Source organism: Corvus kubaryi, unplaced genomic scaffold (assembly GCF_017639235.1).
Source record: "Corvus kubaryi isolate FWS band 111438036 unplaced genomic scaffold, C.kubaryi_AGA036_p1.0 37152, whole genome shotgun sequence".
NCBI classification, from domain to species: Eukaryota; Metazoa; Chordata; class Aves; order Passeriformes; family Corvidae; genus Corvus; species Corvus kubaryi.
The window spans coordinates 429,760-495,761 of NW_024581040.1; the positions used below are offsets into that span (position 1 = coordinate 429,760).

The window sequence follows — 66,002 nt, forward strand, 5'->3', positions numbered from 1 at the left end:
GGAGCCTAACTTGGTCCCCTGGGGGTGGTGGCAGCCCCTGCACCCCCCTCCCCGCACAGTCCAGCCCAGCCCAGCCCGTGGGAGGTGGGGGAGCAGCAGGAAGGGGCGCAGGGACAAGCTCTGCACCCACCTCTCTCAGAGCCCAGGCCTGTGAGGTCGGTGCTGCTGCTCCCCTCAGCTCTTCTGCCTTCGCCCTGCTGGCCCTGCCCAGCACTGTGGGGCACCAGGGGCTCAGCCCCAGCCTGGATCTCGTTTGGGGTGAGCCCCCGCACCTGCCCGGCCTATGAGATGGGAGAGAAGGGCCCTGAGACCCCTGCCCCCCTCGCCAGGGCACGGAGGGGGATGCCAGGGCAGCAGTGTCCTTGTGGTGGCATTTTTGGGGGTGGAGGGTGCGTGGGACTGAGGGAAGCTCAGCCAGCACCTGGCTTGGGAGGTGACAGAGCTCCAGCACCCCTGAGGAGGGGAGTGAGGTGCCCAGACATGAGATGGCAAAAGAGGCGGGGCTTCCTCCCTCCTTCCACCAGATCCACCAAGCCTCACCCTGGCACCTCGAGTGCCAAACGTGGCCCGTGGCAGCAGGGAGCAGGGAGAAGTGGCAGCAGAGCAATCCAGGTGGTGGCACCCCTGTGGAGCTGCTGGTCTGGCCGACAGCCCCCAGTGCCCCACCAGAGCCGCACCACAGCACTGCGGGGCTGGGGAGGCTCCTCGGCGTCCCCTCTGTGACAGGGACCAGGCTCCAGCGGTGACACAAAGCACAGAGAGGTGCAGAGGGTGTCCCTCCCTGCAGGTTTTGTGAGGCTGCCAGGCTGGCAGTGCCATGCAGAGATGTCTGTGCAGCGCAGGCAGGGCAGGGATGGCAAAGCCTCCAGCACTTCCTCCGTTACCTTCTCAGACTCCATCTGCTCCAGGGTGTCACAGAACGTGTCCCCCTCAGAGTCGCTCGTCACCTGGCTCCCCTCGAGCGCCTCAGGGGCAGGAGCCAGCCCAGCTCCTGGAAGGGAAGCACAGGGCTGAGCCCCGGGCAGGGCAGGGCTGTCCGGAGGGCAGCAGGGGGAACGAGGGCCCTGCATGCCCAGGGCGAGGCAGGAGGAGAGGGAAACTGAGGCACTGTGGGGGAGGGCAGCGGCTCTGTAAACAGCGCTCAGACCATGGCCATGAGTCCAAGGACTGAATTCCCCCTTCTCCAGCCCACAGTGACCCATTGGCACAACACCCATGGCCCCTGGGGCAGCAGTGGCACCAGCAGGGACCCTGCCCAGCTCCCCGGGCACTGCCAGCCCCGGCGCTCGAGGGTGGCATGGCCGGGACATCGGCACTCGCTCCGTGACCATATTTGCTCCTGGGGGAAGGCTGGAGCTCAGCGGGAGGAGGAACCTTCCTGCAGCACCCTGCCCACCCCAGGGCACAGCCAGGGGCCCTCGAGGGGGTCACAGGGAGCCAGGGGGTGACTGCACGAGGGGCTGTGAGAGAAAAGCCAGGGCTGAGGTGTCACCAGGGAGGGCCAGGGCTTGGCACTCTGAATCCCGGTGCCAAGCAATCAGCAAACGTGGTTTCAGCCGAGGGAGAACATCCTCACATTAATACCACACTTCCAGGGTGGTATTTTCCCAGTCCATGGGGCAACAGCCCCCCCTTCTCCCTACAGCTTAGCAGAGTCAGGCCCCTTGGCACAGGCAGGAGTGAGGCAGAGCCAAACCCACATGTCCAGGGTCACCCCAGTGAGAGCTGGACCCACGAACAGCCCCGTGACGTGGGCAGTGCCTGGAACACCAGCAGGGCTGGAACAGAAGTGCCTGAAGCCAACAGTTCCGTGGGTGGATGGAGCCCCAGCCCCAGTGCCTGCTCCGTGGGGTCCCTGCCAGGTGCTGGCCACACCAGGGACACCAACCTGGCACGTGCTGCCCGTCCTGCTGCTCACCAGGCACGGGGTGTCCGGGGCTCTCAGGAGCCGGGCTGCTCACTGGGACATCCTGGCTGGGGCCATCCGGCTGCTCCCGACTCTCTGCACGGAGGGAAGAGGCAGAGCGGGGTCATTCTGTGGGGTCAGAGTTGTGTTGTCCTTGCAGCGCTGGCTCCCCGTGGGTTGGGCTGCCCTGCCAGCACAACTGGGGACACACGGGTGTCAGGGACCAGCCAGGGACCAGCAGCCTCTGCAGGTGCCAGCAGCTGGCAGGGAAGGAGAGGAGCCAGCTTTGTTTGCTGACAGCCCAGGAATCAGTGTGAACTCGTGTGGGTTTACCTGATGCAGACCACCTCTCTCGCCCTGGGGTGGCTGGGGTGTCCCTGTCCCCGAGCCCCTGTGGCAGCAGGCAGAGGGATCAGCACTGGTGACTGACAGTGCCAGTCCTGTCCCCTGGCAGTGCCCACGGCCTGCGGCACACCCACGGTAACAAACAGCCCAGCGCAAGAAGCGCTGGCTCAGGAGCCTTGTGTGGGCAGCAGCACCCCAAGGACTGGGGCAGCAGCACCCTGAGAAGGCCCTGTGGAGGGGCCTGCACCCTGTGGAGCCCATGGGGTTAATCCCAGCCATATTTCCAGCGGCCCCCAGGACTTTGCTCCCTGCTCCTGGGCAGGCAGGTGTGTGGCAACGCTGCCCTGCTGCTCTTTGCCTGCCCCTCTCTGCTGTTCCCAACCTGCCTTCGGCACCACAGAGGACCCACAGATCCCCCTGAGGGGGACGAGGGCAGCCACACCCCACACAGGGGGCAGTGCCAGGGCTGCCCTGCTCTGGGATCCTCACCATTCCCAAATCCCCCTCAGGGTGTGCCATGACCCACGGAGTGGGTGGGTGCAGGCAGGGTCCTGTCACCTCGCACAGCACCAGGACAGACCTGGCTCCCACCAGCCACGCTCACAAGACTCTGGTGAAAGCACCACTCACTAGAGACGTGTTGGGACCTGGCACCATCCATGATCCGGGTTCCAAGTGCCACTTCATAACGTGTTCTCTTTGTAAATAAACAAAACCAAACCTGCCCACGCTCCCACCTCTGTGCCCAAAAGCCGCCAGAGGCACCTGCCACGCTCCACACTCTGAAATTCCCTTTCTGCCCCAGTTAAGGGCAGCCAAAGCTGTGATTGCAGTGTCTGAAGGCGGGTTTGGGAACCTTTAACACAAATGACTCAACGCCTTCAGAGCTCAGCGCTCCGCACCTCAGTTCCAGCCACCTCGGGCTCGTTCGCCCCACAGGCGCCACCAGGTTTAGATTTAAGTGACGGTGTCATCTGTAAGTGACACTCTCGAGTGGAGAATGACCAGTTTAGACACAGCTTTGACATTCCAGAGAAAAACTAAGTCTGCCTTTTAAAGGGATTCAGCATCAAAATGGAGAACAAAGCGCCTGGGTACCACGGGAGGGAGCGGCCGCCCTGGGGCCAAGCCTTACAGACAACGTGGTTTTGGCATCCCTGTTGGGAGCAGGGGGAGACAGGACAGATGCCTGGGGAGTGAATCCATTTGCCAGGGCTCTCCCAAAGCACCGGTGGGTCACGCACCCGCTGTGAACAAGCCCTGGAAGCTCCTGTGCTGCTAAGCCGATCCGCTGGTGATGCCTTTCTGACCCCCTCACCAGCCCCCCGCTCCCCCGGGGGCTCTTCACCAGTCAGACACACCCAGCACAGCCCTGCACTGGGGGTGGGACAGGCCCCCAGCCCCCTCCCAGCACGAGGCAGCAGCCAGAGGCATGGAAAGGGCTGGGAAGGATTCTCCTCTAGCACAAACCGGTCCAAATAATCGCATTTGTCAACCCCTGTTTCTCCACATCCACTCCAGGCAGAAGCTGGCCGGCCTGTCCAGATGTTTACAGCAGCTGAGCCGGAGGTGGGCCAGCGCCAAGGGGAAGCACAGCCTCCCGGGGAGCTGATCCCTGCCCCACTTTGTACAGGGAGTGCGGCCAAGGGCCACTTGGAAGGCAAACCTCAAATCCTCGCCTCAAAGTTTTGCGGAGAGAAAGCCCAGCATGTGTCACACAAAGGCACCCCGGTGTGCCCGAACAGCCCCTGGGCAGCAGCAGCAGTGCCGCGGCAGGGTCGGGGGGATGCGGTGCGTCCATCCCGTGCCCCCCCAGCGAGCAGCAGCAGGGCCCGGAGCCGGTGTCCGCCGTGCCGGGGCAGCCGCAGGCGGGGGCAGCGGGAGCCCGGGAGGGCAGCGCCGAGGGCAGCGATGCGCCGGGCACAGCCGGGCACAGCGGCCCCCACTCACCCCCTTTCCTCTTGAAGAAGGACTCGGGGGGCCGGGGCATGTCGTGGATCACCTCGTAGAGCGGCTCGAAGTAGCGGAACATCTCCTCCGTGGTCTCGTCCATGGGCACGGTGTCGATGACCTGCGGAGGGCCGCGGCTGGACACGGGCACCGCGCAGCGCCCGGCCCGGCCCCGCCGCCCGCCCCGTTACCTTCTGGGCCACCTTCTTCATCTCCGCTACGTACGCGGCCATCGCCTCCTCCTTGGACATCCTCCCCAGGCTGTGCCAGGCGTCCCTGCGGGGCCGACGGCCGTGAGCGGGGCTGGGGGGAACCGGACCCGGACCCGAACCGGAGGGGAACCGGGACCCCCCCCCCCCCCCCCCGCTCTTACCACTTGTACCGGCCGATGGGGTCCCAGAAGCCGGGCCGCGGGCCCTGGCAGCACCCCGCCGTCGCCTGCTTGTAGTAGCTGTAGAAGCGCAGCATCTCCTCGTAGGAGGGCCGGTACGCACCTGCGGGACACGGCTCAGCGGGGCCGCCGGCGCCGCGGCTGTCCGGCCCCGGTCCCGGCCCCTACTCACCGCTCCGCGGCAGCCCCTGGATCACCTGCACGGCGGCGCGGAACTGCGCTCCGCACCCCGGCTCCTCCATGGCGGGACCGGCCCCGCACCGGCCCCGCACCGGCGCGGGTTCCTCTCCGTGTGGGGACAGCGCGGGGCCAATCAGCGCCCGCCTTCCATCGGCCCCTCCGCGCCGCGCCCAATCAGCGCCCGCCTTCCATCGGCCCCTCCGCGCCGCGCCCAATCAGAGCTCGGCTCCCGGAGCGGGCCCCTCCCGCCCCTGCGCTCCCGGCGCTGAGCGGAGCGCGCGCGCCCCCTGCCGGCCGGACGGTGCAGCGAGCGGCGCGAGGGGCCGGGCGCCGCCTGGCGGGAGCGGGAGGGACTGCAGCGCTGGGGACAGGGACAGAGGGACAGGGACAGGGACAGAGGGACAGGGACTGGGGCAGGGACAGGGACAGGGACAGAGGGACAGAGACACGGACAGGGACAGAGGGACAGAGACAGGGACAGGGACTGGGACAGGGACAGAGAGACAGGGACAGGGACAGGGGGACAGGGACAGGGACTGGGACAGGGACAGAGGGACAGGGACAGAGGGACAGGGACAGGGACAGGGACAGAGACAGGGACAGGGACAGGGACTGGGACAGGGGGACTGGGACAGGGACAGGGACAGAGACAGAGGGACAGGGGGACTGGGACAGAGGGACAGGGACAGGGACAGGGACAGGGACAGCGGGACAGGGACAGGGTGACAGTGGGACAGGGACAGTGGGATAGCAGGACAGTGGGACAGTGCACGGGTACAGTGCTCCAGGATAGTGAAAGATGCACCAGGGTAGTGAAACAGGGCACAGGGACAGAGAAGCAGAGCACCGGGATGGGTGCACCCAGCCAGTGCCTTGGGGCAGGGCACCGGGATAATGGACGGGGAGGGTGAACTGGGATAGTGGAATGGTGCACCGGGACAGTGGGACGGTGTCTACGGGAGGTGCCCAGCGCTCCAGCACCCCTGAACAGCGAGGCTGTGCCCCAGGCCAGAGCCCAGGTATGCATCACTGGGACAGGGCACCGGGACAGTGCTTTGGGACATTCTCCAATGCACCAGGGCAGTGCAGTGACACTGCAGCCACATCCCAGGACAGGGACCCTGTGCAAGAGGACAGTGCAATGGGACAGGGACAGAGCTCCGTGACACTGCACCAGGCACAGGGACAGTGCCACGAGGTTTCACCCATCCGGGCTGTGCAGCAGGACAAGGCAGGCAGGAAGTGCCAGAGCACAGGGATGCTCTGGGACGCTGGCACAGGATGCTCAGAGCAGCTGTGGCTCCCCCTGGATCCCTGGAAGTGTCCCAGGCCAGGCTGGACAGGGCTTGGAGCCACCTGGGATGGTGGAAGGTGTCCCTGCCCATGGCAGGGGTGGCACTGGATGGGCTTTAAGGTCCCTTCCAACCCAAACCAGTCTGGGATTCTGTGATAATCACCCAAGATAATGGGGTCATGCATGGGGACAGCAGGACAATGCACCAGGCATGGGGACGATGCAATGGAGCCATGTACCAAGGGTCCCAGGAGAAAGGACCAGGAAACTGGGACACTGCACTGGGAAAGTTGGATAAAGTACTGGGGGACTGGGATACTGCACTGGGACACTGCACAGGGGATCTGGAATATGGCACCAGGACAGTGTCACCGGGGCACTGGGCAGGAGCAGGGTCCCATTGCATGGGGAGGGGACAGCTGGGTCAGGCAGAGCAATTGTAAATTATTATCCAACTTTATCCACAGTATACTTTTATTATATTTTTTATAATATTAATTATTATCCAACAACTAATTATGCTAGTGAGGAAGGGGCGGAATTTGGGGTCTCTGAGCCCCCAAGGTGAAGCTCCTTCCCCCTCTGCTCCAAGGGCTTTTCTTGAAGGCAGGGAGCTCTGGGGACATGGGGACATGGGTGACCTGGCAGAACAAGGTGCCCTGGGCATGTGGGAGGTTCTGGGGTGCCCTGGGGACCACCTGGATCCGGCCCTCACCCGGGGCTGGATGCTGGGATTGGGATGCAGAGCAGCTTTCAGCATCTCTGTGCCAGTTTCATCATTGCCTCACACTCCGGTTTTCCACCTTAATCCCACCTCCAAATCCCAAATCCAAGAGGGGCAACCCCCCCCCCCCCCCCCCCAACCTCTCTAAATCTCATCCACGTCCTCTGGGGAATCTTGCCAGTTGAACATAAATAAATGAAATGAAATAAATAATTTTTAAACCCCAATAAATATATTAAATAAACGCAGTAAAGCCTTTTAAACCTCCGGCCATTTCCAAGCTCTGACTCAGGGCTCCTGCTCGGAACCGCGACAGGGCCTCGCTGGCTCCTGCTCGCGGCGGAGCCGGCCCCGAATCCCGAGCGCTGATTCACGGGACACGTGCTGTGCTATAAGCAGCCGGGAATGCGAGCTGCTGCTTTCCATGGGATCGCTTCCAACCCGCTGGCGGGCGGGAGAAAATAGCAACGCCGCGGGAGAGGAGGAACCGCACCGGGATTTGTTCGTGCTGCGGATTTTGCAGCCAGAGGTGTTTATCCCGGTCATTCCACCGGCTCGAGGCATCTGTTGCTGAATTCCTGGGAATGCAGTTTCAACGGGAGGAAGAGAACTTGGAGCAGAGCCCGGTTATGCGAGTTGCAAGTGCATTTTTGGGGTGGCTGTGGTGTCCCCCTGTCCCCAAAGTATTCAGAAAGAGCTTCCTCCCCCCCAAACACAGCCCAGGCACTGCACGGATGTGTCCCCAGCTGTCCAGATGTTGCAGGAATTGCCCAGGCCTTGAAAATCGGCACTAAAATACTGTCCCAGGCTGCTCAGATGCTGCCCAGATGTCTCCCTGCATGAACAGATGTTGCTCTGGGGTAACCAGAGCATTCCCAGGAATGCCCATTTGTTGCTCTGGGTGCCCAGATGTTGCTCAGGATACACAGATGCCACCCAGGATGCCCAGATGTTGCCATGGATGCCCCAATGTTCCCTCAGCATAATCCAATATCCCCCAGGATACCCAGATGCTGCCCCAAGGGTCCAGACGTCACCCCAGGATACTCAGGGATCACTCAAGGTGCCCAGATGTTGCTCCAGTCTGCCTTGGATCACCCCTGGAGGCCCAACTGCACCGCTGCAGCCCTGGCACTGGGGAAAGTCACCTCCTCTTCCTGTCCTGTAGCTCCTGGTCCCCACAGCCCAGCCAGGCCTGGGATGGCCTCCCTGTTCCCCTGGACACGCTGGGTTTTTGGGAGAAGCCTGTAGTCACCCATCCATTCCTGCCCCACCCACCCTCAGTGGTGGCTGTGGGAAAACTGCAACCAGGGACAGAGCGAGAGGAAACGGCCCCAAGCTGTGCCAGGGCAGGGTCAGGTTGGACTTCAGGAGGGATTTCGCCATGGAAAGGGTGGCCAGGCACTGCAAGGGGCTGCCCAGGGAGGTGTTGGAGTCCCCATCCCTGGCAGTACCCAAAACCAATTGGACATGGGGCTCAGGGCTCTGGGCTGGTGACAAGGTGGGGATCGGGCACAGGGTGCACTCGACGATCCTGGGGGTCTTTTAGGTCCTATCCTAAACGATTCTGGGATCTGTGTCTGCAAACACACACACGTGGGGCTCTGGGACTGGCACCTCCCAGCTCATGCTGCTGCCACTCCCTGGGTGTGCCACCAGTGGGGACAGTCACCCGGAGGTCCCAGCACCCGCGTGTGGCCCCTCAGCCCGGTGCCACCGGGCCCATGAGCTGGGGACAGAGCCGGCACGGCAGGACTGCGTCCCCCAGGTGTGCTGGCAGAGGGGGTGCTCCGGGTCCCCACTGGCTCTGCCAGGGGTGGCGCTGGCAACCGTGGCCCCCGGGCACACTGGGGCTCCCTGGTGGTGACCGACGTGTCCCCTGGGCAGGCGGACTCCCGGTCCGTCCCGGGACGGACCGGCCCTTCGGACAGAGCGGGACCCACGGTACAGAACGAATGCCCGGCTGCGCGTCGGGACTCCGGCCCGCTCCCGGTGCTGAGGGACCGCGGTGCAGAACGAGCCCCGTGTAGCCCGGTCCCATCCCGGAGCAGCCCCGGCCCGGAGCAGCCCCGGCCGCCCCCCGGCAGCCGCCGCTCGCCCCGGGCCGGCACAAACAGTTAACAGCGCCGGGGCTGCGATGTGGCTCCTCCCGGTCCCTCCCCGCGGCCGGCCCCGGTCACGGCCCGGCCGCCAAGCCCCAGTCCAGCCCCAGCCCAGCCCCGACCTCCGCCACCGCCCAGCCCGGTTACACCGGCCGGGGGCACCGGGAGTACCGGGAGCAACAGAACTACCCGGGGCACCGGGAGCACCGGGGGTACCTGGAGCACCAAGAGCTCCGGAGTCCCGGGAACACCGGGAGTACCGGCGGTACCGGCGGTACCGGGGGTCCCGCGTCATGATCTGCGGCAGGAAGGCGCGTCCCGCCGCCGAGCAGCTCCGCGCCCCGTCGGACGGTGCCGGTGGTTCCCGCCGGCCCGGGAGAGCCCTGAAGAAAATGGGTGAGTTCGGGGGAAACGGGGCAGAAACTCCGGCAGGGCTGTGCCAGAGGGGTCCGGGAGGGATCTCCGTGGCTGGGAAGTCCCCGAAGTGGGTGGGGACCCTTGTGGCAGGAATAGGTCCCCATGGCAGGGTGGGGGCCCCCATGACAGAGATGGGTCCCCAGGGACAGAAGGGTTCCCCCGGCAGGGAGGGTCCCCGAGGTGGATGGGTGCCCCACAGCAGGGAAGGGTCCCCCTGGATGGGAGGGGTCCCCAAGGTCACCCCAGAGTAGCTGTGCATCGCCCCAGCCATTGGGGGACAGTGGGGTCGGGGTTTGGCCATGTCACAGGTGACAGGAGCCCCCTTGCTCAGGGTGTTTATCGCCTCCAGGGTTCAGGTCCCACGCCCCGGACCCTCCCCAACACCCTGCCTCAGTTTCCCCACCCAGGGGTGCTGCCCATGGAGCTGCTGGCACACAAGGTTCACTAATCCAGGCAGAGGCAGTGGGTGCCTGGCAAGGTCAGGGTGCATCCCTGGGAGTGGCCGGCCCAATCCGGAGTGGGAGCAGTGGGAAGGGCCAGGTCTGGCCTTGTGCCCCACGGCTTTGGGCACAGGACTGTGTGCCTGGAGCTGCTGCAGCTCCGTGTGTCCGTGTCTGTGTGTCCCTGTGTCCCTGTTTCTGTGTGTCCTTGCACCAGTGCATCCATGCATCCATCTGTCTCTGTACCTCTATATCCATACATCCGTGTGTCCATGTGTCCACATGTCCATCTGTCCCTGCATCCACGTGTCCGTACATCCTGGCGCCTGTATGTCCGTGCATCCCTGTGTCTTGGAGCACCCCTGTGTCCATGCACAACATGTGTCTGCCTGTCCATGCATCCATGCTTGTGGATCCAGGTGTCCGTGTGTCCTCGCAGCAGTGCGTCTGTGCACCTGTGCATCCGTACATCCCTGCATCCGTGTCTCCATGCATCCATACATCCCTGCATCCGTGTATCAGTGCATCCCTATGTCCACGTGACCTGTGACTGAGCATGTGTATCCATGCATCCGTGTGTCCATATGCCTGCATCCAGGCACCTGTGCATCCATCTACCTGAATATCCGTGTGTCCATGCGTCCCTGCATCCATGTGTCCATGCGTCCCTGCGTCTCTATGTCCATGCATCCATAAGTCCCTGTACCTGAGCATCCATGTGCACCTGTGCATCCACACACCTGTGCCCCTGTATCTGACAATCTGTGTGTCCATCCCTGTGCCCGTGGACCTGTATCCATACATCCATGCATCCCTATGCTCGTGCATTCACGTGTCCATACCTGCCCTCCATCCTGCACCTCGGGCAGGATGTGACCCACGCAGGAGGTGGTGGCAGCTGGTGGCTGCATCCCCGAGGCCATGGCTGGCTCAGGATGTCCCTGTGAGCCCCAAAACCACCCTTTCCCAGCCCAGGAGTGGAATCTCCGTCCAGAGCAGGACATGGCCGCTGGGGATGTTAGGAATGGCTGCCAAAACAAAAAGGGAGGAAATAACCACTCCATGAATGGCTGAGGCGTGGGCCCGCGAGTCCCCTGAGTCCATCCCGTCATTGTTCCCAGCCTGAGCTCCCCTGCTGGCACTGTCCTGGCACTGTCCATGCAGGATCCGGACGGCTTTGCTGGGATTTAGCAGCTGGGCTGTGTCACTGCTGTGTCCTGTCCCCCTTGGACAGCCACACAGTGCTCCAAAGGGGCCCAAGGGCAGTGGCTTGTCCTGTCTGTCCTCTCCTGCCTGTCCCATCCCATTCCAACCTATTCCTGCCTCATCCCATCTGTCCCATCACATCCCATCCTGCCCTGTCTGCCCTGTCCTATGGTGTTCTATCCTGACCTGTTCCATCCCATCCCATACAATCCTGCCCCATCCCAATCTGTTTGTCCCACCCCATCCCATCTGCTCTGACCCATCCCATCTGCCCCATCTTGTCCCTGCCTGCCCTGTCCCATCCTGTCCTGTCATGTTTGTCCTGCCCACTCTGTCCCATCCAGTCCAGTCTACCCTACCCCATCCTGTCCAATCCTACTTGTCCCATCTTGTCTCATCTGCACTGTCACATTGTGTCATTCATGTCCCATCCCATCCCATCCCATCCCATCCCATCCCATCCCATCCCATCCCATCTGCCTCTCCTGTCTATCTCACCCTGTCCTGTCCCATCCCTCCATCCTGTCCCATGCCATGCTGTGTTGTTCTGTCCCATTGTGTCTGTCCCATCCCATCCCATCCCATCCCATCCCACTGCATCACATCTGTCCTGCCCCATTTATCCCGTGCCATCCCACAGGATACAGACATGCACACAGGTGTGCACCAACCCCCCCCCTTCCAACCCATACTCCCAGTACCCCCCTAGAACTTCCAGTGCCTCCCAGACTCCCCCAGTAGCCCAAGGCGGTCCCCACAGGTCTGACGGAGGATGAGGACGTCCAGCGGATGCTCCGGGGGTCCCTGCTCTGGAAGGTCAAGGCCAGGGGGGGCTCCAGGGAGCGGCTGTTCCGCCTGCAGGAGGACGGGGTGACCGTCTGCTTCGAGGGACGCTTTGGGCGCTCCCGCTCCCCCCAGAGCTGTGAGTGCTGGGACTGTCCCATGGGGGCTGGGGGACACCGGGACACATCCTGCACCAGCATGACTGCAGGGAGGGCCAGGACCCGGGCAGTGCCCCAAGCCCACCCCTAAAGCCCTACCAAGAACCTAGAGCCCTACCCAGACCCCACCTGGCACCCAGATCCCAATCCAGGACCTAGTCCACAGCCTTGGACCTGGACTCCCACACAGAATCCAGACACCATGTGAGACCCAGATCCCAGTCCAGGAACCCCATCTGGAACCCAGACCCTACCCCAGGACCTGGATCCCCACCCCGAACCCAGACCCATTCCCACCATCCAGAACCCCACCTGGAGCCCAGACCCTACCCCAGGACCTGGATCCCCACCCCGAACCCAGACCCCACCTGAGTTCCAGACCCCAACCCAAGACCCAGACCACAGCCCAGGACCCAAATCCCCCCGTGAGAACCAGACCCCACCTGGGCCACGGAACTCCACAATCCAGACTTGGCCCAGACCTCCATCTGTGACCCAGATTCCTGCCTGGATCCCCACCTGTGACCTGGACCCCAGATCCCCACCCAGGACCCAGACATCCCCCAGCACTCAGACCCCAGTCCAGGACCTGCACCCCAAGCCTGGGATCCAGACCCAGACCTATGAATCCAGTCCAGAATATGGACCCCCACCCAATACCTGAACTCCAACCCACTTCACCTAGTGGCTCCCAGAGCCTTCCAAAACTTTCCAGGGCCTCCCAGTACACCCCATGCAAGAGCCCCCACCCGTCCCCGTGCTCCCTGGGCTCAGCACAAGGTCCCGTCTCCATCCCGGCCAGACTCTGTCCCCCTCCCCGGCATCACCCGTCTCTTTCCACCCTCTTGCCTGGGATGGGTGCCTGGAGCTGGCACCGCTGCAAGGCGGCTCCATCCCCTGGCAGCGTCCCCGTCCCCATCCCCGCCGGGGCAGCGGCCGCGGTTCCTGTCTCGCCTGGGATTAGCGGGTTAAGCCCGGCTGCGGCACCGACAGGAGCCGAGCCCTGTGCCCTGGGGCGCCGCGGGGGTGTCCATCAGCAGCCAGGGTGTCTTGCAGGATGCTGGCGGGTGGGTGACCCGCCGAGGGAGCACGTCCATCGTCCCTCCCCACCCCCGCGCGTGTCCCCGCAGTCTCGGTGGCGCACATCGAGGCGGTGCGCGAGGGTCGCCAGTCGGAGGGGCTGCGCAAGCACGGGGCCGCCTTCCCCGAGCGCCACTGCTTCACCCTCGCCTTCAAGGGCCGCCGCAAGAACCTCGACCTGGCCGCCCGCGGCGAGGAGGACGCCCGGCACTGGGTGCAGGGGCTCACCAAGCTGATGGGGCGGCTGCAGGCCATGAGCCAGATGGAGAAGCTCGACCAGTATCCTTTGAGGGAGCTCTGGGGGCTTGGGGACAGGCTGGGGACAGCTGTGGGTGACACCAGGTGGTTTCCTTACCCCGGTGCAGTTGGATCCATGGGGTCCTGCAGCGAGCAGACAGGAACAAGGACAACAAGATGTCATTCCGGGAGGTGAAGAGCATGCTGAGGATGCTCAACATCGACATGGACGATGTCTACGCCTCCAAGCTCTTCAAGGTACCAGTCCTGTTCTGCACCACCCACACTGCTGTCACGGGGAGGGATTCACTGGCTCCTTCTCTGCCTTCCCCAGCACAGAGAACTGACAAACTCCCCACACCCAAAGCCACCCACGGCCATCAATGGTTGGGTCCCATCGGGAGCACGTGGTGGAGTGGGGTGAGGTGGGGTGAGCTGTCCCAGCCACTCTTCCGTGTGTCCCCAAGGTGTGATGCTTCTCCCCCATGGAGAGCTGTCCCTCTGGGCATCTCCAAAGGTCCCTTTCCACCTGAAACTGAGGCACGGAGCTCGGCTCTGCTCCATCCTGCAGTGGAGGGTCAGAGGGCTCTGGGTGGGGGAACAAAGGGGCCATGCCAGTAGCTGAGCCCCCCAAACTCATCACACACACATCACCAACTCCAGGGGACAGGCAGAACAGGGCAGGGGGTGGCTGTACCCTGTCCACACGGGGAGGGGACGGTCCCTGAGCTTGGGCTGTGTCCCATCAGGAGTGTGACCACTCGGGCAACGAGCGGCTGGAGGGCCGAGAGCTGGAGCTGTTCTGCCGGCGGCTGCTGCGGCGGCCGGAGCTGGAGGAGCTTTTTGGGCGCTACTCAGGCGAGGACCGGGTCCTGTCAGCCGAGGAGCTGCAGGATTTCCTGCGGGATCAGGGCGAGGACTCCAGCCTGAGCCAGGCCCGTGCCATCATCCGCACCTACGAGCTCAACGAGAAGGGTACGGCTGAGGGTGTGGGATAACGGGATGGGCACTGCCGGAGCCACAGGAGGGCATGGGTGGGGTAGGGATGGGGCTGATTGGTGGTGTCACCCCCCAAACTGGTATGGGGTCCTCCAAGGCTTGTCCCGGGGTCCATTCCCAGAGTGCCCCCAGTGTCAGCCATCCAACACACGGCCTGGTGGATGTGACACTGTGGGACAGGGGATGTGAAGGTGCAGGTGGACAGCAGGTGGCCATCCATGTCTCATGGGTGATGTGATGCCAGCTCGTATGATGTGACACTGCTGAGGGACTTCTGTCTTCCTCAGGTCCCACCATGGCAGGTCCAGGGCGAGCATAGCACTAGGAGGACAGGGGACATCATGGTGGGGACAAAGGACCTCTGTGTCTTTAGGGTGTCACAATAGTACCCTTAAGGTAGATGTGGCGCTAGGAGGGGGGGACATCAGGTGGGAGATGGGACACAAAGGGCACCTCCACATCCCCTGGGTGCCACAGTGCCAGGTCTGGGAGTGAACATGGCACCGCTGGGACCTCCGAGTGGGGAAAGCCCCCAGGGCGCCACCCTGCCAGCACCATGTGACACCTGGCACCGTGTCCCACAGCCAAGCAGCAGGAGCTGCTGATGCTGGATGGCTTCATGATGTACCTGCTCTCTGCTGCCGGGGACATCCTCAACCAGGAGCACACCAAGGTGCACCAGGACATGAGCCAGCCCCTGAGCCACTACTTCATCTCCTCCTCCCACAACACCTACCTGACCCGCAACCAGATCGGCGGCACCAGCAGCACCGAAGCCTACGTCAGGTGGGTGTCCCCGGTCCCCGTGGAGCCCCAGAAGGTCCCGTGGCTCGAGGGTGACAGGGACCCCCATGGTGACGGTGTGCTGGCAGGGCGCTGAGGGCAGGGTGCCGCTGTGTGGAGCTGGACTGCTGGGAGGGCTCCGACGGGGAACCTGTCGTCTACCACGGCCACACTCTCACCTCCAAAATCCTCTTCCGCGACGTCATCGAGAGCATCCGCGACTCCGCTTTCGAGGTGAGGCGGGGCCGGCAGCCCTGGGTGGGGCGCTGGGTGCGGGGTGCTGACCGCTGCCCGTGCCCACGGCCAGAAATCCCCCTACCCCGTCATCCTGTCCCTGGAGAACCACTGCGGGCTGGAGCAGCAGGCCACCATGGCCCGGCACATGAAGGCCATCCTGGGGGACAAGCTGCTGACTCAGCCCCTGCAGGGGCAGGACCCCCACGATCTGCCCTCACCAGAGGTAAGGCCACCTGCGCGCCCACCGTGGTGTCCCCATGTCCCCTCCAAGCCCTTAGCTCGGCCCTGCCTCCTGTAGCAGCTGAAGGAAAAGATCCTGGTGAAGGGCAAGAAGCTGTGGCAGGAGCCCCGGGGTGTCACCTCCCTTCTGGACCCCAAGGAGGAGGAAGAGGAAGAGGAGGAAGAAGAAGAGGAGGAGAAGGTGCAGGAGAGAAGCCCCCGGCGGGTAAGAGACTTCCCCAGGGATGTGGTGCTGGGCGACCACGGCATCCTGGTGGCCCTGATGGATCAGAGCATCCTGGTGGTGCTGGGGGACCGCAGTGTCCTGGCACTGTCCCAGCATCCCCCTGTGCAGCCCTGCTCTCTCCTCTTTCAGTCGCTGCAGTCGCTGCAGGAGATCAAACCTCTGCAGGTGGGCCATGGGATGGAGCTGGGGCGGCCGATGGGGCAGGTGGCATGGGGGTGGTGAGTGGCTGTCACTGCTGGGAAGAGGGGACCGAGCTTGGGGACCCCTCAGCTGTGCCTCCCTCTTCCCGTTGGGCTGGGTGGCCTGTTTGCGGGGTTTCCAACACTTGGATGTCTCTGTCACTGCAAGTTCTCCATCATGTTGGGCCTCCATCACATCCAGGGTGACCTGTTGGGGTCTCCATCACTCTGGGGTTTCTGTCACCTCAAGTATTCCATCATCTCAGGGTGCCCATCACCTCAGGTTCTCCAGTACTTTGGGGTTTCCCTCACCTTGGGGTCTCTAGCATCTTGGGCTGTCCATCCTCTTGGGTTCTCCATGACTTCAGGTTCTCAACCAACTTGGGTTCCCCACCAGTCCCTGGTCCATCATTCCATTGCCTCAGGTTCTGCTCCACCTCGGGGTCTCTGTTGCATCAGGATCTCCCCTACTTTGAGGGTCTGCATGGCCTTGGGGGTCTCAGCACTCAGCACTAGCAGGGGAGGGGGGTCTGTAGACCCTCGGGCAGGCAGGTGGCCACTGGGGCCAGGGTGTCCCTGATGCCACGGTGGCTCCCACAGGCCAAGGACGCGTCGCAGGTGTCCCCGGAGCTGTCGGCGTTGGTGGTGTACTGCCAGGCTGTCCCCTTCCCCGGGCTGGCCCAGGCCCTGCGCCACCCCCAGCCCTGCCAGATGTCCTCCTTCAGCGAGAGGAAGGCACGCAAGCTCATCAAGGAGGCGGGTGAGGGCCACCAGATGGGGACAGGGATGGGGACAGGGTGGCTCCATGCTCCTGATGACACTGGGATGCAGGAGGAGCTGAGAATGGTGGGCTCTGTCTCTGGGGTGGCTCCATGGGTGGTGGTCAGGGCAGCCCTGGATGGGGGACACTGGGCTCTGCTGGCAGGGTCTGGGGCCAGACGCCAGGGCTGGGGTCACACGACCAGGACCGAGGTCTGGGACCACGGTTTAGGATGTGGCATCTGGGTCCAGGGCCGGGGCTGGGAATAAGGTCTGGGTTAGAGTCCAGGGACTGAGGTCTGGGGTCAAGGTCTAGGACTGGGGGTAAGGGTCAGAATCTGAGGTCAGGGCCTGAGATTAACATCTGAATCAGTGTTCAGGGTCTGGGGTCCAGGATCAGTGTCTGGGGCCAGGGTCAATGTCTGGGGTCAAGGACTGGAATTAGGATCTGGGTCGGGGCATAAGCTTGGGAGTTTTGGAGTCTGAGGTCCAGGGATCAGAGTCAAAATCTGGGGTCAGGGTCTGGGTTCCATGGTCAAGGTCCAGGGTCAGGGGTCTAAAGTCAAGGTGTGGGGTCAAGGTCAGGATCCAGGGTCAGAGGTTTGGGGTCAGGGGTCCAAGCTCAAGGTCCAGGGTTGGGGTCTGAACCCCAGGGTCTGGTTTCAGGGCCTGGGTCACATTTCAGGCTCAGGGTCCACCCAGCTGGGCAGGCTCTGTCCATGTCCCTGGGCCCCCCAGCAGCACCCGAGGGTGCAGTGGCCCCTCTGAGCCGTGTCCCCCACCCAGGCCCGGCGCTGGTCCGGTACAACGCCCGCCAGCTCAGCCGCGTGTACCCGCTGGGGCTCAAGATGAACTCCGCCAACTACAACCCCCAGGAGATGTGGAACGCTGGCTGCCAGCTGGGTGAGACCCCCAGAGCCCCCCATGGCCTGGCACCCACCCCCAGAGCCAGCACCCACCCTGACACCCCGTCCCGCTGCCCCCACAGTGGCCCTCAACTTCCAGACGCCGGGGTATGAGATGGACCTGAACACCGGGCGCTTCCTGCCCAACGGGCGCTGTGGTTACGTCCTGAAGCCCCTCTGCCTGCGCAGCCCCCCCGGAGAGGGGTCCCGGCGCCTGGCACTGCACATCAGGGTGAGGACAGCCCACGGGCCTGCCCCCATGCCCGGCTGGGTGCCACCCACGTCCCTGCTGGGTCACACCTATGACATTCCAATGCCCGGCCAGGTGCCACTCCCATCTTTCCCCAGGTGACACCAGCCCCACTCCCAGCCAGGTGCCACCCATGTCCCCTCAGGGTGATTGATGCCAAGCCCATGTCCAGCCCGGTGCCACTCACACACCTTCTCCTGGGTGCCACCAACCTCTCTTTTGCTGGGGACACTGACCTCCCCTCACATCTGCCTGGGTACCACCCATGTCTCTACTCCTGGGTGACACCGACCCTGTCCCCAAATCCACCTGGTATCAACCACGTCACCTCCTCCCCGCCCCATCCCCAACCCCAGCCAAGTGGCACCTGCATCCCTGCTCGTGGGGACCCAGGCACATGTCACTCATGTTCCTTCTCCTGGCTGGTACCAACTACCTCCCTCCTCTTCACCCCATCCCCACTCCTGGCTGGGTGCCACCTGCTGCCTTCTGGGGACACCAGCCCTGTCCCCACACCCAGCCATGTGCCACCTACGTCCCTTCTCCTGGATGGCACCAGCCCCCTCCCTCCTCCTCACCCCATCCATGCTCCTGACTGTGTGTCACCCATGACACTTCTGGGTGACACCAACCCTGTCCCCCAAATCCAGCTGGTGTCAGCCACTGGGTGGCATCAGCCACCTCTCTCCCTTTCACCGTGTCCCCAACCCCAGCCAAGTGCCACCCACATCCCTTCTCCTGGGGGCACCAGTCCTTTCCCCACACCCAGGGCCCCCTGGGCCCCCGTGGTCCCCGTCCCCTGGTCCCCAGCTCCCTGTGCCACAGGTGATCACAGCACAGCAGCTGCCCAAGCTGAACAGGGACAAGGGCAGCTCCATCGTGGATCCCTTTGTGCGTGTGGAGATCCACGGGATCCCGGCCGACTGCGCCAAGCAACAAACCCACCACAAGCTCAACAACGGTGAGTGCTGGCACCTGGGCACCCCTGGGGACACCCCTGGGGACACCCCTGGGCACCTGGACCCATGGGGACACTCCAGGGCACCCTGATCCCCGTGAGGGACAGTCCCTTGGGTACCCAGGCCCAGCACTCACTGCCAGCTGAACCAGTGCCCAGGACATCCCAGTGCCCTCTGTGCACCCAATGCCCCCTCCCCAGCACTGCCTGATCCCCACCAGTGGCAGGGTCCATCATGTCCCAGTCCTTCCCGGTGCTGCTCCCTTATGGCCTCCAGTATATCCAGCCCAAGCCCAGTGTGATGCCCACCCTCCCAAGTATCCACAGCCCCAGTATGACCACCGTTCCCCCAGATTACCCCGCCATGGCCCCAGTGTTACTCCCGTTCTCCCAGTATAGCCCAGCCCAACCCCAGTGTAACCGCCATTCCTCCAGTATATCCCATCAGAGTCCCAGTATGATCCCATCCCTCCAGTATACTCCACCACAGTCACTGTACAACCCCCATTCTCCCAGTATAGCCCAGTCCAGCACCAATATGGTCCCATTTCCCCCAGTATACCCCATCATGGCTCCAGTATGACCCCTATTCCCCCAGTATGACCCCTGTTCCCCCACTACACCCCACTGCAGGCACAGTAGGACCCCTTTTCCCCAGCACACCCCATTGTGGCCCCAGCATGTCTCCTGTTCCCCTACTGTGATCCCCATTCCCCCAGTATACTCCACCACAGCTCCAGTATGACCCCCTTTTCCCCAGCACATCCCATTGTGGCCCCAGTATCACCCCCACTCCCCCAGCCTGCCCCAGCCCCCACATCCCCCAGTGCAGGACAGCAGCTCAGCCAGGGCAGGGGCAGTGCACAGGGGGGTCCTGCTGGGCCCTGCGGGGCACTGGGTGGCCCTGGTGGCCCCAGTATCCCTGGTGGCAGCACTGGGGACCACGCCGGTCCCTGCAGGGTGGGGCACTGCCCCAGTAGCAGCACAGGGGGGTCCCTGGTCCCCGCAGGGCGGTGGTAGCCCCAGTAGCAGCACAGGGGGGTCCCTGGTCCCCGCAGGGCGGGTGCTGGTCCCGGTGGCCGCACCCACCCCCCGCCGGTGCCGCAGGTTTCAACCCGCGCTGGGAGGAGACGCTGCGGTTCCAGGTGCGGGCGCCCGAGCTGGCGCTGGTGCGCTTCGTGGTGGAGGACTACGACAGCACCTCCTGCAACGACTTCGTGGGGCAGTTCACGCTGCCGCTGCCCAGCATGCGCCAAGGTGGGTGCGGGTGCCACCCCGCTGCCCTCCGGGGACGGGGACAGCCCCCTGCCACCCGCTGAGCCCCCCTCTGTCCCCAGGGTACCGCCACATCCACCTGCTCTCCAAGGACGGCGCGTCCCTGTCCCCCGCCACGCTCTTTGTGCACGTTCGATGCAAGAGCCTGTGAGGTGCCCACAGGAGGGACATCCTCGTGTCCCCAAGGTGCCCATGGGAGGGACATCGTGTCTCCGTGCAGGGGACAACAGGCTCCTCCATGGATGGGCACGCTGCGTGGGGACAGTCTGGGGACACCCCTCACCTGTCTGTGCTGACAGCAGGGCTGGGAGGACCCAAAGGGGTGGGGGCTCCCCTCCCTGTTCCCCAGTGCCACCCAATCTGCTGGTGCCCTGCTCCTCCCCTCCTTGAGGGGACAGAGATGCTGTGACAACCAGGATGGGTTCATTGGCCCAATGACAGCCCAGCACAGCCCCACAGGGGTGACATGGGTGACAGCAACCCCCAAATGTCACCAGTCCTGGCCATGCTTGATCTCAGCCCCTCTCTTGGGGTGCAAGGACGGTGCCATCGCCATGGAGTCCCTGAGGGGACCCTGCCACCACACACACTCCATTGTGCCCGGGTGGGGACACATTCCCGACCTCTGCCCTGGTACCAGCAACAGTCACAGATTTACACCCTGGGATCAAGCCAGTCGAATAAAGGTTTTATTTTAACAGAGCCTGTCCCAGTGTCCCTGTCACGCCCCAGGGCCCATCGTGGGTGGATCAGGGCTGAACCCACCCCCAAACCAGTGGTGCCCTGGGGAGCTGCCAAGCACCCATGGGTGCTGCACCCATGGAAGCTGGGGGGATTCATTGGAGCAGCCCTCAAACCTGCCATGGGGACAGGGGAAGGATCCCACTGGGTGTCCCCCACCCGCACCCAGCCTTCCCTAGCCCAGGACAGCAGGGACACGGGAGGGGACACAGAGGTACTTGCATAGGTGACACAGGACCCCAAGCAGGGGGGGATGTGATGGCACTGCCAGGGGGGATGTGATGGGCTCCTGGTCCCCACCGAGGCCCCACAGGTCCAGGCTGGGGTGGGCACAGGCTCTCAGGGTCCTTGGTGCCGTGGGGTGTGACAGGGACACGCAGGGACAGGGAGGCGTGGGAGTGCATAGACGGGGTCTTGGCCTTGGTGTGCAGCTTTGGAAACCTTTGGCTGGGCAGGCAGGAGAATCTCGGAGCTCTGGGTGGAAAAGGTTCATGGCATGGCAGGAGGCTGTCCGGGCACTCCTTTCCCAAAAGATCTCGATGGGATGAAGGTTTTCCATGAAAACATTTCCTTTATCTCGGCGGATCCCACGGCACGAGGTGACAGCGGGAGCTGGTGGTGGAGGCACCGGGGTGGGTGGGGAGGCTGAAGCTCCAGGGTGATGCTGTATCCGTATTTCCATGCTTCCAGAGAAAAGCAGCTGAGCAGAGAGGCTGGAAGTGTGGCAGGGGCAATGGAGCATCCGCTGGTGCCCGCAGCCCCACGGGGGAGGCTGAGGGGAAGGAGCCCCAGGAGTCCCAGCAGAGCGGGGTGTGCCAGACACGCTCCGGAGCCGAATGCCCCCCGGATCTTTGGGCGCTGCTGCTCCTCGGTTCAGCACTCGCCCCGTCGAGCAGGAAGGGTTGGAGTCTCCGTGGCTGGGCAGGAGATGGGACAAGGCATCGCTTGCACAAATAGCCCTTGGAAAGGAATCTCGACGTGCTCCCGAGCCCGCGGGGAGGGGCCCTGTTTAACGGAGTCAGGAGCAAACCGGGGGCAAAGAGCCGAGCAGGGGAGAGCCCGAAGCACTCTCGGGGCAGGTGGGAGGGTTTGGCCACTGGCCACCATGTCCCAGTGCTCCAGCACGCCGGCGCTGCAGCATCAGCCTCAGCTGTCCCCATGCAGAAAAGTCCCGGTCCAGCGGCCCAGTGGTGACCTTCAGCAGCCGAATGCAACTCATGGCAGTTGGGAACAGGAAAGATTTAAAATATATATAATATATACTTTTATTATTCACCCGTGAAATCCATTATATGCCAATCATGATCTAGTTTCAGCAGTTACATTCCCTTGATCATGTCTTTACGAGGATGCAATTAAACCAAACAAGGAGACGGCTGACGGCAGCGGGGGCGGCGGCTCCAGTCCCCCTCTCCCGGCGCGGGTCCAGCTTTGGCAGAATGGATGAGGGCAGCACCTCGGCAGGCCCGGCTCCTCCACGCTCTCCTGGCAAGGGCTCCCTTACTGCAGCACCAATCCGACCTGGGAGCAATGGAAATGGAGTCAGGACGTGTCCTCTGCTCCGATCCCAGCTCCGCGTGGACGCAGCTGGGAGGGCTCAGTGCTGTCTGTGTGGGTTTCCCCACTGCTTTTGGGATATTTGAGAGCAGCAAAGCCCTGGGTTTGTGGCTGAATGGGCACATGGGCCCTGCCCAGCTCTGATCTGGGGAGGTGACCAATGCTTGGGGTGTGACAAACCCCATCAGGTTATGAGACAGCCTTGATTCATGAGCCAAAGATGTTTCTGAGCTCATGATGAGTAGAGGGATGGAACACCTCTCCTATGAGCTGGGGTTGTTCAGCCTGGAGAAGGCTGCAGGGAGGCCTCAGAGCCCCTTCCAGTGCCTAAAAGGGCTCCAAGAGGGACTTTGGACAAGGGCCTGGAGTGACAGGACAAGGGGCAATGGCTTCTCACTGCCAGATGGGATACTGGGAAGGAATTCCTCCCTGGGAGGGTGGGCAGGCCCTGGCACAGGGTGCCCAGAGCAGCTGGGGCTGCCCCTGGATCCCTGGCAGTGTCTAAGGCCAGGTTGGACGGGGCTTGGAACCACCTGGGACAGTGGAAGGTGTCGCTGCCTGTGACAGGGGTGGAACAAGGTACTCTTTTAAGGCCCCCTCCAACCCAAACCATTTTGTGACTTGGGAGAAGCTGCTTCCCAAGAGCCTGGTCCTGGACATGTCCCTGCACAGGCAGCTGGCACTGCTGGGGACTCTCCAGGATGTGCTGGTGGCTGGTCGTGCGCTCTGACCCAGTGGACCCAGAGGCAGCCCCACCACAGGAAGCATTCCCAGCATCAGGCTCTCCCACCCACCAGCGCTCCCAGGGATTGCTGACACCTCCTGGGGACCTCCCGGGGCATCCTAGGAGGCTCAGCAAGTGAGTGAAGCTGTTTTAGGGCACATAGGCTTGTGCCCAGAGACAGACCTGGCTTCACACCAGGGAATCAAAGCCCTGTGACTGCCATCAAGGCATTAATTAGCTGTTAAGGCATTAATTAGCTGTGATGTAGCTGGGCAGATTCTGGTTCTCAAGCACCATCCTCTGCAAGGTGACTGTGGACTGGAGAGACGCTGAATCACGTCTTTGGGGTGGAGGGACAGTAGCAAGCAGGTGCTGCCTCAGAATGGCCCAGGGCAGGCAGAGCGGGCTGCAGCACAGCTCTGGGAGCAGGTCAGTGGGGAACAGGCTGCTGGCCCTCCAGGCTGCTGGCCCTGGGGACAAATGACATCCTGGGATCCCATGGCTCAGCCCCCTGCATGTGGTGGCAGAGCTCCTTTGTCACACGTCCTGCTCCAGCCTGTCTGTTCTCCCCAGAGGGGTGGCTGCTTCTCCCACCCCACCAGGACACACTGGCACCCAGGGCTGTGCAGTGACAGCCGGGTCCTGTGTGCGATCACAGGCAATTGTCACAACCCCCGGTGTCACATCCCTCTGCTGTCTCCTCTGTGCCTGGCCTCCTTCCTCAGAGAGAAGAGGTTGGTGTGAGGGGAAGGACTGAACCTGCACTAGTCCAGGAATAAAATTAGCTTTGGAAGATGAGCGTGGAAGGATTTTCCCCAGGGACACATGCTCTGTGCAGGCACAGGGGGATGGCACAGGGAGCTGACACTGGATTCACCCATCACCGTGTGTGACACTGCGAGGGCACCGGCTGGGCTGGGAATGCCAAGGTGTGGGTGACACCAAACTCATGTCCCCAGGGCTATGGGGATGAGACCCCTCCTCACAGCACTGACCTTCTCTGGTGCCATGCTGGGACACTTCCAATTGTACAGGTAATACTGCAGGTTCCCGTCCCCGATCCCGAACTTCAGCTTCTCCAGGAAGGTTTTGTTTTCCATGAGATCCAGTGCATTGAAGACGTCAAATCCTTTCTGCACAGGGAATACATGAAGCCATCAGTTCCTGCTTTTGTGCTGGGGAGCTCCTCCCACCTGTGAGCAGCCTGGCCCCCTCTCCTGCCCAGCTTTGAACCCCAGAAAAAGGGAAGAGCTCAGCCTTGGTGACCCCAGCCTCAAACCAGCTACTACAGGACTGTTTGCTGTAGGACATGAGTAACACCCTGAGCTCAGCCCACCATGAGCTGCACGGTTCAGAGCACCTCTGCATCCCTCTCCTGGGTGGCAGATCCTTTAGGATTTGGATTTCTACAGCCCTGGGAACAAGCCCTTCCCACAAACCCAAGGGTGGCGAGCCTGCAGCAAGCTGCCCAGTGAGTTTCCTGGTGAGCTCCTGGTGAGCTGCCCAGTGTCCCACGGTGCCAGCACATCCCTGCCATCCCTCACCGACTTGGCGAGGATGAGCGCGTCACTCATGAGGTCGATGAGAGGCGTCTTGGTGTGAACGTTGTAGAAGGAATAAGCAGCTTTCAGGCTCTTGTGAGTCGGGTGGTTCATGATGGTGGAGGGCAGCGTGTAGAAGCTCAGGAAGTCTGTCACCTCTCCCGGGGCACTCTGGAAGGCAGAAGGGACATCACAACATGTCAGGCTGGCATAAAGCCTGGCCAGAGCCTTAGAGGGGCTCTGCCAGTTGGAGTGATGGGTGCAGGGAGACTCAGGGTATCTCAGGATGGAGGCACCATCCTCCAGCAAACTCCCATCCCGGAGGGGCATGGAGCCCCTTCCTGATCACTCCCACAGCTCCAGTGGAGACAAAAGTGCAGGAAAACACCCCTCCCATCCTGCTCCTGCCCCTCACCTCTACCACAAAGGTGTCGATGATGTTCTCCTGAGGTAAGAACCAGTGCTCCACCTCCTCTTGGCTCATCACAGGGGTCAGGTGGAACTGCTTCAGGTACTCGGTCAAGAGCTTGTGCACAGCAGAGATGTCCTTGTGCTCCATGGGCCGCAAGCCGGGAGTCTTGGGAGTCTACAGAAAGTGGGACAAGTTGTTTCGTTGCTTGCACAGTGGTTTTCATCACCCAAGGGCTCTCCAGCAAGCAGCACAGAGACGCTCTCTGCTTAGATCAGCCCATTTTCAGCCCCCCAGCCCTGCGTGCCCAGCAAAGGATGGATGTGATTGGCCGTGACACCGATGGCAAAGATCACAGAGAGCACAGCATGTCCCAAATCCCCAAGCACCAGGTCAGGTCCCACTAATGACACAAACTCTCTGCTTCCCTCCAGGTTCCTGTTCCCCCCCACAGCGGGCACGGGCTGGGAGATGTGTCCCAGGCTCCACAAGATGTTACTCCCAGTTGGCCTCAATTACTAATCTAGGGTTGGGATGGCTCAGCAAGCCCAGATCCGTTTTAGGGCTGAGTTTCTGTGCAAAAACCAGTAGCTCCAGGCCAGCAACTGCTGCCTGTGTGGCTGTGGGAGGCAGGAGCTGGGAGCTGCCCAGCATGAAAGCAGCACTTTCCACCCCAAGGGGCAGCTCTGGCTGACTGAAAGGAGCCAACAAGGTCGGGGAAGGTGGTGGCAATTTTAATGCATTGTTTGTTTTTTTCTCTTCCATCTCCAGCTGGGGAACTTCCCCAGCAGGACAACTGCAGTGCCAGAACTGATCAGTGTGACTGAAGAATGAGGGACTAATCCAATCCAAGGTCACACCGAGGCTGTGTTTGGACAGATGAAGGCTGTCACATCTGCCTGCTTGTTTAACCAGGACGACAGGCTGTGACTCACCAGCAAACAAAAGCTCACAGGGTCCTCTAACTGCAAGAATTTGCCCTTAAAATGCAGGTACCCAAGCAAAAATACATAAAGATTAAATAAAGCACAACTGCTTGACAGAGTCATTTACTACATGGAACAAACCCTGGCTCTCCAGGCAGAGGACGTGACCTCGACCAGGATGTTTGTGCCTCTCCCCCTGCCCAGCAAGGAGCAACCCCTGAGCTCTGCTCCTGGCTGGCACCCACCTCGGGCAGCCGGTAAAGCTTCGTGGTACGTTGCATAGTCATGTTCCTGCTCAGGTGGGAAAATTTGACCTCGATGAGTTTCCGAGGATTCAGGGAGCGGTGCCAATACCTGCAGAAACACACTGGCAGTGGGAGACTCGTTCTGGGGCAGCGGGGCGGCCGCAGGCACGAGGTTCCCATGGCTGCCGCGAGTGCAAGTGAGAACATCAGGCCAGCAGCTCCCCACAGAGAGAAACACGGTTCTGAAGTGCTTGTGCTGCCAAAGCCTCCTCTCCTGTGTTACATGAGCAGCTTTAGCAAAGCCACTGCACTTAATCCTGGAAGGACAGCGTGGGAGGAGAAACCTGGGCTGGGATCACTCTTTCCTGTCCCGGGGAATCCCACACACACTACTGGCCACACAGGGGACCTCCAGAAGGGAAGGTCTGCACACAGAAATCTTGGGAGAGCCACAGACACTCACCTGCAAGTCCCCACAGGCTTTGGCAGCACCACTCCCGCAGTGTAAACAGCCTGGAAGATCCCCTCCAGATGCACCCTCCTCGTGATCTCACGGATCAGAACCGGAGCCACCCGTTTCGAGCGCAGCTTTTTGTGGACACACAGGAAGTTTATCTCCACCATCTTCTTCTCTCTTGGGCAAGAAACAATGCAGAGCATGAGGCTTGACTGTCCTGACCTGGGAGGATCAGACCAACGCCCCGGGCAAGCTACCTCCAAACCCTCTCAAGGGAATGAGGAATCAAGGCCTCAGGGAAGGGGCAGGGGCTGGGTTTGGAGAACCCTCCCTTAAGCTGTTACCCCGGGATTCCCACAGAAAATGGTCTGAATCTGTGTCAGGGCAGGGTCAGGTTGCACATTAGGGAAAGGTTCTTCCCCCAGAGAGTGGCTGGGCACTGCTCAGGGAGTCTCCTGGGAAGAGGCTCCCCAGGGAATGGTCAAAGCCTCAAGGCTGCCAGAGCTCCAGGAGAGTTTGGACAACACTCTCAGGCACTGGGTGGGATTGTTAGGCTGCCCTGTGCAGGGCTAGAAGTTGGACTGGATGATCCTTGGAGATCCCTTCCAGCTCAGGATATTCTATGATCCTCCATCTCCATCTAGCCCTAGATGATTTCTGTAAGCCAGAGCTCTAAGTTAACCTAACTCATTGAGGAAAATATCCTTCACAGTAGTTAACTACAAGATGTTCCTGCCCAGAACCTCCCTGCTGATCTTAAATATCCCCCATCTTCCCCTCCAAGCAGCAAAACATCTCCAAAGCTGAAGGGTGCAGGTCTGGCTGTGGGCTGGGGAAGACAATGTAGCCAGACCCCCTCAGCACTCCCAGAAAGCCCCAGGTGTCAGCAAGGGGCAGGGTGAGAAACGCAGCAGAGCAGCACTCACGTGTCATAGATGTGGATGGTGGCTGGAATCGCGCTGATAAATCCCACCAGCTTCTTGCTGGAGACCACTCGGACCCCACAGTGCCACTGGGGCAGCCAGCCTGGAGGACGCAGTGCCCTGGGGAGGGGACACATCTCAGCAGTCACCTCCCATCCAAGGTCCCTGGTGTACCTGCTCCTGCCTCCCACCCTGCCCTGGGACTCCCTGTGTCCTGCTCGCAGCAGGAGGATGAGAGGGTGACAGTGATGTGACAAGGAGTGTTGGGATCTGGGGCAATTCCTGCACCCCACGGCCAGTCCTCACTAGGGACACAGGAGGAAGTCCCTGTTCCTCGATTCAGGAACACCCTGAAGAAACAGCAGCTCTGCTGCAATAGGACTCCAAGGGTAATTGCTGCCAGCTGCCTTCATCCCACAGCTCCAGGGCACTGAGGAATTCCTCAGCTACTGGGATTTTCAAACACTTGAGGGATCAAACCAAAGAGGAAAAAAGTCCACTTTTAAGCTCCCAGATCTCGAAGGAGCCCGAGGCAGGCAGGGCTGGATGACAGCCCCTCTCACTGTGTCCCTGTACACAGTGACAGATGGGGAAGGGACGTTTCAGGGGGAAGGGACGTTTCAGGAGGAAGGGAGATGGGATAAGCAAAGGCAGCTGCAGCCCTGTCACCGGGATCAGGCTTGTCAGCATCCCACACCCTCTGCTCTGCACTGCTGGTGCCACTCACCACAGCAGGAACTCGGGCGAGTAATCGAACCGGAACATGTTGTCATCGTCCTCCACGTAGTTCTCGTTGAGCAGCGTGTAGAGCTCCTTCAGCTGCAGCAGCACAGAGCACGGGGGTTAAGGAGGTTACTCAGCCATCACCTGCCCCCAGACAGGACCCTGAACACTTCGTGTGTGGCCACAGCACTGGGGCACCATGTGCAGCCATGTCCCTGCTCCTGGCACATCCCCCTGCTCCTGGACCAGTGCCACACAGAGCAGGGGCAGCAGCAGGACACGGGTAAGCCCCGTGTCATTTTCCAGGGAGGTGGGTCATGCTCTAAAGGGTCTTCCTAAGGGAAAACTCCTGGCTTCAGGCATCTGTACAGCCCCTTGAAGAAACGAGGCCAAGCTGGCCAATCTGGGATGGGTAAAAGGGAACTGCAGTGGAGGGAATCAGACCCATCCAAGCCCAAGGAGATGGTGTGACAGAGCCAGAGAGTTGCCTGCTGTGGTGAAGGACACATTTCCATCCCCAAAACCATCTCCAATAGTCCAAGCATTGAACTGCCATCCGAGACACTCCCAACACGCGCGTGCCGAGCTGCCTGTACTCACCACACCTCTATCCCCCAGGTCCAGGGCATCCCAGGTGAAGCCCTGGGGCAGGGTGTACGGCTCCTGGCGGATATTGTCCTTGTCCGGCTCCACCGGACCGTGGGTGTTCACCACTTCTCCTGCAGGACAGAGCACGCAGCCATGAAGAAGTTCTCTACTGTGTGAGGCCAAGCCTCCCCAACACCTCAGTCTGGTGGGCAACGTGCCTCACATCTCCCACCCCTGGAGTGGCAGACAGGGACTGTCACTTCACCCGCCCAGTTTGGGATATGACAATGGGCAGGGAATCAAAACTCCTTCCAGGGCAACAGTGGAGCCCATTGGGTGACCAAACACAAGCCACAGCAACACCCTCCAGCTCCACACGTGATCCTGATCTTTCCCCCTCCCCACAATCCCAGCCTGGGCCAGCACTTTCCCTTGAGCCCCTTCACGGGATGGTGATCCCTGCCAGCTCTGGCCACTGCCACTTGGCAAGTGTCAGGGTTTCCTGCCCACTGTGTCTAAAGAAGAGCTGCAGTGAACAACACAACTTTTGTTGTAAAACCACTGACTCCTAAAGGCCCTGATTCAGCCAGGAGATGTCGGCTCAAGCTCCGGCTTTTTCGGGGATGTCGGTCCAGCAGCATCACTTCAGTGCTGCCAAGAAAAGTGAGTTGTGCTAATTAGGAATTCCCTTAAAAAGGCATTGAAAAGGTTTCCAAGCAATGGGGAGATGATGAAAGCCCAGAGCAAAAACTTCCCCCATCACACCCACCCCAGGCAGCTTCCAGAAACGCTCACCCCTGGCCGCCCTCTCTGTTTTGAACAGGTGCTGAACTGCTCTGAGATCTGGCCCCAAAAATCCCACAGCACTTCTGTTATCCAGCCCTAAATAGCCCCATGTCCGTAATGCTGTGTGCCAGAGCCTGCCAGCACCACGAGGAGCGCTGGGACACGGGGAGTGGCTGGCAGCCAGGCACAGCCAGGGCACAGCCACCACCATGGAATGGAGCTGCTTTGTGCCTCCCACTCCCCAGGAGACACCTTCCACCCTTCCCCCAGGGTTTTCCCAAGCAGAAATGATGTTTCCCATGTCCAGCATGCTCAGAAAAAAGGGCAAATGCAAGACCAGGCTCTGTTGTCTCACATGACCATGTGTGCCATCTCACTGTGATTTTCCCAACTTAAAGCTGAGACTATTGCTCCCAGGAAAGTTTTTGAAACCCAAAAAGGTTTCAGAGTGGTGTGGACATCATGGAATGGGAATCAAAACACTGCATCTCCAGCAAAGAGACACAACCCCATGAGGGGAAATACTGAAAAGCAGCAAATTTGAAGCCATGACCAGTTATGGATAAATCTAGAAAGTGTGGGTTTGTCTCATTCCCTAGTTCCCCTGAGCTCTGGGGGATGGAGACGAGGAGAGACTAAAGTCTCTCATCCCAGGCACCCCAATCAGCCTGGGAATGAGCACCTTCCAGCCAGGCAGCTCTCCTGTCACTTCTGCTCTGAGAGCTCCTGCCACGGTGTCAGCAGCAGATCACTGCCACAGGCTGCCAGAGGAAGGGCTGGAACAAGGACTAGAGCTGGGAAGCACTGCTGGGATGGTCACAGGGGAAAGAGGGGATCAAGAGATGGGGCTTCCCATCCTTAGATGCTCATGGCAGCTTGGGGTAGAGATGCTTTGGTGTTTGTGCTTCCCCTCTCCAGGCTCAGCTGCAGCTCCTGCTTGTGCCAGAGAGGGATGTGAGCCCAGCAAACCAAGGACGTGGCAGCTCAGCACATGGAGCTGCTTCCCAGAGCTGCTCCCATCACCATCTGGCCCCGACTCACCCCGAGTCACCTTCCCCACCAAGGATCCCTGTCTGGCAAACTTCAGCCTCCAGGAAGGGGAGAGCTGGACAGCTCTGAGTCCATAGGATGTGGCAACACCACACGTGAAACTTGGGTACAGGGGCCTGGGGAGACCCAACTCCAAGGCTAAGGACCGGGATGAAGGAATGCACAAACACAGGAGGCATCAGGTCTGATGTCAGAAGTGGTTCCTTGTCCCTCTGTACTTCACAAAGTGCTTGCACAGCTCTCCAGATCCTCCTCATCCACTCAGCCCATGATGCTGAATGGTGGAGAAGTGGTTTTGATGCCTTTGAAGCCAAGGCCAGGCAGGGACTCACTTGGTGGCCACAAATGAGCATCTCCAGGCTCCTTGGAGCAGCATGGGGACCACAAGGCCTCCCCCAGGGCCCACAGGATGTTGAGGGGCTGCACATACCTAGCTTGGGCACTGGCTGTGTGTCCCAGAACTGGTAGCTCCTCTTGCTGGCTTCCTCCATGGTTTTGGCAGGGCCCTGACCTACAGAGAAGAGCTCGATGGCTTTTTGAATCTCCTGGATCCTCTCAGCGGGTAAAGAGTTCACCTGAGGGCAGAAAAAGAGGGTGGAAAGCAAAATGAGTAAGCTGAGCCACCAGGTCTGTATGTGGGCTCCTCATTAGGGGAACCTGGAGCTGATCCAGGGTGGGTGCTGCCAGGAAAGGGAGAGCAGGCAGGAACCTCCCTTCCCACCCTCAATCCTTGAGAGAATGGATGAACCCTTTCATCAACCACCTGCCACTCACCCAGACCTGGTTTCTAGGCACTCCTAGGACAAAGGGAATGGAAGGACTTTCTGAAAATGCTTTAAGCTTCAGTTAAGTGGGTGCTGTGAACCCCAGGAGCAAACCTCCCCACCTGACATCCTGCAGAGACAGATGGATCTACCCACACCCAGCACTCGGGATTCCTTCAGTGGCTTTTCTTTCTCACTGTTCAGCTTCCTCCCTCTAATCAGTACCCACAAACTGCAGCTTCCAGAGGAGTCCCTGGACACCACGGACTGGGACAAGGCAGAGAGGTTGAGTCAAGATGAAAGACACTTTCATCCTCCTCTTCCTCAGGGTGGATGGCTCTGCACTGAATTCCCAACCCCAGCTCCTCTCTGATCCCTGAGGAATTTAGTTTGAAAAACGCAAAGCCCCAGTTTAAAGCTCTGCACAGTCAGTTGGACAAAATATTCAAAATATTTGGACGGGAACTGAGCATCAGACAGAAAACAGCCTCTGCTGATGTGTGTCCTCTGCCACAGGACCAGAGGGGACAAGAGGGCCATGTGTGTCCCATGCTGCTTCCCAAATCACTGGCTGCTGGAGAGGATCAGGCAAAGCCCAGAGGAATAAGACAGTCCCTGCTTTCCCCAGCTACTGCTCCTGTGATCATCAAGCAAAAAATCGACACCATCAGATGTCACCCCTGTGCTGCTGCGGGCAGGACTCGGAGCTGGCAGGTGGCAGCTCCTGCCTGTGACAGGCAGCTGGTGTCTGGGAACAATAACGTGGAGGCGCCAGTCTGACCCTGGAACTGCCTGGGATATCCAGCCAAGGACTGCATTATCCCCAGAGTGCTCTGCAAACACCTTCTGCACCAACAGGAATTCCCACACATGGAGCCAGACTGGGAAATCACTCTAAATCTGAAGTTTTTTGAGCAGTCAAGTGCCCAAAACCAGGGCTGGGAACTCTTTCCTTGCCCTAAGTGGCACTGGAGTGGTTCAGGATGGGGCTGGCTGTTGTGGGGGGCTGGGATTCCGGGAAGGGGTCGGTCACCTTCACCGGCTGGTCCTGAGCCTGGTCGGGCTGGTCTCCTCCTCCTTTCTCTTTCTTCCGCTTGGGTTTCTTTTTCTTCTTTTTGGCTCCGCTGTCATTTGCTGGACTCAGGCCCCTGGGGAACAAAAGAAACATCATTGGAGCCTTGGGGTTTTCTTTTGGGAGAACATTTGTTTGGTTTCTGAGGCACTCTAAAGAAAATACAGGCTCCCTGCTGAGTCCAAGTCTCCAGGAAGGGGAATACTCCGTGCACGGAGGGTGCAGCCAAGCACCCACCCCACGGCACAGAACTCCCTGTGAGCTCCCAAAAAGGGACCAGCACCAACACCTCCCACCCCACAGGTTTGCTCAGAGGTGAGGACTGAGCCCTGTGCTGCAAGAGATCACACCCCCACTGTCACATCACCCCACTCTGCCACCCACGCCCAAATCCACCCTGTGGAGTGGTGGGATGCCCAGCTTTGGCTTTCTCCCCCTCTCCAAGCCCAAGGATAGATGTGGAAGCAGCAAACACTGGTCCAGCTCCAGGGATAAGGCCCCACAGCAGGTCCTGGCACCACAGAGAGGTCGGTGGCCAAGGACACTGTGCCAAGTGTCACCTCACCTGCAGAGATGATGCTCTACGGAGACCAGGCTGTTTATTGGAAAATTATTATATTGTTATGCTGGAGCTGGAAAATTGAGACTGAGGAGCAAATCTCTGGGAGTGCAGGGTGGGAAGTACCTACACCAGGGCACAGCTCCTCCTTCCACAGATGCAGGGCAGCCCTGGACATCCAGATCACGACCATTCCCAAACAGCTGCTGGTGTGAAACCCCTCACTGAGCCTGGCCTTTGTTCCAGCAGCATCCTGATGCCAAAACACAGGAGAGATGCCTCCTCCCAGCATGGCAGATGGGATCTCATGATGATGAGCTCATGATCCTGCATGGGATGACGCGGCACAGGACAGGCATGGGGGAGCTGGGACACCCCAAGCTCGGAGGGAGCCTCCAAACAAGGCCACAGCCTCCAAGGGGTCAGGGCTCAGGGGGAAATTCGATCCTGGAGAGGCTGGAGCAGGTCTGAGAGGAGGGATGAAAGGTGAAAGGGAGGGACATGGCCAGGAGAGCTCTGCCAGCTGCCAACACGAGGGGTCTCCTGCAAAGCAAGCTGGGGGCAGTGGGTGCCAGGACATGGCTCAGCTCTGTCCTGTCCCTCAGAGCTGCCAAGAGGGGTCAGGATACAGCCAGTGCATTTGTACTCTACGACAGAGGTTCCCTTCCTTGCACCCCAAAACAACTCTCACAGAAGGGACAACCCCACAGATCTGACCTGCCCAGAGGCACTGGCCTGGAATCTCCCCACAAAAGCATTGCTCACTCCCAGAGCAGTTTAATGTCTTTACCAAACACAAGATAGTGGTGAAGAGGGTGGAGCAGGAAAAAAAAGAAGAAACGTGCTGGAAAATACGTTGGAGCAGCATCCAACTATTTATTTCAGCATGGCCAGAACAAGGAGGGGCTGGGAGGAGAACAGAGCTTGAAGAAATGCAAGTGCAAGGTGTCCCTGCCCATGGCAGGGGGTTGGAAGTGGATGATCCTCCAGGTCTCTTCCAACCCAACCATTCTAGGCAATCCCTGGGCTGAGCAGCAAGAAGGTTATGAAACTAGGGAAAAGTGGATGGAGAAATGTTTTTTGAGGGATGAAGCTGGGAGGTGCCTGTGGATGTAGCACAGAAAGCCAACGTGATGGGCTGCATTGTCCTGGGGAGCAGAGAAGGATGGTTTGCAGGACACGGAGCTGCTGGGCTGGGGAAGCTTTTCCTCTGGATGAAACCTGAACAGCAGCAGAGGCTCTGCAGACAGCACATGCTGGGGAAAAGGACTCCCATCTATCAGCAGAGCCTGTGTGGAACACCAGGAGATGGGAAGCACTCCTGGCGTGGGAACAAGCACTGGCTCAAGGTGAGCTGCTCCACAAAAGGAGGTAAAGAGAAGCCCCCACCTCTTCTCCAGAAGAGCATGAAGGAGAGCAGAGAGAGGAGCAGGAGCAAAGCCACAGCTCTGAGAACGAGCAGCTCCAAGGAGCAGCAGCTCCAAGGAGCAGCTCCAAGGAGGAGCATCCTGCGGCGCTGCTGAACCATCCCTGGAGGGAATCTCACCTTCCCTCCCACTGCCAGGAAAGGGCTTTGCCTCCACCCGGGAGATGCTGCTTGGACATGACAGCAGCAGCAATCCCAGCACAGGGCTGCTGACACCACTATTGATTTTAGTGACAAATGTGTGATGGCTTTTTTAACTCTCTGGGGAGGAGCACGGGCAGATCCTGGCCATGCTGAAGTCCTGGGATGAGCAAAGCCACCTTGGAGCTGCATTAAACACATCCAAACCGTTTCCTATCAATTTTAACACCACAAACTGACAGCACCAGGAGAGTTCTTGAGCATACCCCAAGGGCTGGCGCTGGAAGTTGCCCCTTCCAAAGGAGATGGACACGTGTTCCCAGCTCACCTGCACACTGGGATGCTGCAGGTGTCAGTTGTGACAGACAGAATGCTCCCCTCATACTCTGTCGGCATCGCTTTGCTTCATAAATCAGAGCTGCCAACTCCCAGCTTGGTGCTAATGAGCTTGGCCCAATCACGCCAGGCTCACAGGTGAAAGCGCTGAGAAAATTCCTCCCTGATTTATGAGCAAAGCTGGCGTGACCTGGAAGAAATCAGGGTAGCAGAAGGTGGGATGAGATTTTGTATTCCAGGTGGCATGGCCTGGGGAAGGGCCCTGCTCCAGCCAGGAGATGAAAACCAATCCAGCAGAGGAGTCACTAGCACGTAGGAAAATGCTGGAAAACCCAAAGCTCCCACTTGCTACACCCATAGAAGCAACAACTACAGGTATTTTCTATTTTAAATCTATTTAGGAAAGCAAATATCTTTTTTCTCCAGGGTAACTGCACCTCTCAGACATTCCCCAAATTAATGACAATTCCCCAACAGTGTCCTGGGACAAGCCACCACCATCCAAAATCTCAACTATTGCAGCTGGCCTGACCCACGAAGCCGAGAGGGCTGGAGCAGGAAGGGTGAACTGCCAGCCCAGCTCACATCCAACAGCCCACGGCCTTCCCAGCTGCACTTAATGCCTTTTTCCTCCCATACCCCTTTGCATTCTGAGGTGCTTTGAGAGGTGAGGTAGCTGGACAAGGGTGCCCTGGCTGCACTGTGAAACACACCTCCCGATTCCCTGTGGGATCACCATGGTCTCTTTTCTGGCTAAGGAAAACACTTTTCCCTACTCCTGGGAAAGGCATCCCCACATCATGGCCATTCACAGCACTACAATCCCTCCTTTCCATTACCAGGCAGCTCCTTGAGCTGAAAGCAAAGGCTCCAGCACCAACCACTGCCCAGAATACAACCCCCATAACCTGAGTGATCTTGAAAACTGATTTTTGGAAGCACCTACAGACAGCGGCTGGGCTTGTTCAGAGTGAGACCTGCTCAGACTGACTGTGCTCCACCAGCTCAGCCCCTCTAGAGGCTGAAAAACACCAGACACATCCAGCAACAAACTGGTGCTCAGCACCCACTGATCTATCCCCTGGATCCATGGGTGTTCCCACCGTATTCCCAAACTTGAGGGAGGAAGCACAAGGGGAACAGCTCCAGCCCTGGGCGGTTCCCTCAGCCTGCTGGGAGGCTGAAAGGAGTCAGATGAGCAGGAGTAGATCCCTGCTCCGTATTTAGGTGCTGGAAAATCCTTCTGCCAACCCGGGGGCTAATCAGGCACGGTGCTTAGGCTGTAATCTCTGTAATCTCGTTAGGGGCCGTGGCAGGGAGGGAGGGAGGATTTCCAGATGGCAAAGCTCAGCTCTCGGAGCCCAGTGTGCCACCACTGTGCTCCCTACACCTACAACTGAATCCCACATGTGGGAGCTCAGTGCTTGTCCCAGGAACACCTTCTCGTGGCTCACTGCAGGCAGGGATCACCACATCGACAGCTGCCCCTCTGGAAAAGCCCCTCTGCCCCCTCACACCCCATCAGGCAACAACCCAGCTGTGCCACAGGGCGCTCCCAAACTCCTTCTGTCTCAAACAGCTTCCCCAGATGGTTTTGACAACAATGGAACCGTTTCACAGGACTGGGACGCTCCAATCCTTGGTGTCACCGCTGCTCTCGATGCCTGTGAGGTGACAAATCCCACCAGGCTGAGCCCATGCAATGTTCCTGCCTCTCCAGAACCAGGGAATAAACCCTCCCCAGCCACCAGGGACACAGTGGAAGCTCCCTCCACACAAAGGGAAATATGAAAAATAAAGAAGCGGGCTTATTTTCTTCGGAAAATCAACTTGGATAGCCACAGCAGAGAGCAGTGCAGCCACTTCCCAGTGCTGACACATGACTGAGGCTGAGGAAACTCAATTCCTCTTTCCTGTCCTTAAAAGGAAAGGAAGTATTGCTTTCACTCAGGAATACTTTTATGTTTTAAACCTCAGTGCCAAGATCCAGTGTCTCCCAGCACAAACTGGCACGGGCAGGGCTCCGAGTGTGGCTCTACAAACCCTGGCAGCTCAAAGCCCTTCCCCTGCCCTGTTTTTGGGGACAGTGTCACTGGCATGACCAGAAACACTCCCGCACCCCAGCGTAATGAGATGGTACGGAATCAACAGAATTAATGACTGTGCATCCAGAAGGAAAACCATCCTCTTTCCCACTGCTTGGTCTCTCCCTGGGGGGTCCCTGCTGGGTTTTGGCAGTACAGGAAACTTGCCAGAGAGCTCCAAAGCCTCCCTGCCTCACGCTCCTTATGGCTTTTGGTGTTATTGCCCAAGATATCCACACTATTTCCTACTGGATAGTCCCCAGTGCTTGTGGTATTCCAGCTCCTCGAGGTGGCCAGAGTGATGCCCACGCCAGGATCTGAGGAGGGCTCCCAAACACGCCTTTTCCTGGCAAAGGGCAGGAGGAACCGCTGGGCTGGGGAACAGTGGTGATTGAGCACCGCGTCTCCTCTGCTCGGCTCTGGCTTCCACAAACCTAATCATGTCAGAGGGAAAGAAAATAAAAATCTCCCCCAGCTCGGCTAAACCGATTAAACTGAGACACGGTGCCACACCCGGGAGGCAAATAAAATATAAATGGGCAGCTGTGCTGTCATAAAAAAAGCCTCTGTGATATTTCTTGTGTGACCTTTTATTCGCTCCGGTTCCTGGGCAGGCAGGATTGCCTATGGAAAGCTGCTGATAGAGGGAGAAGGGCTCTCCAAGCCCATGGTCTCTGCTCTGCAGGGGTGGGCAAGCAGCACCAGGTGAGCAGGAGGAGCCCAGTGAGGCTCAGGTGCGGGAAGAACAAAGTGCAAACCCTTCAGAAACCTCTGGAAAGCCACATGTTGCCATTCCCATTCCCAGACGAAATGAGGATGAAGCCTCTCCCGCAAATCCCAGGCATGGGGAGGCAGCTCTGCACCGTATTAATTAACGCAGTGAGCAATGAGGGTGCTACGTTAAGCATTCCAGCTCTTCCCTACTGAGATGAGGACGTGCCTCGCTGCCTGTGCTCGCTCCCTGCCTTGTTGTTGTTGTTATTCCACCATTCCATACCCCTGGAGGCTGCGCTCCTCCAACCACGAGACAATGTAGGCAGAGCTTTGCAAAACCCTGGGCTGCGTTTAGGATAACGACGGGATGAGTGTACAGAAGCCCGGGATTATTCCAGGGCACGGGGATGCCACATGCTCCGGAAAGCAGGATCACGCATCCAACCGTGCCATCACCCTGGGTGTCACCGCGGCGACGGAGATGCCAGGAATGGGCTGAGGCTCGTGCGGGAGGGCAGAGGGAATGTGGGGAGAAACACCCTAACGCAAGGCCACGAAGAGCTGCTCACTGGGCTTATTTCTGCCCGGAAAAGGCGCTCGCGGCCCCGTCCCGGCCGCCCCGCAGCCGTCACCCATCCACGCCGCGGCCGCGCCCGGCCCCGCTGAGCTCCGGACACGCTCCCGCAGCGGGCGTGAATGGGCACCGCCCCCCCGCCAGACTGACGGGCGCCTCGACCAATCGCTGCCCGGGATGCTGCCCAGCGACCTATCAGCGCACCCGGGGGGCGGGGCGCCTCGCACTTCCCGGCCGCTCCTCGCCTCAATGGGCCCGGCCGCCGCCGCGGCACGCGGTCCCGGCCGCCACTCACCCCCGGTTGGAGCCATGCTCCGCCTCGTTCTCGCAGTCGCTGCAATGCTCGTGGTCGTTCTCCTCCGCCGCCGGCCGCGGAGGCCTCGCTGGTGGCCGCCTCACTGCTGTCTCACTGTCGTCCGCCATCTTGAACGGGGCCTCCGCGCGTGCCGCACCCCCGCAACAAAGCGTGCCGCGATTGGGCGGTGGGCCGCGGGGCATGCCGGGAGTGGTAGTCTGCGTGGGCATGCGGGGACCGGGCTGCGCCGGGGCTGGGACTACGATTCCCGTCGATCTCTGGGGGTGTCCAGGGGCGGGGCGCCGGTGGCGGGAGGGTCCCCTCACACCAGGGCAGCCGTGTGGATGCCCCGACTGGCGGAGAGCCGCCGCCCGTCCCCGCGCTCGCCCGTCCCCCGAGGCCGCGGTGCTCGCCTCTCCGCCCGCTTCCTGCTTGAGGGGGGTGGGTCGAGTCTAATGAGGGCGGCGCCGATTGGCTGGGAGAGACGCCCCCGCTTCCCGCAGCCAATAGACGCGCGGGACACTGCGGCGCGGGTGAAGCCGGGCGGAGGGTGAGTGGTGAGGGCGGCGGGAGGGGGCCCGTGGTGGCCCCGGCACTCCGCGGGATGGGTCAAGGTGGTTGTGGCGGTGGCTCTTTCCCCGCCAATTAAAGATGTATTTGGTGATTCTTGCCTTTAACTGCAGCCTCCTCGAGGCAAACACCAGGTCTCTCAGCCCCAGCCAGAGGCGAGGATGGGCTCAAGAGGAAGGCCGGGTGTGGGATGGTGCTGGAAGACACGCTCTAGGCTTCATCCCCAATCCCTGTGAATGGACGGATTGAGGCTGGCAGCTTGTGCTGTGCTCAAAACCCGCAGGAGTTGGGACCCGGGAATTTTTGGGTGCTTAGTTCTTTAAAAAACAGTTCCTCAGTGCCCTGGGTGCATCTCCCCATTCCTCGCTGCAGGAACAGCTCACCGAGTTTTCCAGCCTGAACAGCCTCTGTGGCTCGTGTTCTGGTTTTCCCTATGGCTGGTTTAGTTGGCACAGGCCAAATACAAACCCCCAAAATGGTGTATTTGGGGGAAAACTGGTTCTGGCTCCTGCCGGTAACATCTGCAGGAGTGGGCTGGCCTCTCCCCTCGTGGGCAGTTCAAACCCGAGCTCGTTAAATATTGATGCCTGAGATCTGTGCAGGCCCTTGAACAGCACAAGTGTTCAGATCCCCGGCTGGCCCTGGTTTCCAGGATAACCCTTCCAAGGGCTGCTTTCCCCCTGCAGTAATTCCTGTGGTGGAGGCATGCGACGGAGGGACAGAAATAGCAGGGATTTTGGGAGCAAGTCCCAGCTGAGGCTGGAGGCCAGAACGCTGAGGTTACTGCAGTTAAAGGCCTGTGTTTACATGGGCAGGAGAGCTTTTAGAGTACTTTTACAAAACAGGCACATGGAGCCTCCGCTGCTGTGATCCGGATCCTCCTGGTGCAGTGTTGCCCCTTGCAGGCTGCTGCAGTGGGAAGGCAGATTTTAACCTGCTGGGATAAATAAACAGCCTCTCTGTCATTCCAAGCCCCCTGTAACACCAGGAGAGGCTCCCCGTGGGGTCCAGGTCCTGCTTGGGAAGTACATCAACCTCCTCAAAGCACTGCTGTTTACTATTATTATTTTGGCCCTCTCTGATTCCTTTTGGATCCTCCCTTGTTGCTGCTGGAGCCATTCCCATCTGTTTTCCTGATGTCTGGGAAAGGGAAGGAGCACGTGGTGCTGCTACAGGCTGGCGTCAGCGCTCGCTGGAGCTGCTGCATGAGCTGCTGGCAGGGGCTGCTGCTTCTGCTCCAGCTCTGCTCCTTCCCTCTGCTGAGCTGCCTCTAGCTGCCACAGGACTTGCCCTTACCCTTCTTCCCCCCAAACTGCGGGTTTGGGTCCTGTTTGTAGGACTGAATTATGACTGAAGTGTCTGGTTTTGTTGTGTTCCAGCCAAAGGGACGCAGTGCTGCATCCTCAGCCCCCCTGCCCCGTGCTCCCACCTGCTGTCCTTGGGTGCCAGCGGGACGGGCCCCTCTCGCTGGGGACAGTGCGGGCAGTAGGTACCTGGTTCCTTTATGTGCAGAGTTTTTGGGGGGCTGGTGCTGTCTGGAGGGAGCGGGGAGGCCAGAGCCAGGTTAGGCAGGGAGATGGTGGCTGAGATGGTTGGGGTTCCAAGAGGGAGGGAGCAGGATCTGGGCGAGGGGAAGCTGAGGGGTGACTACCAGCAGCCTGTGGCTCCTGGCCAAAGGTGATGGAGCCAATTCCTTCTCAGATGCAACAGCCACAGGCTGAGCTGTGGGAGGCTCGGCCCCTCACCCATGGTGTCACCCTGGATGAGGTGACAGCAAAGGCACAGCTGCTGTCCCTGGGGATTTGCACAATTCGCTTGCACAAAGCCCTGGACACTCTGGGCTGGGGCTGCAGGAGGGACGCTGGGGTCTGTACCCAGCCTGCTGAGGCTGTTGTGGTTTTGGGATGTGGATACTCACAGTAGTCCCCTCAGCTCTCCAGAGCTGCCTCTGCGTGGCTGAGCCGTTTGGTTTTGAGAGCACACAACGGGATTTAGAGGATTGCAGGGTTTGGATTGAGCAGGGAGATCTCTGTGCAGGAGCTGTGAGCGCAGCGTTACCAACCCCCTCCCGGCCTCGAGGCCAAGGGCAGGCACAGATCTGTGCCCAGGGCCATGTTTGGCAGCTCATGGACACCAGTTTGCTGCTCAGAGCTGTGATTTCCCTGTCCCTTGGGCTGCCAGAAGTGTGGGAATGGGATTCACTGAGTGCCTTGTGGGCTCTGGGTCCCCATGGTGTCAGAGGTGGCTGAGCTCTGATACCTGGCTGCAGAGTTTCAGCAGGGCTCTCCCCCTCAGGCCTCGTGTGTCCCAGTCCTGGCTGAGATATTGTCTGAATTCTGCCCTTTTTCGCTGCTCCTGGGTCACCCTCGACAAACCTGCCAGAAATTTCCTGATTTCTCTGAGCAGGTCCAGAGGAGGCCACGGAGATGCTCCAAGGGCTGGAGCTCCTCTGCTCTGAAGCCAGGCTGGGAGAGCTGGGGGTGCTCACCTGGAGAGGAGAAGGCTCCAGGGAGAGCTCAGAGCCCCTTCCAGGGCCTCAAGGGGCTCCAAGAAGGACTGTGGACAAGGGCCTGGAGTGACAGGACAAGGGGCAATGGCTTCTCACTGCCAGATGGGATATTGGGAAGGAATTCCTCCCTGGGAGGGTGGGCAGGCCCTGGCACAGGGTGCCCAGAGCAGCTGGGGCTGCCCCTGGATCCCTGGCAGTGCCCAGGCCAGGCTGGATGGGGCTTGGAGCAGCCTGGGACAGTGGGAGGTGTCCCTGCCCATGGCAGGGGGTGGAGCTGGATGGGCTTTAAGATCTCTTCCAATCCAAACCATTCCATGATTCCATGACTCAGGGTGCTGTAGATGGACCTCTGGTTTGATGGGTGGAGATGCTAAAGGGGAACGAGTTGCTGGAGCTGCAGATAAACCAGCTGGAGGAACTTAGGGCTGGCTCAAGTGGCACATCCAGAGTTAGGGGGGTCCAGAAAAGCCTCATTTAATCCAACACTGTCCTCCAGCCTGTGAAACAGATACCCAGCTCAGAGGATGCCAAAATCCTGCTGATGTCTCAGTGACGCCCTGAGAAAGTATGAAAATGAGCTTTGAATGAAGTTGCCTGTTTGGGGCTAAATATTTGATGTGCTCAGCATGAACAAAATGGCCCTGTCCTGGCGCGTTTTCCAGCTCTTCTCTTTCCCTTCCAGAGCACGATGTTCCTGGTGGGACTCTCGGGTGGGATCGCGTCGGGGAAGAGCACGGTGGTGGCCGTGCTGCGGGAGCTGGGCTGTGCCGTGATCGATGCCGATGTTATTGCCAGGCAGGGTGAGTTTTCCAGAGCTGATCCTGCTCCCCGAGGTTCCCCTGACAACCGGGATCGCTGCCGGGAAGCGCTGACGGCAGAGGGTGCTCTGGGTACATCGGAGAAGCGTTTCCCTCCCGCTTCCCAGTCCGCGAGGCTGCGGAGCAGCTGCCCCGGGGGCGGGATTGGAACTAGGATATATTTTTAATAAAGAAAAGAAGAAGATCATGACCTAATAAACACCCTGGGGAGACTGTGCTCTGAGTTTTCCTCCCCTGAAGTGTGATGCTTCCCAGCTTTGAAAGCCAAGTCTGGGCAAAAATAAATGTGGTTCCCCGTAAAGTGGAATCCCTTGGCTAATCCCATATGCCCCCTGAGCCCCAGGACACCCATCCTGTCACTCAGTTACGTTGGGTGGGATCACTAACACAGCTGAAAGAGAAAGCCCCTCTGTGCTGGATGTCGTCTGTCTGCTGATCCTGAGAGATCAGACCACAAAATCATTGTGCTCAAAAAAAGGAAAAAAAAAAGAGGCTCCAGAGATCCCAGGCCAGGGGGAATTTGGTCTGTGCTCCTGCAGTGCACGCCTGCCTCTTGCTGCTCTCCAAACGTGCTGCTCAGGCTGGAGAAAGGACCCAGGATCCCAGCTCTGTTGCCTCAGTAGGACTGGAGCTCACCTTGTTTCCCCTGATTACCTGTGAGATGTTAATCCCTTCACCCCACCAGGATAACGAAGAGAGCAGAGGTTGCCCAGAGAAGCTGTGGCTGCCCCTGGATCCCTGGAAATGTCCAAGGCCAGGTTGGATGGGGCTTGGAGCAACCTGGGATAGTGGAAGGTGTCCCTGTGCATGGCGGGGGTGGGACTGGATGCTCTTTTTCCCCAACCAGTCTGGGATTCTGAGGGCTGTGGATCCTGCATGCAGCAGGTTTGGGGTCTGTGGCTGAGTCATGGCGCAGTGGTGCACATTTGGAGGTGCCTGAGCTTTTCTGTTTGGTGAAGAACTTACTGTGTAGCCACTCAAAGCTGTGATGCTTTAACATTTTATTGCACTGTAATTCCCCTGGAGGTGCAGGAAATTTGCTGGAGGTGCTAAAAGCCCTCAGAGACAGTAGGAAAACACCACAGATACTCTGTGGAAGTTTTTCTGCCAATCACTTTATTTTCCACCAATTCCTTTTTTATATGTGTTTGTTTACTATATGGATTTCACCCATCCTGAAACTGCCTCCATGTGATATTCCATGGGAGAAAAAAAATTGGTCTTAAAGACTTTTATGAGGTTGGCCTGAGGTTACAACCTGTGGCAATGTTCCTGGATTTGGGAGAGATGATTATCTGCGGTCTGTCCTTCGCTGTGGTTACCCTCAGCTGGAGCTTAATTATGGTTTTATTGCTTCATCCCTTTTGTTGGGGATTTTTTTTTGGTGGCTTTAAAGTTATACACTCCTGTAACATCAGAGCCCCTGCAAGGGCTGATTGGGGATTGAGCTTTTAGAAGGTTTTTGTATTCATTTTCCTGAAGAATTTAGTGACTGACGTGAAAGACCGTAAAAAAATCCACCTCAGCAGCAGCCAGAGCCAAGTTGCAGCAGTGAGTATCCACAAAGTGCTGAAGTTTCAGCTGGTCCTGATCCCTTTAGGATCTCCCTGCTCAATCCCTGGCGGGAATTGTCTGAGCCCAGTTCCTGCCCCTGCCTTGGTGTGTGGCCATCACTGTGTCCTCCTGCCTGCCCTGCTGACTTGTCACCCCGAGCAGCAGCATGTGCCGGCAGCGTTGTGGTGCTGAATTAATGCCTGCAGGACTTCGATCTCCCAGGTGTCAGCCCTCAAAGGGACCTTGGGCTGGCAGGGCTGTTCTGGCAGGAGCTGCCAGGCCGTGCAGCTGTGGTGCCAGGACAGATGAGCTGGAGGCAGATGTGCTGCCACGGGGAGCATCAGCTCCGTCAGTTAATGAGCAAACCCCATCTGAGGGTGATTGCTGATGCAAACACCGACTGTGCTGTAAAACCGGCTCTCACCCCCGGCTGTTTGATGTTCTCAGTGGTGCAGCCCCACTCCAAGGCCCATCAGCAGATCCTGCAGCACTTTGGCACCGAGATCCTCCTGGAGAATGGCGAGATAAATCGTGAGGCTCTCGGAAACATTATCTTCTCTCAGCCGGAGAAACGGAGGCTGCTGAACTCCATCACCCACCCTGAGATCCTGAAAGAGATGCTGAAGCAGGTCCTGAAGTACTTTGTGCTTGGTAAGAGGTCATGTCCGGCCTGCCAGGACTCCTGCTTGGGCAGGAGCCATCCCTGATCCCTCTACCTTTAGTTTGAATGTGGGGAGAGGAACAGGGAAAACAGAGAAAGGGAAGGGACATTGAGTGACAGCCTTTGTGCTCTGCCTCCGGTGGCCTTTGGTGTCTGTTTGGAGGATTCATTCCTGATTCACTCCTGCCTTTCACTGCTGCCCTTCACCGCTTTCCTCTGTGGTTTAAAGTGTATCTGTAGGGCCTGGGAGCAGCTTTGCTGAGATTACCCACCAGATAATGTCACACTCCTGAAATGGCCAAATATCCCTCCCTGCCCCCAGCCTGCTCCAGCTTCAGTGGAAGCTGTGGAGCCCTTTGAGTGTCGATAAGGTGAGGAATGGGCTGACAGCTGTGGCTTCCAAAGTCCCGTGTTCCCCCTGATAAATGGAACAAATGCAGCTGTCAGGCCGGGCTGGGGAAATGCCAGATAAGATCACCAGCTGTTCCAGAGGTCTCCATGTAGACAGACGGATGCCTTAATGGAGTCAGTCTGGATTCGTGGTGCTTATCAGAGCTGAGGCCTGTGAGAGCTGAACAGGCTGGGGCACCGCGGGGCCGAGCTCTGCTGCGGGGTGAGGAAGCACAAAGGAAGCAACAGGCAGGAATGCCAGGAGCCAGAGATGGAGTCTTGAACTCGGGGCTGTGGGCTCAGGAGGCGGATGCTGTCCTGGCCTTCGGCGAGAGCACTGTGTGGCTTCAGCAGGCTGCCTTGTCCTCATTAGTCAGGATTTAATGATTTGGGATAGCTGGATGTTGTCTCTGAGGATCGCTGTGTAAGGAAAGCTCTGATCGATCAAATCAGAGGGCAGCGAGAAGCCTCTCAGGGCGGAGATGCTGGTGGAATGGTGGCTCCTTGGATGATGATGTCTTTGTCGAGGCATTGCTTGCTGTGGGCAGCTCGGTTTTAGGGGGGGTCATAAAGAGGGGACACCAACAAACCTGGAGATGTCCCCTTGGCTGGGACCATGCAGGGGAATGAAGTCCTGACTTGGAGCTTTCTCCTGCCCTTTTCCTTTCCCCCAGGCTCAGCAGGGCATCTCCCACCTCGCCAAACACTGGCCAAGGGCAGAGGCACAGGGAGAACCAGGGGGACAGCGATTGACTGTGACAAGCTTTGCTCCCTGTGATGACAGAGGTTTTAAACCAAACTCAGCCAGTTTTGGTGAGGGTTCAGCCCCTGGGAGGCTCCCCCATGTTTCAGTGTCACAGCTGCGGGAGGTCTGCAAGGGTTTCCTTGCTCCCCTTGATAAAATGGAGCTGTTTAGCCAAAGCTTTTTATGAAGGGAGGAAAGCTGAGCTGGGAAATGTTGGCTCAGATGGCTGCAGCCTGGTAAAGTCTTGGACAAGAGAAGGAGTGGAAAGCAGATCCTGCTGTGGGCACTGCTTCCCGGGAGAGGCCGGCACGGCGCGCAGCTGCTGCTCTTGCCAGCCAGGCACTGCTGCTCCTCATTTCAGCTCCTCGTTTCAGCTCCTCATTATATTTCTGCAGTTTCACCTTTGGTCTGAGAGCAGCCAGGTTAGGGTTGGTTTTTTTTCCTCTGGAAACTTGGAATGAAACCATTTCCTCCCTGTGAGAGGGAGAAGGGCCAGCGGGCTCTGCTCTGCTCGGCTGTAATCATGGAGCTGTAGAGCTCCTGCTTGCTTTGCTTTCCCTAGCTATGGTGTGTGTGCAGCATGAGGAATTTGGGAATGGGGGTTAACAGTGTTCCCTTTTTTGGGGAATGTTGCCATTTCCACAGGCTACCGCTATGTGATCCTCGACATCCCTCTGCTCTTTGAGACCCACGGATTGACCAGGTTTATGAAATACACGGTGCTGGTTTATTGGTAAGTGCTCTGGGAGCCATGAGGACAGGGACAATGCCACCTCTCTCAGAGGGGACCATCATGTGCCTCCACTCTGGTGAAGGTTCAGCCACAGCCCTGGTGTGAACCCCACTGAGAGAAGCAACACTGCCTTTATAGTGCATGAGGGCCTTCCTGAGCTTTCCCTGGAACCTGGCACCATCATAGAAGGGAGGTCGCTGCCTTTGGGCCTTCCACAACCCGTGCTCGTGCTCCATCAGGGCAGGATTTGGGGCACTGTTACAGGCTGTGGGAACGCTGAGCACAGCCCAGGCAGCGGCGGCTCTGCTGATCCAAGTGCAGGCTGACTGTGTCAGAAATGACAGGGGGCACCTCTCTCATTCCCATTTTATCCCAGTGATTCCCCCTGGTGCCCGAGGAAGGCAGATCCCCCGTTCCCTCCCACCCCTAGCTCAGCCCCGTGCTCCGCCCGGCAGTGACCCCCTGACGCAGCTGGCGCGGCTGATGAAGAGGAGCGGCTTGGGCACGGCTGAGGCCGAGGCTCGGATCAGCTCCCAGCTGCCCCTGGACGAGAAGCGCAAGTGGGCAACGCACGTCATCGACAACTCCGGGGACTGGGAGAGCACGCGCCGGCAGGTCCTGCAGCTGCACGCCCGCCTCGAGGATTCCCTGGATTTCCTCTGGGCACGGCTGGCAGTGGGCACGACTGTTGCTGGGCTCGGAGGGCTGGTGTTCCTCCTCCTCCGGCATTTTATCTCTTAATTCACCTTTTCTCTTAGTCAGGGAAGGGGCCTGAATTTCCCAGTTTGAAAAGGGCAGTGAAAGGCCACCTCTGTTAATGAGCTTTGCCAGCTGAATGCAGACAGCGGCATGAGGCATCTCCTTGCACACTTCCCAAGGTGAACACAGCCAGAGGTTTTTTCAGGCACGTTCTCCCTGCTCAGGTTCTCACCCACCAGTCGTGCCTGTGGGATGAGGCCCTTGTCCCCATGTGGGTCTCTGTTGTGGGACTTCAATGAGTTGAGGCACTTTAATTTTGAACAATCTCACTTTAATCAAGCACAATTTCACTTTAACCGGGTACAATTTCACTTTAATCGGGTATAATCTCACTTTAATGTCTTCCAGGACAATCTTCTCCCTGGGGCTGGGTGGCTTCTCAGTACCTGTCACCGCCTCCACTGTCCCTTGGGTGATTCCTCATAGCTCAGCCCTTTTAATCCAAATTTACACTTGGGATTTCCCCTCTTTCATGTTGATTTAATGGAAACCTGTTAAATCAGCGAGGGGGAGGACAGCACCTCATTCACATGGATCGAGTGTTCAAGCTGGCTGCTCCTCCCTCTTGCCCTCTGTTTCTGTGGCCATCACTCGTGGGTCACCTTTGGCTTTGGATGCAAGGGTCTGATCCACCCTGGAGTAGTCTGAGACCTGGGCTCTGCCTCGTTCAAACTCATTTCCTGCTGTTTGAGCTTCCTTCGGCGGCGGTTTCCTGGTGGGAGAGCTGAGCCTGGGCGAGGCGGGTGCTGGGTCTTCACTTTTGTTTTAATAAAACACTGAACAGCAGCTGCTCCGCATCCCACGGCTGCTCCCGCGGCTCTTCCCAGCCTGCTCCCAGGTTGTTCCTATGCTGGGGCACGGCTGCGCTCTGTAAAGTTCAGCACACGCAGGAAGAGCTGCCGGGCGCTCCTGCTTTTCCTGGTAAACATCCCTGAGCTGCTCCAGGAGCTGCATCAGCCCTCCTGTGATCTTCCCTGGGAGGCTGTGGTTCAGTGTTGTCTCTGGGCACCCCACGGGGTGGGTCTGGCTTCCAAGGATGTGATCCTGAACCTGCTGTGGTTCTCAGTGGCCAGCACGTTCCCTCTGGGGTACCCCTGTCCCCACTGCCACCCCTTGTCCCCACACTTTGAGAAAGGTGGATGCTGCCAGCCCCTGGCCTCCTTCTCCCTGCTCACGGTGATCCCTGGCATCCTCCAGGATGCTCCCACCCTCCTGCCTGGGCTTGGTCCTTGGAGGCAGGGTCCTGCCCATCCCCTGTGCCATCCTTTAGGCTCTGGGACCTTCCCAGGGTGTCCCCAGCCAGCACATGCTCCTATTTGGGGCCGAGCACTCTTCCACCCCTGTCGTCCCCTGAGCCTCACTGTGCACACGCCAGTGCCATGTCTCACCCACCTGGAGAAACCTGGTGGTCCCTGTGCAGCCCCAGGGAGCATCCCTGAGCTGAAGCGTCCATCTGGCTACCCCAACTCTTCCAGCCGTGCTGGGGGAGCCGTACCCGAGCGCTGCCCCACCCCTGCTCTAAATGCTCCGTAATTGCGCCGTGCCGCTGGAGTCCCTCGCAGCCAGCCATAAATCAGGGCCGGAGCGGGATTTCTCGGCCGAGATAAGCACCGGTTCCGCCTCCCTCCCGCCCGCCTCCGCGATAAATGGGGCCGGGGGTGGAAGCAGGGAGCGAGACGGGGCCGTAATCGCATTTGGCGCTTCGCTGCCGCCCGGCTGACGTTCGCCCGCCGCTAACGAATTTAGCGGGGCCGAGGGAGCGAGCGGTTCCAGGGGCATGGTGAGGCACAGGGCTGCCCACGGCGCTGGCGTGGCCGGGGGAGCCTGGTGTGGGGGGCCCTGGGCTGAGCTGGGGGCTGAGCCCCCTGCGTGGGCTGCGGGCCCGGGTGTTGGTACCCACGGAAGGGGGTAGGACTCTGGAGCTTGGCCACGGAGTTGTACCCATCCGTGGATCCCCAGGATTGCCTCAGCACCCCCAGTCCCACTCCTGCCCATCCCACGCCCCAGCCAAACCCCCTCGGGGACAAGCCCATGGCCACCTGTGGCCGTGGCAGTGACCGCATGGCTCAGCCGTCCCCTGCCGGTGACAGATGGCTCAGCTCCCTGGGCTGGGTAGCATCGGCGGTCAGTGGCCATGGAGGGGGCCCGGCTGAGCGGGCTCCACAAGGGCTCCTAGGGCCCGTGGGTGCTGATGGAGGATCGTGGGTGCTGCAGCACGGCCCCAGCTCCGGCCCAGCCCCAGTCCCGCGCGCTGAGGCCGCCCCAGCTCGCCGCACGTCCCGCCATCGATCGCGGAGCAGCCGCCACCGTCACCGCGGGCCCGCGCCCACCGGGGCGGCTCGAGCAGAGCCGGCCCCGCGCCGCGAAGCCAAATATTTGACTGTGCAAATTGGCGGCCGGATCGATTCTGCTGCGGCTGGCGGGGGCTCGTGACAGACGGACGCTCCTCCTGCTGCACCCCCTGCTCCTGCACCCCCTTACGAACCGGAGCAGCCCTACCTGGAGCACTTCCTTCCCCAGTGCACCCCCTTCCTGGGGCACCCCCTCTCCGCTGCACCCCTTCCTTAGAGCATCCCCTTCCCCAGTGCACCCTATTCCTGAAACCTCCCTTTCTTGGAGCACCCCATCCCTGGAGCACCCCCTCCGCAGTGTCCCCCTCTCCACGGTGCACCCCCTCCCTGGGGTACCCCATTCCTGGAGCCCCCCTTCCTTGGAGCACCCACCATTGGACACCCGCTGGGGAGGGGTTGGGGAGGGTGGGGGCAGATGTCCCCCCACGAGGCTGCAGGTACAGGGTGATGTCCCCCAGTGGGGAATGTCCCCAGGTGTGAGCTGGGTGGGCGCCTCAAAACCCACAAGGCAGGGTGGCCTGAGTGTGGTGTCACTACATGGCACTGGTGTCACCAGTGTCACTGCATGGTGTCTGTTGTCACAGGTGTCACTGTCGCTGCATGGCCCCCAGGGTGTGGCACAGTGTCAGTGTCACTGCACACCTCCCTGGGGTGTGGCACAGTGTCACCATGGCTGCACAGCCCCACTCGTGTCACATGGAGCTGCTGCGCAGCCCTGCGGTGTTGCACAGCTTCACTGTTGCTCCCTGGGGTGTCACATGGTGTCACTGTCACCGCGCAGTGCACAGGGTGTCACTGTCACTGTGGGGCCGCCGGGTGCCACGCAGTGTCACTGCAGCTCCCGTGGATTGTCACACAGAGTCACCGTCAGTGCCTGGTGCTGGCGCTGTCACACAATGCTATGTCACTGCGTGGCCCACGGGGTGTCACCCACTGTCACCGTCACTGCCAGCCCGCAGTGTATCACCCAGTGTCACTGTCACTGCATGGCCCACGGGGTGTCACCCACTGTCACCGTCACTGCACAGCCTGGGGTGCCACACACCGTCACCGGGCGGGACACTCCCCAGTGCCACCCCGGCATACTCCATGGCTGGCACCCACTGTCACTGCCACCCCCTCCGTGTCACACCCCGTCCCCACCCGGCCGTGGGGCACCCCCGGGACAGCACAGCTGGTCCCAGCAGCCCAAATCCCCGCTACTCCCACCCCATGTCCCCCTGGGGGGACACGTCCCCGAGCCCGTCCCCTCCGCCGGCCACGCGGCCGTCACCTCCCAGCACTCACCGCTGGCGCTAATTAACTGCCGGTGATGGCAGCCCTTAATTGCCGCGCGGTGGGAGGGTGACGGGCCCCGCCGTGTCCGTAATGAGAGGCAGCGTGACGGGGACAGGGACGGGGGATGTGCCATCCGCACCTTGCCCCCCCCCCCCGCCTGCGGCCAGGCTCCCCCCGCTGGGCAAGGGAAAGTGCCTGGTGTTGGGCTGGGACACGCTGGGATGCTGCTGTCCCAGGGGTCAGGGCCGACCCAGCTGTCTGGCCAGCTAGCCAGCCCATGGATCAGCTGGCTGGCCACCAGCCAACTGGTCAGCTGGCCAGACAGGCAGACAGACAGCTGGACAGGCAACCAGACTGGTGGTCTACTGGCCAGCCAGCCAGGCAATCAACCAGCCAACTGGCCAACTAGCCAACCAACCCACCAGCCAGCCAGCCCACTCCCCAGCCATCTACCCATCCAGCTGGCGAGGTGGCCAACTGGCCAGCTCACTGCCACTGAGCCAGTTGGCCACCAACCACCTAGCTCACCAACCAGCCATCCAGTTGTCCTTCAAGGCCACCAGCCAGCTCTGTGGCTAGTGCAGCAGCCAACTGGCCAGCTCCAGGGTCATCACCTCGGGCTGGTCCAAGGGTCCTTCCCTCACTCTCATGTTGATCCATGCTGGAGCCACATCTGCCCTCTCTCTGCCCACAGCTGAATGTCCCCCTCCCATGGCCCCTTCCAGATCCCATTCTGGGGACACAGTGGGAATTTGGGGGACAGCATCCAACCTCCTCGGGGCAGTCTGCAAATGGCCACTCCCTCTCCAGGCTCGTCATCGTGGGCCGACATTGGGCTCATTGGTTGTGTCCAGCTCTGTCTTAATTCCAGCTGAGCCACTCCTGGGCTGAGCCCGCCTGGGCTGAGCCACAGCTGCAGGACCAGGTGGCAGGTGCGGGGGGCACAACGTCCCTGTCCCCCTGGCCAAGCGTGGTCCTATAGGCAGAGTCGGCCACAATGCCGGGAGGGGAAACTGAGGCACAGCACCGCGCCAGCCCCATGACCCCCCTGCCCCGGCCCAGCCATCCTCACCCTTCCCCAAATCCTCCTCCACGAGTTCCACAGCAAGCAGAGGGTGGGGAGGCACAGCCACCCCCCGGCCAAACCTGCTCCCCTGGAGCATTGATTGTCCCCCTCCTCACTGCCGGCATCCCCAGCACGGCCCACCCGCCCCCGCACCGCGCTGCCAAAGCAAACAGCCGAGGGCTCGGCCGGCATCGATTCTGCGGGAGCTGCTGTTTGCTTAACCTTTGCAGAGGAGCGGCGGGCGTTGAGCGGAGCCGCAGCCACCGCCACCGCCGCAGCCACCGCCGCAACAGCTGCAGCCACCGCTGCCACCGCTCTCACCACAACCACTGCAGCCACCACAGCCACTACTGCCACCATCACTGCATCCACTGCAGTTGTGAGGGCCACTGTTGTCACCACTGCAGCCACCACCGCAACAGCCGCAAGCACTGCAGCCACCACTGCCACTACAGCCACCGTGGCCACCACCACAACCACTGCAGCCACTGCTGCCACTGCTGGGGCCACCTCCCAGCGTTGTCCCTTTCCCAACTCCTGCACTCCCAAATGCGGCCCTTTGGAGCTTTGCCGATCCGTTCCCTGTGTCCGGGTGGATGGAGCTGGTTTGAGGGGCTGCACTGCACCTCCTCCCCATGCAGGGCTTGGGGACAGGGAGCACCTCAGGGGCTCCAGCCAGTGTCCCCTGGCGTGTTGTGCCCCCTCACACAGCGCTGCTGTCCCAGGGCAGTGTTGAAGCTGCCCTGGCTCTGCAGCCAGCCTGTAGGGCCACAGCATGGGGACATGGTGGCCAAGGTTGGTGGCCGTGCCATGGGCCCAGGGTGATGCAGTGGCCCAGGGTGGTGGCCATGCCATAGGGACACAATGTCCTGTGGCAACAAGGTGACCTGGGGCCATGTCCCCACCGCAAGGATGCAGTAGCCAGGACCAGGGATGTCCCCTGACCCTCCAGGTGAGATGAGTGCCCTGATGCAACCAGGGTGGCCTGTCCTCCCTCTGTGTCCCCGCCAGGGCCACCCCATCCCCACACAGAGCCCCCTGCCCACCCGGGCTACCCCATCCCCGTGCTGGTGGTGACTCACGCAGCCCGTGACCTCGTAAGGCGTATTTTTAGGCACTTGTTAAAACAGAAAGATAATGAGGAAGGGGGGGGGACGACAAAAGTGATGGAGAAAAGAACCAGGGAAGCAGCTGGTGACATAACGGTGACAACTTTGAGGGGGGCATACGGTGCTGGCAACATCCCCATCCCAAAATACTCTCCCCCTCCCCAGCCTCGTTAAGCCCCCAGGAATAATTGCCTCCTTAAAGGCAGCTAATTGATTTCTGCTCGCTGATTAAAGCCTCTGCGGGAGCCGGGGGACATGCGGGGGCGATCGATGGCTGTCAAGCGTCCCCTTGGTCCCCCCTCTTTTGGGGCGGGGGTGGGGCTTGTCCCCTGCGTGTCCCCTGGGGTTTGGGGTCATTGCACAGGCGGGAAGGGCATGAGGGGATGCACTCCCAGGGTGTTCTTTTGGGGACAGGGGGGATCGTGACCCTACGGACCTCACAGGTGCCCCCGAGGTTGATGCCACCTCGGTGTTGTCACCCGGGGCCACCGAACCGCTGTGGCGGGCAGCACTGGGAGCGGCCCCGGGCTGCTCTACGCCTGTGTGTCCGTGTCCCCCTCCCCCGTCCCCGCGTCCTTCGCTCACCCCCGGCGCTGGCGGCGCCTGTCACTTGCCATCGCGTCCTGCTGTCCCCGCCGAAGCTGATGGAGATGGCAGGCGACGGAGCGGGCGCAGCCGCGTGTCCCCATGTCATGAGCCCGCCGGTGCTCAGCCCCCGGGGACGGCTCTTTGGCGTGGCCCGGCCATGCCCGCGGTGGCACCTGCGGGTGCCCCGTTGTCACTGTGGCCTCTGCCACCAGCGGTGACATCCCCTCCCGCGGACCCACGGTTGACCGCGATGGGTGCTTGACCACGATGGGTTCTTGGCCACGTGGGTGTCACCTGGGCTGTCCCAAACTGTGGTCCCTCGTGGGAGGGGAAGCTGAGGCAGGGAGAAGGGGCAGGTCCTGGGGACCATCCCCCAGGGGTGTCCCCAGCTCCACGGGGACGCTCGGAGTTCTCGGGGTCGAGGGTGGCATGGCGTGGGGACAGGGCGTGGCTCGGGTGACCACGCGGGGCGGGGGCCACCGAGGGGTCCCGAGCGCTTGGATGGGGCGGTCAGTGGGGCAGCCGGGGCCGATCCCACCTCCCTGCCTCAGTTTCCCTCCCCCGGAGAGCGGGGGTCGCGGGTGGGCGGGGCGGGGGCGTTCCCACGGGCGTGGTTAATGCGGCGGGGGCGTGTCGGGGGTGGGGTGGGCGTGGCGAGGGGCGTATCCTGCTGCGAGGTGGGCGTGTCCCGGCGGGGTGGGCGTGGCCCGTGCGGCGCGGGGCGCACCGGAGCCAGCGGAGCGCAGCGGAGCCGCCGCCGCCGCCAGCCCGAGCCCCCCCGCCGCCGCCGCCGCCCTGCTCCCCCCCGCCGGCACCATTCCCTCCCCCGGGCGCCAGCGCGCCCCGGCCGGGCGGCGGCTCAGCCTGGGCCGGAAAACTTTGCTGGCGGCCGCGGCGGGGGTGGTGATGGTGCTGGTGCTGGTGGTGCTCATCCCGGTGCTGGTGAGCTCCGCCGGTACCGACGGCCGGTACGAGATGCTGGGCACCTGCCGGATGGTCTGCGAGCCCTACGGCCCCGCCGCCCCCCCGCAACCGGCCGAACGCGGCCCCCTCCCGCCGCCGTCCACCCTGGTGCAAGGTCCCCAAGGCAAACCGGGGAGACCGGGGAAACCGGGACCACCGGGACCGCCCGGAGAACCGGGACCTCCGGGGCCGGTGGGGGCGCGGGGTGAAGCAGGAAGACCGGGACCCCCGGGATTACCGGGACCGGGGGCTACGGGCGCGGTGAGCGCAGCCACCTACAGCACGGTGCCGCGGGTCGCCTTCTACGCCGGCCTCAAGAACCCCCACGAGGGCTACGAGGTCCTCAAGTTCGACGACGTGGTCACCAACCTGGGCAACAGCTACGATGCCGCCTCGGGCAAGTTCACCTGCGCCATCCCCGGCACCTACTTCTTCACCTACCACGTCCTCATGCGCGGCGGCGACGGCACCAGCATGTGGGCCGACCTCTGCAAGAACGGGCAGGTAAGGGCTGCCCATCCCGGATCCCTCTGCGGGAACGGGAGCTCTGCTGCCCCCAAGCACGGGAGAAGGGCTCTGGGTGCTTCCTCGGGGTGCCCCGTCCTTTTCCTGGCCTCGGCGATGCACCCTCTGGGTGTTCCATCCTTCTCCTGGCCCCAAGAATGCACCTCCAGGGTATCACATCCTCTCTGTGCTGATGACGGACTGTGGGTGCTTCCCCGGGGGCCCTGTCCTCCTCCCGGCCCCAGGGATGCACCCCCAGCGTGCCACATCCTTCTCCCAGTGCTGATGATGGGCTCTGGGTGCTTCCCCAGGGGCCCCATCCTTTTCCCAGCCCCAGAGATGCATCCCCAGGGTGTCACATCCTTCTCCCAGTGGCAATGATGGGCTCTGGGTGCATCCCTGGTGTGCCACATCCTTCTCCCAGACACGGACATGCACCCCTGGGGTGCTTCATCCTTCTCCCAGTGGTGAAGATGGGCGCTGGGTGCACGCCCAGAATGCCCTGTCCTTCTTCTATCCCCAGGGATGTACCCCTGCGATGCTCTGTCCCTCTCTCGGTGACAATGATGGGATTTGGGTGCGTTTCCAGGGTGCCACATCCTTCTCCTGGGCACGGAGGTGTAACCACAGGGTGCCCTGTCCTTCTCCCAGTGATATGATGGACTCTGGGTGCACCCCCGAGGTGCTCTGTCCTGCTCCCAGCTCCGGAGCTGCATTCTCAGCGTGCCCCATCCTTCTCTCAGTGCCGGAGATGCTCCCCCAGGATGGTCCATCCTTCTCCCAGTGGCAATGATGGGTTCTGGATGCGGCCCCGGGGTGCTCCGTCCTGCTCCCCTCCCTGAAGGGGCACCACTGGGGTGTCCTGTCCTTCTCCCAGGGACAATGAAGGGCTCCGGGTGCACCCCTGGGGTGCCCCATCCTCCTCCTCCTCCCATTCCCAGGCTCTCCCCTGTGTGCCCTGTCCCTCTCCCAGTGCTGGGGACAGCCACCATCCGACCTGACGTGTCTCCAGGGGTTCCCTCAGCTCTTTCCCTGGTCCCGGAGGTGTGCCTTGGGGTGTCTCGTGGTGCCTTGGGGCACCCCCCCCCCGCCCCCCGGGGGGCCCGTCCCCCCCCCCCCCCACCCATGCCACTGTCCCCGCTGGGGTCCCTGTTGGGGACAGGGCTCCTCCGCAGGGACAGTGTCCGCACTGGCCTCGAGGGGGGCAGCGCCTGCCCCGCTTTTGGGGGGCTGCACCCCCAGCCCGGAGCCGGCTCTGCTGCTGCTGCTGTGTCGGGAGGGACGTCCCCATCCCCGGCCGGGCTGCGTGGGGACACCGCGGGGGACTCACACCCCGAGGGTGGCTCCATCCTTCTCCCTCCCCGCTCCCGCATCCCCCCGAGCCCATCCCGCTGGAACCCCCAATGCCAGGACTCAGCCTCGCCGCCCCCGCGCTTTTCGGGTGCCCCTTTTCCACGCCATATCCCCCTCCCGGCCACGACTCGAAGGACAAGATGTGGCTGTGACCCCCGGCATGTCACCCGAGCTCAATTCCCCTGGATGTCACCGCAGCCGGCATTCCCGCCGGGATCCATCCACCCCGCTCCCGCTTCCCATCGCTTCCTCCGGCATCTCGCCCCGCGCTGCATCCTTGTCCTGAGGATGCAGGACCCCGAATTAACCGAAAACTGAGTTACCACCCCAGAAACAGCCGGGGTGTGAGGGAGGGAGCGGGAGCCTTGTCACGGCCACCGCGCTTCACCCCCCCGGTTCTGAGCCCTTCTGAGCGGGAGCACAGCAGGAGCCGCTCGGCAGCTTTTCTCCATCCAAACACTTCAAATTTCCTTTTATTGGGATTTTTTTTGTCCTCCCCCGCCCTCTAGCCCTAAATTCTGGGGGGTCCCAGCGCCGCTTGGCACGTCTGGCTCTTTCTGCCAAGCAGCATCCGTGTAACTCCGGACTGAGCACCCCAAAAACTCACCTCAGCCCTTTTGCCTCCCACAAAGTATTTTTGGGGACCACCCCAAACCTTTCTACCCCCCAGCTCTGCGGGGCATCGACATTCCTGGATTAATTTCCAGAAGATGTGGAGCCCCTTGTCAAGAGGAGCTGCGCTCGGGCGGGTGATGCAGCTTAATTAACTGCTTGTTAATTACTAACAAGGCATCGCCGCATCGATATCTGTAAAGAAGATCCCCCCCAATGCTCCAAATAATTTTAAAAATGGGGTTATTTAGGGGGTTGCAGCCCAAAACCCTCCGTCCCTGGCATGGTGTGGGGTTCCCGGTGGATAAAGGTTGATCCTGGCATCTTCACAGCGAGTCAGAACTTGGGGGGCCCCCCCGACCTCCAAAAATCCCCTGGGTGCTGCCGGTTCGGGGGCAGCCCATCACCGTTGGGTCGGGGCTGGAGTTAATGAGAGCCAGGGGAGCTGCTACTGGTGGTTAATTAGCATTAATTATTATTTTTATTAGCCCGTAGCTGAGACGAGGGCAGCGGGAGGGGGAGGTGGACGGACGGAGGAACGGATTGATTGATTGATTGATTGATTGATGGATGGATGGATGGACGGACGGACGGACGGACAGACAGGGCTGGTACCGGGTGGTTTTGGGGTCCCGGTGGTGTAGGAGGGCCATCCATGGCTCAGGGAGGGTCTCAGCCCCAGGGGTCCCTGTTGGGGACAGTCCCCAAGGGTACACAAGAACCTGCTGGGGGGTCCTGGGGGCACTCACTGCCCTGTTTGGGGGTCGGGGGGGCATCTGCTGATGCACCCAAGGGCCCTGGGGGGCACCTGCGGCTGCGCCCAGCGGGATCTGAGGGGGGGCACTCAGGGGTGCTGGGAGGGCGCCCTGAGCTGTGCCCGAGGATCCTGAGGAGCAGCTGCCACTGCATTTGGGGGTCCTGAGAGGCAGCTGCCGCCACGCCTTGGGGGTGCTGGGCCATGGTGGGAGTGGGGCACATGGTGTCCCAGAGGCCCCGAGTGTCACTGCACATGGCAGCGCCTGCTGTCCCCTGTCCGCCTGAAAGCTCTTGGGTGCAGCCCCCTTGGGGACCACTTCAGAGTGTCCCCAGCACCGGGGACACCCCCAGCATTGTCACTGAGGGCAGGGACAGCGGCTGCAGCGGAGTCCAGGCTGGGGTCAGGCCACCCCCATGGCTCCCACCTCCCGGCTGTGCCATAGGGAAACTGAGGCACAGAACCGGACAAGGGGGTGAGGCCATCGCGGGGGGCCGTGGTGGCAGCCCCCCCTCCTGTGCCGCTGCGGTGCCGGGAGCGGCTCAGCCCGGGCCCAGCGCTGCCATTTATCTTCCCTGGTTAGCGAGGGCTGGCGGGCGCGCGGTGACGAGGCGGCTCCCTAACGAGGGAAGACGGATGGCACCGGGCAGCTCCAGCTGTGGCGGGGGGAACAATGGTGGGAGCCGGGCGCCAAATGGCTTTTACTGGTTCTCCTTCCTCACGGCTTCTTCCCCCGCTCCTCTTCCTCAGCAAAACCCCGGGAGAGGCAGCGTCCCCTGGAGATTAGGGCACTGTGACTGACGGGGATTCAGGGTCCCCCACCGGGAATGGGGACTCTCGCGGTGGCAGGGTAGACACAGAGGGACTTTTAGCAGGGTGACAGTGCTGCTGGTGGCACGAGGGACGCGGCTGCGTGGGTGCGAGCAAGTCCTATGGGATTACCAGCCTGGCTGTCAGTAGGTTCCAGAGTTAACAGCAGCTGACCCCAGCACCGCAGGCTGCCGGTGGGCTCGGGGACGTGCAGCTGCACCCCAGAGAGCAGTGGTCCCCTGGGACCCCTGTCCTGGGGACACAGGACAGGACTGCGCGGGGCCAGCCGTCCTTCCCCCGCCGCTCCGGGACACGGCAGCGGCTCGCCGGTGCCTGCCCGCCCCGCGTGAGCCAATTAAGAGCCGATTCTCGTCGATTGTAATTAGCGGCACCTTCTCCCGGCGCAGCGCTTCTGCATTTCACTTGGGATTTCACCAGCCGCCTTGTCACTGTCACCCAGCGCCGCGATCTCCCCGCGAGGCGCCGGCGGAGATTTGATTACCCAAAGAATTCTGCAGCGGCAGCGGGCTCCAGCCACGGGGCCGCTTCTCCAGGCGGTGACGGCTCCTCTGGCTGTGCCGGCACCCAGGAAACCTTCATGGGCGTGCGAGTCCCTGTGAAGGGGAATTTGAGTTTAGCCCTCGCCACACGCTCACGGTCCCTGTGCAGCTCCTGGGAAGTGCTTGGGGATGCGCTGCGTTCAGTGGTTTGGTTTGGGACTGAGCTGGGAGATGGGGTCCTGTGCCCCAGGCATGGTCCCGTATCTGAAGCCAGAGACAGGGTCCTGTGTCTGAGCTGGAGTCCTGCATCCAAACCTGGATCTGGGGTCCCGTGATGGAGCTGTGGTCCCACATCTGAGCCGGGAGCTGGGGTCCTGTATCTGAGGTGGGGTCCTGCACCCAAATCCGGAGTCAGGGTCCTGTGCGAGAGCCGCAGTCCCATGTCTGAATGTGGAGCTGTGGTCCCTTGTTGGAGCCGTGGTCCCATGTCTGATCCACGGTCCTGTATCCAAACCTGGATTTGGGGCTCTGCGTCAGAGCTGTGACGGTATCAGAATGCAGAGGTGGGGTCCTGTGTCTGGGCTGTAGTCCTGCACCTGAACCCAGAGCGGCAGTCCCATGTCTGTTCCATGGTCCTCCATCCAAACCCAGAGCCGCGGTGCCGTGTCTGTGCCAGCGGATCAGGGAGAGGCTCTGGAGGAGCCGCCTCCAGCCGGGACCCGGTCACCCACGGGTGGGGATCCAGGGCACCCCACGCTACCCCGGGGCGGGTGGATCTGATGTGGGTGAGGCGGGACCCGGCGTGTCCCGTGGGATCCACGGGCCGAGGCGTGTCCCGAGCCGATCTCGCGGTGTCCCCTGGGCAGGTCCGGGCCAGCGCCATCGCTCAGGACGCCGACCAGAACTACGACTACGCCAGCAACAGCGTCATCCTGCACCTGGACGCGGGGGACGAGGTCTTCATCAAGCTGGACGGGGGCAAAGCCCACGGCGGCAACAACAACAAGTACAGCACCTTCTCCGGCTTCATCATCTACTCGGACTGAGCCTGGACCCGCGGCACCGCCCCCGGCACCCCCCGCAGCCGCCCAGCCCCGCGGCATCGCCCCCGGCATCCCCCGCAGTGACCCCCCAGCCCCACGGCGTCCCTGTGCCGTGGTTCGGTTCCCTGCTGCCCCCAGCTCCCCTCGCTCCTGCCCAGCCCCACGGCATCCCCCCCTCCCCGCGCTCCCGGCTCCCTTCGGTGCCCAGACCCCCCCTTTTCCCGGTAGCTCACACCAAGGCTGCCAGCTGAGGGCTTGGGGCTGCAGAGGCTTGGGGGGTGGCAAGAGGCTGGGGGTGCTCCTCGCGCTGCCTCACGGCACCCCCATCCCCGGCTGTGCCCCCCCTTGTCCCGCCCCTGCTCTCTGCCCGCCCCGGGGCCGTGCCGGGGGTCTCGGGGGGGTCCGGCTGTACAGACGCGCGGTGTCCGCACGGCCCCGGCCGGGGGGGCTGTGCTGGGGCGGGAGGAGTCGCCGTCCTGCCGCCCCCTCCCCCGCCGGGGTGACAACATGGTAAAGCAGAGCTGTGATCTCTCCCCGTCTGCTGTCTGTGTCCCCGACGTCCCCCACCCTGGGGACGGGGTCTTCCTGCCGCCGCCACCCCCCCACCCCGACGCCGCTTGGTTTATCGAATCAGCCCATCCCCCCGTCCCTATCAGTGGGGCCGCTTGGGGTGCCACCACTACCATGGCCCTGTCCCCAGAGCCGGGGTGGCCCCATGTGGGGGTGTCCCCTGAGTAACACAGCATTGCCACTGTGAGGGGAGGGGCACGGTCAGGCCACACAGAGCCACCGGGACCCTCGGGCACACACGGCCGTCACCGCTGCCTCGGCACGGGCAGGACGTGGCCCAATTAGAGGTGACAGCGGGTGCCCGGGGCCAGCGGCCGCCTCCGGAGTGGCTGTGGTGGGATCAGAGAGTGAGAGCCCTGGGGACACGGAGTGGCCTTGGGGACAGGACGGGGCTGGGTGTCCTCCTGGCTGTGTGTGTGTGTGGTATGTGTGTCCCCAAGAATGTGTGTCCATGTCCCCAGGTGTGTGTGCGCGCGTGTGTGTGTGTCCCAGGGGGTTGCGTGCGTCCCCTCAGAGGGGAATGTGTGAGTGTCCCAAGCGTGTCCCCCCCCGGGGGAGTGTGCCCCCAGGTCTGTATGTGTGTTCCCCCAGGTGTTTGTGTGGGTCCCCAGGGATGTGTCTGTGCCCCAGGGCTGTGTGTCCCTCAGGTGTGTGTGTGTTCCAGGTGTGTGTTCCAGGTGAGTGTGTCTGTGTCCCACGTATGCGTCTGTGTCACAGGGGTGTGTGTGCCCCCAGGTGAGTGTGTTCCAGGTGTGTGTGTGTGTGTGTTCCAGGTATGCGCTCCCTGCCCCAGCTCTGTGTGTGTGTCCCAAGCCTCGGCGGATCCCGGCGCTGCTCCCCAGCATCGCTCCCAGCTGGAGGCGGCGGCGAGGCCGGGCTGAATCGCAGCCCCGAGCAGAAGGTCCCCGAGAACCGAAGCCCCGCCCGGGGACCCTCCCGGACCCTCCGGGACCCCCAGGACCTTCCAAGCCCCCTCGCCGCCGGGGCTCGGAGCTGCTGCTGCTGCCACGGGAGCCGCCGGCAGGGGGCGCGGGTGGCGGCGAGACTACAGCTCCCATGGTGCATCGCGCGGGGCTCCGGACTACAACCCCCATGAGGCACCACGCGAAACGCAGCCAATGGGAGTCGGAGGCGGCGCGGGGCCAATCAGGGGGCAGGGCGGGGCCTCGCGGGCAATTTAAAGGCGGCGCGGCGGCAGGAACCCGCCTAGAGCGGAGCGAGGCGGGAACGGGGCCGGGAACGGGGCTCGGAACGGGGCACGGCACGGAGTGGGTGCAGGGCCCTGTGCGAGGGGTTTTGGGGCCCCAAAGAAGGTGCAGGGACAGTGAGGAGGCCGTGGCTTAAGGGGGCATCAGATCGTGAGGGGCTGAGCGGGCAAGAGGGGACAGTGTTACCGCTGTGGCGTAAATAGTTACAGGAGCGGTTTGGAGCCGAGGAGCCTCTCCCCGCGGATCGCCCTGGATCCCCTTCCCGAGGAGGCTCCGTGAGCAGCACCAGCGTTCCCAGGGACCGGCTCGTTCCACGGGGTTTGTGCCCCAGCGGCAACCGCGGGCGGCCTGGGAGCTGCGCAGGAGACGGCGGTGGAGGGGCCTCAGAGCAACCACCGCGCACTAAACGCAGTGTCCAGCACATGCTACAGGACAGGATCGTCAACAGTTTCCCACTTCATCCTTTAAAACGCTGAAAGGACTCTGGGCTCGCTCTTTCCCCCCGAGCCCAGCTCGGATCCTGCTCCCCTGCAGCCGCAGCAGGCGCAGCCCAGCCCTGTACCGCCCCACTGCAGTGACTGCACCAACGGAGAGACTCAAACCCGCTCTTAGAATTTATGTGGAATCTGCTCAGGGAATTTTAACACTCTCCCTTTGTTTCCTCCCTGCTGCAAAGATTCCAGGTGAACTCATGCAGTGCTGGGAGTTGGATGTTTGGAGAAGGAAGTTGGGCTGGGGTCCCATATGGCTTAGAAATTGTTCAGGAAACTTCCCAGCCATCCATCCCAGAGCTCCCGTGCCAGTAACACTCCTGCCCCTCCAGGCTGGCACTGAAGCCCCTTTGCAGCAGCAGCTCCAGAGATTCCTCAACAGGAATTCCTCCCTTGCTTTTAGTGGGGCATTCCTGCTAATACACTCAAAGGGAAAAGTTTCAAGGGTTTTAACACTGCCCTGACACACAACATTATTGCAGTTACCAAACAGAACAGAATTAAGGTCAACAGAGTTGCCATAGGCCAGAAATTATTTCCGATATAAAATCACAAAGGATTATCAATATAAAATCACAAAAAGTGGGTTGATCATTCTCTGCCTATTGACATACTGGTCAGTCACCTGGTGCTGGCAGTTGGATGTTTGCAGAAGGAAGGTGACCTGAGGTCCCATCTGGGTCAGAAACTGTTCAGGGAACTTCCCTGTCATCCATCCTGGAGCTGCCCTGGCAGCTACACTCCCACCCCAGACTGGCACTGGTGGGGCCGAGGCCCTCAGTGGCTCTAGTGTCCCAAGGGGCCCTGTTGGCTCCCCCACACCCCATCCCACAGTTGCTCCTGGTTTCCTCTCCAGCTCAGCCCCAGAGCTCCAAGAGTGCAGTCCCAGGCTCTGGTTTCTTTATGGAATTTCATTGTGGTGCAGCAGCTCAATAACAACTTGAGACAGAGCCTCTGGGGAGGGACCCCAACAAAGGACCCCCCAGGCTTCCATCCCCTCCCAGTCTGTGCACCTGGCAGTGGGGTCTTCCTGCTGTGTCCGAGTGTCCAGTCACCCGCCCGGTGCCGCAGGGCCCTGGGCCCTTTGGGTCATTGCCAGGCCCTGGCCCATTGCCGGGGGCTCTGGCCATTTCCCCTGCAGAACTCACCCTGGAGCTCCCAGGGCAGCTGCCTCCTGAGCTCTCTGCACTAAATGCGCACCTCAACACGAGGGACCCTCATTACACACCACGAACTGCGACAGAGCAACATCCCCCAACACCCCAATCCACAGCTGCACCCACAGGCTGGAGCTTCCTTCATCCCCTTTAAAAATCCAGCACACAAGACATGGTCCCACAGGACATCCTCATCCCTGAACTGGAGGGACACGGGTGTGAAGGGTGGGCTGTGAGTGGGTGAGGAATTGGCTGGCTGGATGCAGCCAGAGGGTTGTGGGCAGTGGCCCCATGTCCTGGGGGAGGCCGGTGACCAGGGGACCCTCAGGGTTCTCCGGTGGCACCAGGGCTCTGCAATCCCTTCCTCACTGACACGGACAGTGAGTCAAGCCCACCCTCAGCACGTTCACAAAGGTGACATGAAGCTGAGTGGTGCAGGTGGCATCCGGGGGGACCTGGACAAGCTTGAGAAGTGGGACCAAGAGAACACGATGAAGTTCAATAAAGCCAAGTGCAAGGGGCTGCACCTGCACAGGGACAATCCCAGGCACCAGCACAGAGTGGGAGAAGAGCTGGGAGCAGCCCTGTGGAGAAGGACTTGGGGGTTCCAGTGGAGGAAAAGCTGCACCTGAGCCAACAGTCAACACCAAACGCCAAACTGCAGCAAAAGAGGAGTGGCCAGAGGGGTGAGAGAGGGAGGGCTGCCCCTCCACTCTGGGGAGCTGTAACGAGATCATCTTTTCGGGTCCCGTCCAACCCAAACCCTTCGGTGACCCCTGTGGTTCCACGAGAATGAATCGTCGGGGGTGCCGTTGGTCCCGGCACAGTTCCACGGCCGCCAGCGGCACGAGCGACAGCGTTCCGGGGCTGCCGGGCACCGGCGGATTCCTGAGCGCGAGTGACAACGGCCGGGCTGTCCCGCGGCCGCCGCTCCCGGCAGCTCCGGCCGCGCTGGCATCGCTCAGCTGCGCTCTGGTCGCTGCTCTCCGCACGGAGGCGATTGCAAAGCCCCTTCTCGGTGAACGTGGCCGTGCCTCGTCCCTGGCACACTGCACACGTCTCCAGGCACTGCCGAGCCCACGCGTGGGTGGTGCCGTCCCCGCTGGGGACGCGGTCGCTGGGTCAGTTCTGCTGGGCTGGGCGGGGGAGGGGCCGGGGGGCGTACTGGGGACACGGGGGTCTGGAGGGAAGGGAAGCCGGGCTGTGGGAGGGGGCTCTGAGTGGACCAAAGGGGTGATGGGGTTGTGAGAGGGGCTCTGGGGGCCAAAAGGGGGGGAGGCTGAGTGGGCTCGAAGGAGGATGTTGGGGATCCTTGGGGAGGCTGTGGGAGGGGGCTGTGTCCCAAAGGGACTTAGGGTCTGTGGGGAGACTGTGGGGACCCAGGGGAGCATGAAGGGGTTTGTAGGGCCGTTGGGTATCCAAGGTCACCCGAAGGGGGGGCAAGGTTTTGGGAGAGGCTGTGGGAGCCTGAAGGAGGTTCAGGCTCATGGGGGGCTCCAAAGGGGCACCGGGCGGGGTTGGCACAGGGAGGGGAGTGGGCGCAGACCCCAGGGGAATGGGGGGGGGGGCCTCTGAGATGTCACTCAACCTGGGGATCTCTCTCCCCCACTGCACCCTCCAGCTGAACCCATTTCCCCCCAGACCGCATGAGGACCCAAATCCTTGGATCAGGAGCCGTGACCCCCAGCAGCCCCATGCTCCAGCCCCAGGTCCCTGTTGGGGCGCAGACCCCGCTGCCCCAGGAGGGCTCCGTGGCTGTGGTGCTGCGTGTGCGGCCCCCCAGCCCCCGGGAGCGAGCTGCACCCCCCGTCCTGCACGTCCTGAACCAGAACGTGGTGCTGCTCAGTCCCGAGGAGCCCGGCAGCGCCGGCGGCACCGCCCGCAGCCCCGGCCGCCGCCGCAGGAACCTCCAATTTGTGTTCGACCACGTTTTTGACGAGGGGGCCACGCAGGAGGAGGTGTTCCAGCACACCACGCTCCCTCTGCTGGACACCCTCCTCGCTGGCTACAACTGCTCCGGTAAGTCCTGGCACACACCTGTGATCCCTGCAGGAGCTCCTGCCCCATCCATTCCCAGGCTGAGTGGGCTCAGCAGAGCCCTGGATTTAATTTGGAAGCTCCCATGCATCTTTGGGAATGGGGTGACATAACAGCAACCCAAAACCACACAGCCTGAAGCTTGTTGGTTCCAGCAGTGCTGGGCCCTCTGGGAGATGGGGTGGAGAGGGTGGATGTGGGGTTGGGGTA

At 61.1% G+C, this 66,002-nt stretch overlaps 6 protein-coding genes across 13 annotated transcripts in view; 4 read left to right on the plus strand and 2 right to left on the minus strand.

Moving 5' to 3' along the window:
- Nucleotides 1–4,909, minus strand: part of ACBD4 (acyl-CoA binding domain containing 4) — a 7,329-nt gene extending 2,420 nt beyond the window's left edge. For 2 of the 5 annotated variants that reach the window (XM_042021589.1, XM_042021586.1), the window contains exons 1-7: nucleotides 4,765–4,905; nucleotides 4,575–4,695; nucleotides 4,393–4,477; nucleotides 4,202–4,322; nucleotides 1,889–2,002; nucleotides 885–991; nucleotides 131–281 (exon numbers count right to left, since the gene is read on the minus strand). In XM_042021589.1, coding sequence (XP_041877523.1) covers nucleotides 131–281; nucleotides 885–991; nucleotides 1,889–2,002; nucleotides 4,202–4,322; nucleotides 4,393–4,477; nucleotides 4,575–4,695; nucleotides 4,765–4,834 — 769 coding nt within the window. In that variant the 5' untranslated portion in view covers nucleotides 4,835–4,905. Of the gene's footprint in view, nucleotides 1–130; nucleotides 282–884; nucleotides 992–1,888; nucleotides 2,003–4,201; nucleotides 4,323–4,392; nucleotides 4,478–4,574; nucleotides 4,696–4,764 lie in introns of all 5 variants that reach the window. The other 3 variants (XM_042021588.1, XM_042021585.1, XM_042021587.1) reach the window with 2 other exon arrangements.
- A 3,559-nt stretch (nucleotides 4,910–8,468) lies between these two features.
- PLCD3 (phospholipase C delta 3) lies at nucleotides 8,469–20,726 on the plus strand. Of its 2 annotated transcripts, XM_042021590.1 has the most exons (17): nucleotides 8,469–8,558; nucleotides 8,678–9,288; nucleotides 11,716–11,877; nucleotides 13,027–13,255; nucleotides 13,342–13,471; nucleotides 13,963–14,188; nucleotides 14,797–14,998; nucleotides 15,085–15,229; nucleotides 15,303–15,455; nucleotides 15,531–15,677; nucleotides 15,828–15,863; nucleotides 16,478–16,637; nucleotides 17,423–17,539; nucleotides 17,625–17,773; nucleotides 18,617–18,752; nucleotides 19,857–20,006; nucleotides 20,087–20,726. In XM_042021590.1, the coding sequence occupies exons 2-17, from the start codon at nucleotides 8,928–8,930 to the stop codon at nucleotides 20,173–20,175; spliced, it is 2,592 nt and encodes an 863-aa protein (XP_041877524.1). In that variant the 5' UTR covers nucleotides 8,469–8,558; nucleotides 8,678–8,927; the 3' UTR covers nucleotides 20,176–20,726. The 2 variants fall into 2 exon arrangements, with proteins under 2 accessions (XP_041877524.1, XP_041877525.1); XM_042021591.1 differs by having other exon boundaries at nucleotides 8,472–9,288; nucleotides 15,534–15,677.
- Nucleotides 20,692–39,036, minus strand: NMT1 (N-myristoyltransferase 1). The gene is made up of 12 exons (XM_042021592.1): nucleotides 38,660–39,036; nucleotides 32,492–32,606; nucleotides 31,125–31,269; nucleotides 28,871–28,989; nucleotides 28,275–28,366; nucleotides 27,551–27,667; nucleotides 26,631–26,801; nucleotides 26,168–26,276; nucleotides 25,003–25,173; nucleotides 24,591–24,758; nucleotides 24,042–24,179; nucleotides 20,692–22,286 (listed from the first exon to the last, which is right to left on the minus strand). Exons 1-12 carry the CDS (start codon nucleotides 38,887–38,889, stop codon nucleotides 22,266–22,268), a joined length of 1,596 nt encoding a protein of 531 aa, XP_041877526.1. The 5' UTR covers nucleotides 38,890–39,036; the 3' UTR covers nucleotides 20,692–22,265.
- Nucleotides 38,982–48,184, plus strand: DCAKD (dephospho-CoA kinase domain containing). Of its 3 annotated transcripts, XM_042021593.1 has the most exons (6): nucleotides 38,982–39,209; nucleotides 40,609–40,714; nucleotides 42,421–42,538; nucleotides 44,558–44,761; nucleotides 46,552–46,639; nucleotides 47,095–48,184. In XM_042021593.1, exons 1-6 carry the CDS (start codon nucleotides 39,004–39,006, stop codon nucleotides 47,378–47,380), a joined length of 1,008 nt encoding a protein of 335 aa, XP_041877527.1. In that variant the 5' UTR covers nucleotides 38,982–39,003; the 3' UTR covers nucleotides 47,381–48,184. The 3 variants fall into 3 exon arrangements, with proteins under 3 accessions (XP_041877527.1, XP_041877529.1, XP_041877528.1); XM_042021595.1 differs by lacking the exon at nucleotides 40,609–40,714 and having other exon boundaries at nucleotides 39,100–39,209; XM_042021594.1 differs by lacking the exon at nucleotides 38,982–39,209 and having other exon boundaries at nucleotides 40,631–40,718.
- Nucleotides 48,185–54,554: 6,370 nt separating this feature from the next.
- On the plus strand, nucleotides 54,555–60,860 carry C1QL1 (complement C1q like 1). Its single transcript, XM_042021599.1, has 2 exons — nucleotides 54,555–55,257; nucleotides 60,153–60,860. The coding sequence occupies exons 1-2, from the start codon at nucleotides 54,697–54,699 to the stop codon at nucleotides 60,330–60,332; spliced, it is 741 nt and encodes a 246-aa protein (XP_041877533.1). The 5' UTR covers nucleotides 54,555–54,696; the 3' UTR covers nucleotides 60,333–60,860.
- A 3,943-nt stretch (nucleotides 60,861–64,803) lies between these two features.
- The window catches only part of KIF18B (kinesin family member 18B), a 6,663-nt gene continuing 5,464 nt past the window's right edge, over nucleotides 64,804–66,002 (plus strand). The window contains exons 1-2 of the mRNA XM_042021596.1: nucleotides 64,804–64,876; nucleotides 65,397–65,774. Coding sequence (XP_041877530.1) covers nucleotides 65,402–65,774 — 373 coding nt within the window. The 5' untranslated portion in view covers nucleotides 64,804–64,876; nucleotides 65,397–65,401. The remainder of the gene's footprint in view (nucleotides 64,877–65,396; nucleotides 65,775–66,002) is intronic.

Bases quoted from the DNA above. Each gene is read 5' to 3' on its own strand.
- C1QL1 (XM_042021599.1), top strand. From the start codon at position 54,697: ATGGTGCTGGTGCTGGTGGTGCTCATCCCGGTGCTGGTGAGCTCCGCC. The intron at 55,258-60,152 runs GTAAGGGCTGCC...TCCCCTGGGCAG, and splicing joins ACCTCTGCAAGAACGGGCAG to GTCCGGGCCAGCGCCATCGC.
- DCAKD (XM_042021593.1), top strand. From the start codon at position 39,004: ATGCCCCGACTGGCGGAGAGCCGCCGCCCGTCCCCGCGCTCGCCCGTC. The intron at 39,210-40,608 runs GTGAGTGGTGAG...GTTGTGTTCCAG, and splicing joins CGGGTGAAGCCGGGCGGAGG to CCAAAGGGACGCAGTGCTGC. The intron at 42,539-44,557 runs GTGAGTTTTCCA...TGATGTTCTCAG, and splicing joins CGATGTTATTGCCAGGCAGG to TGGTGCAGCCCCACTCCAAG.
- PLCD3 (XM_042021590.1), top strand. From the start codon at position 8,928: ATGTGGCTCCTCCCGGTCCCTCCCCGCGGCCGGCCCCGGTCACGGCCC. The intron at 14,189-14,796 runs GTACGGCTGAGG...CGTGTCCCACAG, and splicing joins CTACGAGCTCAACGAGAAGG to CCAAGCAGCAGGAGCTGCTG. The intron at 14,999-15,084 runs GTGGGTGTCCCC...GTGTGCTGGCAG, and splicing joins AGCACCGAAGCCTACGTCAG to GGCGCTGAGGGCAGGGTGCC.
- NMT1 (XM_042021592.1), bottom strand. From the start codon at position 38,889: ATGCCCACGCAGACTACCACTCCCGGCATGCCCCGCGGCCCACCGCCC. The intron at 28,990-31,124 runs GTATGTGCAGCC...TCTGTCCTGCAG, and splicing joins ACAGCCAGTGCCCAAGCTAG to GAGAAGTGGTGAACACCCAC. The intron at 25,174-26,167 runs GTGGGTGCCAGC...CACTTTCTGTAG, and splicing joins AGCTTTACCGGCTGCCCGAG to ACTCCCAAGACTCCCGGCTT.